We start from the raw sequence: 70,992 nt of genomic DNA on the forward strand, positions 1-70,992 counted from the left end.
ACTGCCTCCTTGTGTTCTGTATGTGCACAGAAGATCACATCATTTTTGTGACTTTAAGCTCAGAATACAGCATTGACATCAAGGCTCATTTGTAAGGCAGAAGTAAGACTCTCCTGTCTGGGTCTCCCCACTGGCCCAGTGCAGTAAAGGTGCTTTAAATGTGATCACAGAGCTCCAAACACACAGTAAGCAGATGTGGCACAGGTCAGGACTCCATGCTCTGCATGTGAAAGTTTGCACATTATTCTTCTATGCAAATCCAGCTGTCAGGGAATGGAGAACCTGATGTCACCTGATGGGGCTTTCATTCCAACCACTTGCTATTGCCAGCCATGAAGCCATATAGCCTCCCCCCGCAACTTAGGAAGTTCACCTTAAAATTAGTTAATGTCTTTCTTTCTACTACTATGATGGAAGTGATGTTCCAGAAGCCTCCTTTGATGTTTTGAAGCCTTATTTTAATTCCAGCCTAAATATATTATTGGACATTTTATTTTGTACTTGTATTGTTCTTTGAATAGTCTTCCCTTTCCCTTTTTTAATCTTCCGATGTGATATTGTATTTGTTCACACCAAGATATTTCCAGTAAGATAGTCTTCTTCATCCCTTTAATTGCCCTAGCAGCACCTCTTGGTACCTGTTCCAGTTTGGATCAAGCTTTCCTGAACATGTTTGTCCAGGCCTAATCACTACATGTTATGAAGATATTAATGCATTGCTTTCTCCTATGTCTTCTTCCATTAAAAAGTCCGATATATATCATGTGACTGATACACCTACTTCTTTCTCCTCCTCTGCTCTTTCCTCATGCTTATAGAAATTTATTTTGGCCGCTAAGATCATCACTTATTATTCTCTATGAAATTCCATCCTATTTCTGCTACTGCATCCCTCAAGGTCATTAATATCTTCCTGCATGATACTTCAATCCTCTTCTGTATCAGCAGTACCTTCCAGTTTTATGTTGTCAGCAGATTTCATTAGCTCATTTACTTCCTATTTTTTGTGCCAAGGTCATTAATGAAAGATTAAATAAGATTGTTCCCAGAGTGAATCTAGGAAACTCCATTAATAATTGCCCTTTCTCCTGACAGAAGACTCCTCTTCAGTCAGTTTCTTATATGCTTTACAGTTCATATGTTAGCCTTGATTTTCATCTTAATTAACGTTATACAAAATACATTCAGCAGTCCAGCATGATTAGATCTAGTGTCTGTCTGTGTAAAGAACAGGTAATCATTTTATCAAGCAAATATATCAGACAACTCTAGAATAATTTATCAATAATGAGTGGCTATTTTTATCCCATTTCATATGCCTCTTTACCTTTTATTACGTTTTCCTTCCAAATGTGTCATAAAATACTGATCGTTATTCAGCTCAGATGTACATGCTTTGGCAGCTGCCTAGTTCACTCATTCCCTTTCTTGAATATATCTAAAAATTAATATTAAGAGATAGGTATATCACTTTTATTGTTAATAAATTCCCGCCAAATATTTGGTACTTCATTCAAAATAAGAATACTAAGAATTAGAACAAATTATGTGTTTTTCTAATATTCTACTAATAATTATAAAATAGTGTCTCAGAAATGTACAAAAGAGGGGAAATATTAAGCAAATGAAACAACTATAAGCTTTATTGTGGGTGGCATGCACAGATTCTGTAAGCATCATTTAGCCAACTTTCAGCTCTGGGGCATGCTGTTGTCTCACTGTGGAGCCCTACGTAACAGCCTCTTTGCCCAACATGAATCCATAGCTGGCAGCACTTCAGACTGAACTCTGACGTTGCACACCCTTAAAATACATTTCAGCATTGATGTGTTTTAGATTCAGAAGCAGATGTGAACTGCAGGTGACCCAAATAGGAGGGGGTTAGGAGAATTGCTAGAATGCTAGGAAGGGACTTGAGCTCAAAATGTGTAGATTTAACAAAGAGCCTTATTGAACCTGACTGAACCTTACTTGCTCTTGTTACATGCTTTAACTCATCACAAAGATTAAGTGTATCACACACAATCACATCTCAAGCAGCCAAAACATTTTATGATTCATGTGGATGTCAGAGCCCTGTGCACCTTGAGCATTCGTTCAGAATCGCTGCAGAGGAAAAAGCATCACCTAATGAATCACCAGGATGACAGTTTTTGCTGTCCTTTCCCATAAATTTGTCCCACAAGTACCAACTTGGTATAGCTCAATTCTGTTGTGCTTGCAGGATTTGATCCAGTATTGCACCACTACAACAGTGAGCAGAAATTAATGTACATTCTAAAATAAAGTAGTCATGATTAAACAAAAGTCTTACTTGCTGGTGGCTCGGGACAGATTTTGTGACTGTATGACTGGGAGACATGATTACATGAAGTCCAGAGCTAAGAAAGGTCAGCCCAGACTGGAGAGGGAAACCATTTCCAGGATGTAATACTGGAACTCCTTGGTCTTCAGCGCTACAGTGGGTGATTATATGGAGATGTAAAATAAGAAATACAGCAAAGAAACTCTTTTTTTCTATGAGATGTGAAAGGCAAAATTTAACCTAAAACCTTTATTTGGTGCATTTACAACTGGGCTTTACACTGGTACCTACCTTTGTCCTAAAGCACTGCTTCTCCGGGAGGGGAGATTTCAAAGTGCGAATTCCGAGAATAGCATTGCCTTAAATGGTAGGAAATGAGCTGCATTGCAGGTTTGGTAAATCTGAAGGTTTTGTTCAGCCACTTAGTCATAGCTACCCCCTCAAGAGAGAAATAACAAAAGGAATTTTTTTTTGAGAAAGTGGGACTAGAGCAAAATACAATTTTCTGAAACTGTATGGGTCCTTTGTGTTTTATAAAAGAAGCAGAGGTAAAAGATTTCCCATTGTCGCATATTATCAAATGACTAGAGCCAATAAATTGTACATAATGATCTTGACTTCACGTAATCAGCCAAGCTCCATTGACTTTAATGGAAAAACATTGATTTGCAAGAGCAGAAGAGCTGAGTAGAAGGAGGTGCATTCCTGACTGTCTTCTTCATGTGGGTAATCTCCCTGAAGTAATTATGAAAAATAAAAATTATTAAGAGTCTGTGTTTCTTTTGTAGCTCCATTCTGCAGGTCCTTATACTTTCAGTGCCAAAACTATCCTTAACAGCAAGAAACCCACTCCAAGGGAGGGTCTGAATTTACTCCCTTTTTTTCCCTGGCCTGGATGAGGCTGCTTCACCAGTCCTGAAGCACAGCTCCCTGCTCCACTTCTGGTATGTACTGCTGTGTGAACTTGCACAGTGTCTGCCACAGGGGCAGAGAGCTAACAGGGAGGCCTGGGAACTCAGCAGCAGTGAGCAGGGCACTGAACCCTCTGCCTTTTGCATGGAGTCAAACACTGCCCCAATAGAAGAAATTTTCATGCCTATGTTATTCCATGCATCAGCAGGATTTGGCCCTACATGTCACAATCTGAACATAACTGTTACAATAGCACAGCTGACCTGCCCAAACCCAAACTAATATGCGGGATTTGTTTGTGTACCTTGGAAAGGAGAGAGTTTGATCCCATTGGGAGCACTGGAAGCATTTCCTAGGCTGGTTCCCATTGCTGAGTTCCCTTTTGCAGATCCACCCATGTGGCCCAGCATTCACTTTGGGCATGTGTAAAATTCTCAGTGAGCCTGGTTCACCTGTTCACCATCAGATTCGCCCATTCAGATGCTAAAAACTCTTAAGTCAAATGGCATGGGTGTAGAAAAAGAAAAAAACAAAGCCAAAGAACCAGTGCTTTCTTTTTTTCCCTCCACCATACATGGACCAGCTGGGACAAATCACATATGTAATACTGCTTGATTCTTCTCTGAAGACCTGATCCTGTAACAGTGCTCAAGTCTTCTCTGAAGACCTGATCCTGAACCTGCTCATGAACATTACAAGTATCCCTATTTGCAGTACAGGTCAGTGTCTCAAATACCGAACGCTTCAGTTCCCCACATTGCAACACAAGGCTCGTTTGCTCTCAAATACAGAATCACAGTTCTAATTTCTGCCTACAAATATATAACCTCTCATAGCATCATGTTAGCTCTGCCTTGACTGAGGCACTGCTGCAACTCAATAAAGTGCTAATGGAGATCCAAATGCTATTCCATTAGCCTTCATTCCAGATTACAGCCTGGCCTGGGCAACATCATAAAGCTGTGCTGCCTAGAGGCTGATGCACAAGTGCTTTTTTAATCTGTAGCCAGGCATGCTTTGTGCAGACCTCTGTTCTGATGCAAGCCATCCCAGCTGAATTTGTGCCGAGACAGGCTCAGTGTGTTTGCCTGATGTCATGTCCTGTCCACCAGTGAAAACCACCATACTACTCTGAAACACCATAGCAGGAGCCACATGAATTTTTCCTGGTGTGCCTGCTGCGTTTTCACAGCAGGGTGCCTTATTGTAATGTACCCATGGGCTCATCTTTGCTGAAGTGCAGGTTGAAATAATCCATTAGTAATGCCACAAGAGGTTTCCTGATTGGTTCGGGCCAATCTAAAACTGCACTGCTGCTGAAAAGCGGGATGCTACTCTTCATACTCTCCCTGTGTTCCTATTGTGCTGACTCAAATGAGCCAGCTGGAAAATGATCCTGCAAGAAAAGCAGGTAAATGGGGTCAGTTGCCTAATCTGCCTGTCCATGGGGCTGTGCTGAGGGAGCGCTGGGACAGCAGGAGCACAGAGGCAGGTGTGACTTCCACTCCAGCAGCAGCATGGCCTTTGATGGACTTAATCCAAACTGCCCTCTGTGGTTGTTCCACATTCAGTATCTCCAGATCCAGAGGGATGGTATGATGAACCACATGGTGTGACGAACCAGGCGGTGTGAACAGAACTGGCCTGCCTGGATGCATGGGCTGCAGCTCAAGTGCTAGGGGTCACACTGTGGGAATCAGTTATTCAGTGCAGCTATTATATGATGGCTCTGCACATCTTGGCTGTTTTGCAGTGAGCACCATCAGTCAAGTCAAGCTGTCTCAGGAGATGGTAACTCAAAAGCAGACAGCTGGAAGTAGAACTGCAGTAAAGTCTAACAGTGAGTGGTCCATGCAGCTGCATCTCAACCCATCCCTTTCATTGCAATTGTCTGTCCAACACAATTTAAAATTAAACAAGCATCTGCATCTCCATAGCTGTTAAGTCAGGAAGAAAGAACAAAGAGGGTGATACGCTTGGCCAGCCAATGTCTATGTGGCCCAATTTTTTTTTGCTTCTGACTGCCCCTCAAGTCAGTCCTAAGGCCTCTCATTATGAAGATACTATATAGAAAGGAACATATCTGGATGCGGCATTGGTTTTTTTTTTCTTTTTTTTTGCTGGACCACTGGCAAGCAGGCATTTCAGACTGTGAATGAAACATAGGATGTCTCTTAAGGTGGCTGCTCCCATGCAGCTGTGATGCAACGAGTGTCACAACAGATTCACCTGGAGATGGAAGCAGCTTGGGTTTTGAGTCAGACATCATCATATTTGAAGAGCTGCCCCTGGCCATTAAATTGCCTCAGCTGATTGTAATTTTAATGCTGGTTGATGGAATCTGTCAAACTCAGCTTTTTATCTGGTAAACATATAGCAGAAATAACGTGTTTGTTTGTTTTCTTGGTTTTCTCTGATCATTTTGAATGAGATCCCTTTGGTCAGAGAGTCTTCAGATGCGAGTCAGGTAAGGCTCACCTGATATGTGTAGGAAGACAAAGGCTACCTCGTTATTGTTTGGCAAACTTGTGAATGTTGCCTCAGGCAGACTAGGTTAGTGGTCACCACATTGTCTCATGCTGCAAGTGATGCTCTAATACTACTGGCATTCATAGGACATGCTAGGAGACATCCAACATTTTCAGGGGAGAACTCAGAAGAGGGTGGCCACCTACCAGACATGAAAGATAGCAATAAGGAAATTCAAGTGAGCAAGTAGCCAGTGAGGAGCACATTAGGAGAAGACTGAATGTAAGATTGAGAGAGGCAATCAATGGAATGTGCTGGGACTGATAACAGAGAGGACCTGAAGGCTTGGGAGTGAAGGGAGAGGTGTCATTTTGTGATGAGTTCGAGAGGACAGTTGCCGTCAGGCAAGACCAAAGCGAATTGGGGCACGGAACAGTGTGGTCTAACAAAGAGAAAGGAAGAGACAGGTTGGAAGAGGAATGAGAGATTAGAAAGGAAAAATGGTAAATATTAAAAAAAAAAAAAAAAAAGTAAAAATAATTGAAAAGCAAACAAAAAAAAAGTATTAGGATAAAAGGAAATAAGGTAACAGGGAGCAAAAGACAAAGAACAATGACTGATAGGCCCCAGCAGTAGGTATCTACTGAATTAGGCAGAAAGCGTCATTCAGTCTGTTCTGGCAAAACAAGCAGCATTGTGCGGTCCTGCCTGATACCCATTATTGTACCAGTGACAAGACATGACAAAAGCTGCTTTGTCTGCCCCGCATGGTGCTGCCCTGCTGGGGCAGAGCTGGCCTTTGAGGAGTGACGTGGATGAGGTCAGTGTTAGCAAATCTGCTTTTTATCCTTCTTGGTCACATTTTCATCGACAAGGTCTTATTTATACTGAGGGTTTTTTTCTGACTCTTTTTTACTGTTCCCTAGACCTGATAAGAATCATCAGCACTAGCCCCGATGAAAGCCCTACTGTAAATGGCCTTCTGGTATTTTTACCTCAGACTCATCAACATCTGATGTGAAAAGAGTAATGAAACTGCTTTGGAGAAGTCTCTCATAATGCTCTTATCATTGCAGTTACTGATTGATAGAGTTAAGACTCTGCTATGAGGCTGGTATCCCAAAGCATTCCTATTGCCCTCTACAACCCAGGGATTATACCAGGCAGCTCTAAAATTAAAAACCTGAGAAGCAATGTGGGGAGAGAATCTCCCTCGTTTCAGCTGTGGTGTCAACAAAAAGGTTTTTCTGTTTCTGTTATAATAGCAAATTACGTTACAATAATAAATAAATTTTTAAAAAGTGGCAGTACTTGGTGCAAGTAAACCCGTTAGTCTCGAGCAAAGGTGAGGCCAGAAATGTTGGTTTTGTCTTAAAGACACATTCAGAATTGTGGAGAGTAAGGAAAAAGGATTCCCTCAGAATATCCTCTGGAGCATACCATGTTTCTGCTGGTTTTAAAAAGAAGGGACTAGAGTTCAGGAAAAGAGACAAGTTCAATGGCTTTAAATCCAGAGTAGGCAGCTGAAACACTGATCAGCTTGTGATTTTATTAATAAACATTTCTATGCATCCCTGTGTGCCAGGGAAGGGGAAAACTTTTTTATAGGCTCTTTCCTAGACAATCCTATGGGAGGTACGGGAGATGTAGCCTCCTGCTGTAACCATTTGCAATGAAGTATTTGTGTAGAGCAATGATTGTCTACAATCTGTTATAGAATATGGTGATTAGGTTAATAACAGAATGCAATCCAAAAAAGAAAAATCCTTTAAAAGTTTCAGAGCTCCGATTAAGTTATTTTTACATCTGTTCATTGGATGATATATTCTTCCCCTTACAGCTTCTTGGCATTAGTTCATGGCATTAGTGAAAAATTAGGTTTTAGATAGTTCAACTTTCTGCATAGGTATAGCTCTATAAAGGCATTAAGTCATTCATGGCAGACAAAGACAGAATGTGTCTCTAATGCCATGTAAATGAATTTTAAAAGACAAAAAGAAAAATTCCAATTTTTCCTAGGGAAGAAGTGTGCTGAATTGCATTACAATGTATATGCATATGTATAGTCAGCATCTGGCACAAGAAGGCCAGGATTTTTAAAACTGCCGAGTGAGCCTTTTCAGGATCCCTGCAGTCTGAATAGAAACCCACACATCCTTATTATTTGCATATGGCCCCATTATGCTTTGGAATTCACAGAAGTCTATTCCACACTGAGAAACAGATATTTTTTTTCTGATGGAAATTATTGTTCTTCAGAGTGTCTTTAACTTACTAGGCACATACTGAACTAAGCTATATTTTGCTTTCTTCTCTAGAGTATTATGTATATTTTCCCTCTCTGTTATTTTAATCCTACATCATCTTTGTTTTCCTAAAGGAATATGATCGGTTTGATAGCCATTTTTTGCTGAAAAGTGATCTATCTCCATAACAGGTTAAAAGCCTCTATTGCTATCTGAGCTCTTTAGACTGGTTTTATAATAAGATTTTGAAGCCTTACTCTCCTTCAGCCTTAATCTTCTGAAAACATTACACTTACAAGCTCTAGTTTTCCACAGAAATAAAAGGTAAATATTGATTTGTCTTTCTTAAACGTAATTTTCTGCTCTGCCATAAAAAAGTCTTGCAATATAGCTTTAATGATATGGTTCCTTAATACAGTTTCAGTTAGCAGCAGTAGAAAAAATTTAAAGGATGTATGTAAGGTAATATAATATTTTCATCTCAAAGATGAAAAGAAAGGAGGAATCAATTTGGCACTGAGATACAGAAAAGCTGATCCTAATGACCAGTTTGTCTGCAAGATGTTGTATTTGAGCTCCACGTGAACAATACATGAGGTTGTTTGAAGGAAACTGAGAGTAATTAGGTTTAGAGAGGGAAGTCAAGAGACTTCTCAAAAGAGAAAAGTGCATGAAGAATAGCTCTGCACACTTTTAAAAAAATACGTATCAGCTAATGAAATATAAGAACTACGGCACCTCAATACACCAAGCCCTTGCATTAATTGAATCACTCCATGATTAGTCATACAGCACAGGTAGTACTATATGACATGATGCCAAGCAGTGGAAAGCCTTTAGATCTCTGCAGTGATTTCCTGATAAAAGCCAAACATCTCTTAAATTCTGTGGCTTCTAGGTTTCCAGTGTTATCACACTCAAACACAAAGGAAATGACATTGATTGGGTAAACCGCGGCCAAAAAGCATTCATAAAAATACGTATATAGCACCATCTACTGGCATTAATGGTCTTTTCAGGGGAATGTTTTTTAAAAATAGTGCCGCAGTTTCTCCCTGGTATGTTAAAATAGTGCAGCAGTTTCTCTCTGATTGGTGCACGATTGGTCCTTCTTTCTACTTGGGGTTTTGTAAACTCAAAATGACGATGACCCTTGCCTCAAAAGTTTAGCAGCTAAATATGAGACAAACTAAAACACAATAGCAGAATAGAAAAAAATGAGGAAAAAAGTGAGGAAAAACGAGACAAAAAATGAGTAGCTGAGTGAGTCAGAGCATGTCCTGAAGCAAAAGTGAGATGCTGTTGGTAAAGGGAAAAAATTCTCAAGATGTAATTTGAGAGCCCAAAGACTTTCTTCTGACTTCAAAATTTGGCATCCTGCTTGGGGCCATCCATGCAGTTTATAAGAATCAGTGCAACTCACCTGTCAAAACAATGTTCCCTTCCTTTATCCGGTGTAATTTTTCTGCTGGTGAGACAGACTGACTGGAGTCAGGGCCCGTTGAAGACCAGGGCTGATGTAAAGTGGACAGCCAGGTGTGTGGAGAAGGGGAGGAATGTGATGGTACCAAGGGGCTGTCAGTTCACCTCAGTTACAACCTGTAATTTCATTCTTGCTGGGTTTTATTTAGTTCATTGACCTGGTTTATTATTGTTACATAGACATAGAGGAGAACGTGCAGACAGCCAAGAAACACCTTGAGTGGGGTCAGCTCAGCTGTCAAAGGACACTGAACTCAATCCTGCTGCCTTAGAGCAGGCTTATTAAACTGAGTTTGGACAGAAGATCACCAAGAAGAAGTAGTGCTCTTCTCCCACCCACTAGCTAGGATGTCCCCATGGCATATAGGGTCTGCCTCTTGGCCGCTGAAGCAGACACAGCGTGCAGCAAGCATTGCTCTGCCAGTTGGGAGGAGCATGGGGACAAAAGTAGGGTGAGACATGGAGCTGGGATGAGTTCATGAAGGCAGGATGAAAGATTAGTGTCATGGATAGTATTACTGCTTAGCAGTTTGGGTATCATTCGGTACAGAGCACCTTTTGAGCCACCGTACTGCTGTTGTTTTGGAATATGTCCCTCATTAGCCTCCGTGCCACCCAAAATGTTAATGAGCTGCTCCCAGAGCTGCACTGGAAAGCCATATAACCTTATTTTTTGTAGATGTACCCGAGACAATCATCCTGCCAGATCCATGCCAGTCAGCTGGACTACTTAGCTGTCACCTGAAGAGGGAATTGTCTCTTTATTACTTGTGAAGCCTTTTCTCAACTCTTTGACATGGGTTCTTTGGTCCTACAAAAATGTGTTACCAATAAACAATTAAAAAAAGCTCATTCAGTCACTGATTTTAGTTTTCCAGAAAAACAGATGTTTGCAGGTGGAGTGGTAGCATGGTACTGAGCTGAGACTGCACAGAACGGGACACTAACACATACAGGTGAACCCATGGAAATCACTTTCCCATGTAACTTTGTTTATACCCCTTCAGCACGACAAGGTTAGTATTTAAACAGAGGTGACATACTCTTTTCAGTATCTTCGAAAATATTTCTACTTCTCTTGACTCGAGTAGTAAGTCAGTACTTTGGATGATGTTGCATGTATCTGTATCAAGACAGAAACAGACTGTGTACATGAAAATTGTTTAAAGAACAGCTTTTAAAATTATTTACAAACAGCATATTCAAATGCCTCTTTCTGTAGCAATACTAAGAACAATTTCCAGGAGACATTTCCATTTCCGAATTCCAAAGCACACTTTTAAGCAGTATAGAGCTCAGAAAGCTTTCTCTTCACTTATCTTGAGGCTGCTTGAGTAGCATTTCTCAAGGTGTAGTTTTCCCATTGGTGCCATGGTGTTAGTGTGGCAAGTGGTGGCCCCGTCCCACTAGTGCTGGTAGAACTATCAGCTTGGCTGCATCGTGGAGCTGACTCAGGTGGAAACTAACCATTTGTTGCAGCGTTGATTTGCAGCTGGATCTATGCCCTCATCAGTCTGGCTGTATGCCCATGGCAGCGCTGGTGTCCACACCTGCCACCATCTCTCAGCAACAGCACACACTTGGATGGATTTATGCTGATCAGAAAACCCCACCCTGAGGCCGTTTCTTGGCTGTTCTAGCTCTGATTCACAGAAAAATGCAGCCTCAGGCATGGACTCCCTACCCTCCACGCTTATATTCTATTTAGTCTGCGGATGCTGATGTTTTCCACTGTCATTAGACAATGGGGCATTTAACAGCTCCATTTCTTAGCCTGAATGAAAGGCAGTCATCAATCTTAGCCACGTAACTGCCCATAAATCAAAGGCGTATTACGAATCACCTAATTTCTAGCACTGTATAATTGCATAGTCTCACACACACGCTTGTAAACATGCATGTGGTAACGTGCTGGTGCTGCGAAGCCCGTCTCTCACGGGGATGACGGGAAGACGAGCAGGACAAACACCAGAACGATCGGTTCTGAACGAAGGTCAGGGCCGGCACCAGAGTTCCGCCCGTTACACACATTTTCGGAGGTTTTGCAGGGTTGCTCTCAGCGTGCCAAGCATTTCGAGTTCCGTACGTACGCACACACCCACTCCCGCTTCTGCCTCGCACCCCCCCACCCTCAACGGCCGCCGAGCGCGCGTGGGCGGGGGAGGGGCGGGTTAGGCGCGCGCCCCACGCCCGGCGCTCCCTCGCGAGAGGTGCCGCTCGCCGCCGCGCGCCCCGCCCCGCCCCCGCGCGCCGCAGCTCCGCCTCGCCGCTGGGCTCCGGGCGGGCCGGCGGGCGCGGAGCGCTGCGAGCAGCCATGATGGTGGGTGTCGGGGCGGCCGCGGGGCCGGGGCGGGGCGGGTGTGTGCGGCCGGGTCGCTAACCTGTGCGCTTTGTCTCCCCTCACCCTTCCTACTGCCGGCCGTGCCCCGCCGCGTCCCCCCCGGGCCGCTCCGCCTCCGCCTCTTCGCCCCCAGCAGGAAGGCTCGGACGACGGCCCAGATTTCCTCTCGGAGGAGGACCGAGGGGTAAGTGCCGCGGGGAGGCGTTAGGGACCCCGGCGCCTGAGGGGATGAGGAGAGCAGGGAGGGGTTGGCTCCCTCCCGGGGGTCTCCCGGCTGCTGCCTGGCCAGAGGCGCTGCCAGGGCTCCGTGAGGGCCGCGGGGTCCGGCGCGTTTGTTCATGTGGAAGTAGCGCAGCCTCTCTCTGAAATAAGCGGCTGTGTGTGGGGGATTTTTTTGCCTGGCATTTTTCATTGTTCTGTCACCCAAGTTTTGGAAGGGCAATTTTTTGATGCTTTTGTGGGAATAGCGTGAGGGGGGGGTTGTGTGTGTTGTTAGAGATCCGTGTTCTCGCACCGTGTCCTTCCCGTGCTCCCCTCCCCCGCACACAGCCGGGCCGCGCCGTGGTCCTGAGCAGGTTGACCAGCCCTGTGGAGAGCACCGGGATCCATCTTTAATCGTGGGTGGAACGCTCCTGCCCTCTCTTCTCTCCCTAGGCCCCGGAGGTTCTCCCATAGATAACAATGGGACGTTTACATTGCAGGCGCACGCTGCATAATAAACTATTGAAAAGAAGTTCTGTTGTTGGAGCAGGATGCCACGATTATGTTTCTCACCGAGAAAACCTTTTTCTCTGCCCTGCTGTTTTCTGGCCTTCGTTTCTCTTCTCACTGCTGCATCTGTCTTTCTTTAGCTTGCCTGCCTCACTTAGACAACAAATCTGCTAATCTAGTGTAAATTATTCAGACTGATTACCCTTATCTGTTAATGTCTTGAGAAAGACTGACTCTGAGCAAGGTAGGAGAGCAGCTTCTGGGTTGCTTAGGTTGCCTTGGCTATTGCTGGTTTAATTAAGGTGGCTTCATTAAGTATCTTACTAAAAATACAAAATCTGAAAAAAACCTGTGTAGGTATGCCTTTTATCATGCATGCCATGCTCAAATGCCAAATATAACGTTAAGTACTAAGTGATGTGGTAGGAATTCAGTGCATTTTATGTTCCAGTTTATGACCAGAAGTTAAAAAAAGGAATTCTAGTGCTGTATAGACCAATTCTGGCCACTGTAGAGCTTTTGCCTTCAATTATACAGCTACTTTAGTAAGAATACTGGATAAGAAAGGATGAAGGTGGAAATTGTCCTCTGAGTGTCTTCAGAACAAAGTCTGAACAATTTGTTAATTATGGAGTTGTATGTTATGTAGGTTGACCCTGGTATTCAGGAACAGACATTGAAGTGCCCAGTTACGTTGTCTTTATCTGAAGGTGCAGGTGGAACATCACAAATGTGAAATGCGTTTGTTTGTTTGGTTATTAATTTTCCCTCTAAGGCTACAGGTAGTCAGAGTTCACGAGGTAGTTAGAAAGCCTTAAGAAATCTCTTGGTGTTCTTGTTTGTGCTGTTGGACAACTTACATCATCTCAGTTGGCCAAGTGCAGTCTTTTTTTTTTTCTTTCCATTCCCTCCCTCCTCTTCGTCCAGAACTGAGGAATTAAATCAGAACAGTGTCCTTCTCCTTTCCTTGATTTTTTTCAAGTTTATTTTCAATCATTCTGCTTTGTAAATCCCTGGGGTTACAACACAGGTTGTTATCTGCATGGTTTTGATTGTGATACAGAAAATCTAAACAAAAGCAATACCAGCAGTCTGCTCATGAATGGATTTGCTGTGCTTTAGTCTTCAAATCTGTAACTTTTTTTTTTTTCTTAGCAGCAGTAGTAAAAATGAACAGGTTTCCTTAAAAAGTTTCCCTTTTCTGATTTGTCATCTTTTTCTGTTTGCAATTAAAAAGTGAGTAGTTCAAACCTTTATTTGAAAGCATGGATCGCAACTTCTAGTTAGAGTAATTGAGCTTCTAGCTTTGAAAATCAGTACTCTTTTCTCTCTAGAATTCAGATATTGCTATGACAATCGTACTTTTAGCTCTTTGGAATCATGTTGGTCAGGTACAGTTGTGTTAACTTGAGGTGATGGAAATTATGCAGGTGCCATGTGGAACAATAATTCTCAAACAATTGTGTTATAGCATACAGAGCCTTCTTCCAGAGAATTGTAAACCAGAGCACTGAGAATCATTGTTGAGGAAGTGACAGTGGGCGGTCGGTAGAAGGAATTTATTGTAAATGGTCTGCATAAAATGAACTTGCCGGAATTGCTTTTCTAAATCTCACTTAGGAAGATACTACTGAGTTCGCTTGGAGTAACTCAGTTCCTGTTGAGGTTTTTTGTGGTCTCTCTAACGTAAACAATACATGCCTTGAAAGGTGGTGTAGTGTTGCTCTACTAGTACTGTCTCATGTATTTTGTGTCTATATAAACTTTAGCTGACTTGGCTAATGCTCTTGTCTACTAATTTAGAGGAATTGAGCTACCCTTTATAATAGAAAAGGTCTGCTTGAAGCTTAATGCTGTCATGACACTTTGTAATCTTTTGTTGTAAAAGTATTATTTGTTTCCCTTGCTGTGTGTATTTTCCTGCCTGCAAAGAACCTGCTGAAGAAAGGGTCCTTTTTCTCTGCCATGTTTGAAAGAACTTAGAGTATAGAAGTTACTGTTGTTAATGGATAACGTTACCCAGGAATGTAAAGTTTAGTTGTTTTTTTCTTGTCTCTACCAGCTTCCTTCCATTATCATTTGAAGTATAATTGATCCTTAAGCAAAAGCTTAGGTGCTAAATCCTCTCTTTTTGCATTGTGTTCTCTTTTAGTACTGTAACATCACTTTAGTCCTGGTTTTGGCTTCTGGTATTTTCTAGACCCTTTGAATGAAACATGGAGTTTTTTGATATAGCATGGGAATCTGTAAAGCTGCCAAATTAAGTTAGCTTTTGTTTTGCATGTTGTTCAGCATGGGTGTAGAGCATGTATCGAAGCATAAAATTGTGTTATGTTGTATCTATCAGAGTGGGGTGGGGGGGAAGAGAGTTGGGCGAGGTACAAAGACATCGTATCCTGCCTCCATTTTTCCAAAATTTAACATACTTTTGTTTCACTTTTCAACCAAATCAGATTTTGTAGCATTTTATTTTCTTGTTTTCTACTATCTTCCTGACTAGAAAACCATCCACTGGTGGCAGTTTTCTTTTGGAAGTAGTGATGAAGAGATTGCTTAAGTTATGTGATGAAGATGTTTGTGAATTTAATTGCTAGTAATGCAACGTGAACCACTGCGTCACATGAATACATTTAAAGTCCTTCAACTTTATGATTGACTTTGGCACCTTTCGTAAAGACTTCGTTACTATTGCAGATGAAAATGTTCCTGGTTGGCAGTCAGATTACATAGCATAATTGAACATATGATTAAACTGTTACAAACTTAACTGAGATTAAATCAAACAAATAGTCTTTTACAGTTGTATGTTAAGAGTGAAGTTGTCATGTTTAGGTAGCTCTTTGTTTTCTCACCACAGATAATAATTTTGTTTCTAAAGTTGTGAATAGTGCGTGTGGCCAGGGTGTGCTGCGCTAGACCGTGTACATACTAGTGAGAAACTTGAATAGCTGTTATACTGAATTTTAGAATTTTGTATTGCACCACTTTTATTTTTTAAAAAAAGGGAGGGGAAAAAGAGCACTTTAGTAGAAATTTTTGTGACCTGTGAAATACTATAAAAATACTATTTGAGTAATCCAGATTATTTGCTGAGATTGCTCTGTTTGTTAATGTGTTCTGGGAGATTGGAGAAAAACAGTACCCCAGACAGTGTAACCACTAAAAACTTTCTTACAAGCTGAAAAATTTGGTGTCATGACATAAGGCAGACATTGGTATGTCAGGTTATATTTTTCTTTCCTAAATTAGATGTTAAGCATATTGGAAACTCAGTAGGAGCTAGGAGATTCTGCCCCTGAGAAGTGATCTGCAGTGGGCCGTTGCATGATAATATGCCTTTGTGTGAGGCTGTGACCCCCTAAACCTTGGGAAAACAGAACAAAAGGCGCTGCCTGAGTCATGTGTGTGAATATGTTACTGTGCGGTGGTTTTAATGATTTCCAACTTTGCTGTAAGGAAAAGCTATTTGTGTGATAGCTATTGAACTGTTATATTTTGCTAGCCTAGCAGAATATGCTAGACTATGATTTTGGTTTAGTTTAATACACTAATTCTAGGATATGTTAGTTTGGTTGCTGCTACATAAGGAACAGAGTTGTCTGTGCATTGAGGTTAACAAGAAAACTGGAATGGGAGCTGACCACTATGATTTAAGATAAGGATTAAGATAACTGGTGGAAAAAAGACATGGCAGTTGATGCTTCTCTGCTAGTGCTGTTCCAGTTCCTTGTAGCGTTACCTTCAAAATCTGCTATGTGTAACCTTTGTACTGTGTTGCTGATACTTAAAGCCTTCTTGTACTTGAGTACAGACTTCAAAATGGAGTCATGAAAAATTTTGTGGGGAGAAAGTCTATATCTTTGTATGGCAAAGCATTTTTGTACCGTCAAATGTGATATTTTGAGGAAAAAAAAAGCATTATCAAAGAAAACACTGTCTCAGTAAAAAGTTAGCCTCATGAAACACTTTTTTGACAGAGATTGCAGAAAATTTCAGAGTTAGCCTTAGTACTTGTAAAAATATTCTGAGTATCTGTTGATCATGATGATGAAATTGTCATGGGACAAATTGCTCTGGAACTACAAGGGTGCAAGGGACTTGAATTTCCAGTTGAGGTCTGGATGAGGTTATAATTTCACTGAGTACCGTTGAAGCCTTTGGACCAGTTACTGCCAAATATTGTGGTGCTCAGATAATCCTGCAGTTTCTCTGTACTTGATCATTGTCTTATTTTCTTTTTGATGTGACTTTGGAATTATTTTGTGAGTTCAGGTTTCATATCTTGTTGAAAAAAATACGCTTATTCCTTACACTTTTGCCATTTCTCATGCTGATTTTGAAAAGATTGAAATCTTGGGTTGTTGTGTTTTTTTTTTTTTTTTTTTTTTTATTCAGAAAAATATCTCCAAGGAGACTTAGCTCTGTGAAGTGCAGGATATTATTTTTTTTTTAAAACTTTTTCCAATATATAATGGAAAATGTTAAAGAAAAGAATAGTGTAAGACAACATGAGTAAACCAGGTCTTTAATAGCTCTTGCTTCCTTGGAAGATAGGACCACTTCTCTCCTTAACAGTACCTTTTCCACTGTTGTTACCTTTATAATTACCTTTACAAGTACATTTACTTACAGGAGGTTATTGATTTGGGGAGAGAGGGGAATGAAAAGTTAAGAGAAAAACCTACTGAACTTGTTGCTGTCTGTAAATGTACTTTGTCTTGACCACCTTAATTGCTAGCAAGTTAACAATGTACAGAAATAAAAATAGTGCTTTAACAAGGAGTATGGTAAAGGACATTGTTTGTATGGTCATATGTAACATAAGGAGCACTACTGGAATTTCTTTTTCCACTGGAAATCATCTTTTAATGTTGAGGTTTTTTGTAATCTGTCTTCAGTCTTTTAAGGATGTTCAGCTTTGCAGGATCAGGGTTCTTCTCAAATGAAGAATAAGGGAAATGTAATTAACCTTTTTTGTAAATTTAAGCTAAATAGATTTTTCTTTGTTTAGCTTAGAGCAATAAATGTAGATCTTCAGACTGATGCTGCTCTGCAAGTGGATATCTCAGATGCACTCAGTGAGAGGGACAAAGTGAAATTCACTGTCCATACAAAGGTAAAAGCCTGGGTTTGTACACTGAACATATTCTTAATTATACAGAAAGTTTGTTTAAACTGTTTATTGAAACAATTGTAACACAATTCAAGGAAATGAGAAAGTAACATTATCTCATGTTTAAGAGACTGTAGCTGCAGTGCTTAAGAAAAGATAGCTAAAAAGTTAAGAGTTTAAAAACTGTTTAGAAAAAAATTGATGTTCAGTATCTTGTACTGATGTGTTGTCATGCCATTCCCATGCTTATTAATTGGCCTATTTGCAGGTAGAATCTTTAATATACCTCAGTGTTCTTCAGTATATTTTTTTAATTAGATTAGCCATGGTTTCACATTCTAAAAATATAGTTCATTATGGAATTCAAAAATTATTTTTAGTTACAGCTTGTTTATGGCTTTCCTTTTTTTTTTTTTTTTTCATTTGAATGTTTAGTGATCACAGAGTCACACAATAGTTGAGGCTGAATAAAATTTCTGGAGATCATTTAGTCCTATCTCCTCCCTAATTCTCACCATTAAATCAGGGTGAACCAGAATGCATTGCTCAGGACTTGTCTGCTTGGGTTTGGGGTATCTCCAGGGACGGAGACTCCACAACCTCTTTGGGCAACCCATTCCAATTGATTACTGCACTAATTAAGATGGGGTAATTATTGCTGTATGAACTTTTTTTTGTCAAATCCTTACTTGGATGATTGGATTATTTTTACAGGGATATTTTTGTATAGTAATGTGTTTTTTTGTTTTTGTTTTTTTTTCCCCCACAATTCTTCCTCCTTTTCATCTCCTAGAGCTCTTTACCAAATTTCAAACAAAATGAATTTTCTGTTGTTCGGCAACATGAAGAGTTTATTTGGCTTCATGATTCTTTTGTGGAGAATGAGGACTATGCTGGCTATATAGTAAGTATTACAGTTCTTTTGGTTTATGTGCACTGTTTTCTGTGGAATGCATTGAAATATTTGTGACTGCTTTTAAACACAGTGGAAACAGCAAATGTTCATTCCTCCTAAAATCATACTTTCTTGCCTTTCGCTCCTAAAGAGTGGGTGGTTTAATCTGTATCAGTGTGTATTCTTAGTCCGTGTTGTTAAAAGCATGGGAGACAGTTGAACTGTATAACTTGGTGGTATTGTTTTTGCAAGCTGATGTTTAACTTAGTTACAAGTTTCATGTTGCCTTTGTTTTAGCTGGAATGTCAGAGTGAGGTGGCTGAGCTCTAGTAATTAGACTTTTCCAGTTTTCATTATGAAGATCAGAATCGTTTTACCATAGATCAGTTGGAGGAGAAACAAAAAAAAACCCAAAACTACAAACAAACAAACTCCAAAACAACAACAAAAAACCCCAACAAAATGCAAATACCATGTAGAACTACAGAGAACCTTAATACAAAACTTAGCAACTTAGGTTTTGAAGTTTATTTCAGGCCACCAGGGAATAGAAGTCCCCAAATAGTCATGTTATGATACTGCCTATTAAAAATGGGTGTTACTGTTCATACTTTAGTTACAAATAGGAATATTTGTTGTCTTCGTGTGAAAGTTAGGTATTCATGTTGTGGTGAGGCTGGTAAGGGGGGCTGGTTCAGAAGGTAAACATATATTTCTAATTGATGAATGGGTATGTTATGATTGATGTAATTTGTGATGTGTCATAGTATTCTTGAGCTAGTCTTTTTTTTGTCAGAAAAGCTGTCTGAAGTTACTAGACCTTCAGTGTAGTAATTACTAGTTTCAGACAGTTGGCAGCATAGATGCCAAATTTTCCTTTTTTTGTAATGCATTAATGTAAAGGGCAAGTATCAGTGAACTAAAATTTAAGCATAGTTTATCTTTGGTCTGTGTCCCTTTATTGAGCAATTCAGGATTAGTTTGACTGCAGTGTTTTCTGTTTCAATATTAGTATACTGTATCACAAGATTAACCTAGAGACTTGTTTGCTGTGTGCTCTGTTATTTCAACAGTGCTGCAAGAAAGAACCAGTGCCTGCAAACAATATGGAATGTTTTTTTTTTGTTTGACGTTTTTGGAAGTTATAAATGGATGGTGTGATAACAATTGTGGAATTCTTTTTTTTTTTTTTTTTCTTTAAACAAGAAATAACCCTTACCAAATAAGCTAAATCAAAACTAATAATAAAGTAATGACATGAAGTTTTAATTCATTGTAATGGGAAAGCTAGGTATTATTTGGCTAATTAGTTAATACTTTAGTAATCTTCAAGGGCACTTGGCCAAAATTGGTGTAGTAATGCAGCATGTCTAACTCATGAATGAGAGCTGTATCCATAAATGCTGTAATGAATAATGAAAGAGAGAGACATATGAAAAAGCTGCAGGCAATCTACAGTTCTGTACAGAATGGATGTTGTCTGACTGAAAAGATGAACAATTAAAAAAAACTTGATCCGATTCCAGATTCCACCAGCACCACCCAGGCCTGACTTTGATGCCTCAAGGGAGAAATTGCAGAAACTTGGAGAAGGGGAAGGATCGATGACTAAAGAAGAATTCACCAAGATGAAACAAGAACTGGAGGCGTATGTAGATGTGATTACTGCTTTTTATTTTTTATTTTTTTTTTATTTTAATATCCCTCAATTTTTGCTGCTGTTTGCTGTCCCATGTTTGTGATTTCACTGTAATGGTTCTCTGTGAGATATAGGCTTGAGAATCCAGTTGCTGCATAACCAGGGTTATCTTAGTGATCATGATCAGAGCCATTAGGAAAATTGTAGAAATAATTTTGTGGAAGATCTGAAACAGGAAAAAAAATCAGCTTGTTCTATAAGCTTGTTTTATAATGAAGAAACTAGTCAGATCCTTTTCTTCACAGAACACCTGCAAAGGGAGGAGCCAGCCTCTTTTTTAGTTTTGGTGTTCAACATTTTATAAGCATAATGAGACTTTTAAGGTTTATACCTGTAGTAATGGAACTAGGGATTTTTGCATGTGGTTGGTACTGTAAACATAGATGACAACTTTCTGTTTCCTGAGAAACATGGAGATGACTAGAAAATACTTTTTGGACACTCCCTTCTTTTTGCACAAGGAGAATATACTTCCTGAAAATAGTATTTTCGCTTACTGTGAATTTAATGTGTATTGAAATATCTAGGCTTTTTGTTCCATATTGAGTTACACGGTGAAGTTTCCCCTTGCTTCATCCACTTCCCTTATCATGCATTCACTTCTTTGATCTTTTTCCTGTCATTGGTTTCAGTTTTCAAGTGTATATTTACGCTGCTTCTAGACTGCTTCTATCAAGAGCTCAGAATTGGCAAGAAAAGTACATAGAACTCTTTAGAACTGTGGCTTTCTCTTCGAACTCCAGCTGCTGTGAGCAAATGTCTTAAAAAGCTCTGTATTAGTGTTATGTACAATATAATTTATAGCAGAGTAGATATACACTTCATATGCGGAAAACTGGAAATTAGCAAAACACTAGATTTTAAAGAATCTGTGGTTTTCCAGCGGCCCTGATCATGATTCTCTTGTGGTCTGGTTAGGGGTTGGATAACACAGAAAACTTTGGGTTTCTTCTACTGCCACCTCCATCCTCTGCATCCTCCTTTTTTGTCTTCACTGAATGACTACTACTCTCACTGAGATCAAACATCTCCCAACACTGGCCCTGCTGGTTTGCTGGTATGTAAAACTTAACCTCCTTGCACATAGTGGAAGCAAAAGTGTTGATTATCATTTCACCATTTCACCTCAGAATGGTGAAAAGAGCCCCTTCCTCATTTCTAGACAAGTTACGTCTCATTCATTGAATATGCAAAACAAAATTAATTCTAGCAAACTTACATTGATAAGAATGTCGTCTTCTTAATTAAATCACAGAAGAGTAATTGCTTTGAAATTGCGTTGGCTGAACTGGGCAACTACAAGATTGTCATAGTTAAATGTGATTTTTTGGGTTGTACCTACCAAATACAGCACTTAATTTCACTTTTAGAACCACTATGAAGCAAGACATCCACATAAGCTTCAGCCCCAAAAGGCTAGCTGCTTTAACATGGAATAAAAGACTGCTCTCTAAACAGCTAACAAAACTACATGAAGATTTAAATAAGTATGGAGGGTGCAAACAGGCAAGGGGATGGAGATGGGGAGGAAGGAAATTGTACATCAGCTACGTAGTGCCTAGTGACTGTAGTCTGTATCACAGTTTCTTGATTTTTGTGGAGCTGGGGAAAGGGCAATTAAATGAGGTTACACTTTCAGCAAACCAGTCTGTGTTAGCTAGCCTTAAAAATCAGAATGTATTTGTTGAGTCTCCATTGAAAGTCACTCTCTGATATGTTAGGGCTTCAAATTTTCCCCTAGTATTAACATTGTGCTATTTTTTTCTGTATTTATCAAATATTGGAGTGATAACCTCTGCTATATCAGCTTATAATTTTGTATCCTTACTGAGGATTTCTTAAAGCTGCTCATTAGGCTTATCTCAAACTTAGTTGCTTCATGTAAAATTCTTACGTCTTGTCTTGTTTCTTGTTTTCAGTGAATATTTGGCAATATTTAAGAAGACAGTTGCAATGCATGAAGTGTTTTTGTGTCGCGTGGCAGCACATCCTATTTTGAGAAAGGATTTAAATTTCCATGTATTCTTGGAATATAATCAGGATGTGAGTATTGAAAACTGAACTGCTGGCAAGAGAAATCAAGATGTACTTTTATGGTAGGATGGAAAATTGATTAAGAGGGCTTTACCTCCTGGAGCAAATTTCATCAGTTCTTTCATACCAGACATATTCCAGACATATTTGTATTGTGAAAGTTAGAAATTAATTTAGTCTGTAGGAGTTAATTTTCCTGCTACCTGGGGAAGCAAATGCACCAAGTGCTCTAGCCTTAGCATCAAAAATATTAATGGGAGTCCAGTATGTTTTGGATTAAAAAGATTAGCTTTTGGTGGTGATTTCATATGATGTTATACTTGTCCATTCTGACTGATTTTTGTTGTTGTGGTGTGTTGGTGGTTTTTTTTTTTTTTTTTTTTTGGGTGGGAAAGGATGATGCAACAAAGACAGAACACTGATTTTTGGCATTTGTAACTGCGGTTTAAATTCTGTTGCAGGGTATAAGACTAAGCAGAGAGCAGGAAAACTAGTTTAGTAGCAGCAGGTTGTGGTGTGTAGTTGTCCAGGGTTGGGCTGGGGTAGAGTTAATTTTCACAGGAAACTGTGAGGGGACACAGCCAGGACAGGTGACCCAAACTAGCCATATGATGTCATGCTCAGTATATAAACTGAGGGTGCTGGCTGAGGGAGGGAATCACTGCTTGGGGGTAGGCTGGGCATCAGTTTTCCAGGTGGTGAGTGATTGCGCTGTGCATCCCTCGCTTTTTATGTTCTCTTATTATTGTTCATTATATTCTCCTTTGCTGCTCCATTAAACTGTTTTTATCCCAACCCATGAGTTTTACCTTTTTTCCCCAAGTTTCTTCCCTATCCCACTGGGGATGGGAAGAGGAGTGAGCAAGCAGCTGTGTGGTCCTAGTTGCCAGCTGGAGCTAAACCGTGACAGTAGTTCTATTTTTTTTTTAAAGCTTTTATGGCCTCCAGAAAATTAACTAACTTGGCAAATGAATTTGTTTTTCAGTTGAGTGTTCGTGGGAAAAATAAGAAAGAGAAACTTGAAGACTTCTTTAAAAATATGGTTAAATCAGCAGATGGTGTCATCGTTTCAGGAGTAAAGGTGATTACTGCTTAACATACCAAGATCTAAAATGTATTGACATTGTTGTCCCATTTTTTTAATGGAGCAGAATTTTATGTAGCTACAAAAAAAGGAATTTTTGTAGCGATATCTTACTTAAGAATTAGATGCAGAGCATGGGAAGAAAAATTTGAAGTCCAGATAACCCGCAGTTTTCATAAGGACATTATTCAAAGCCCATGTTATAGGGTATTCCATGGTATGGAGCATCTGTGCTATTTTAGAGGGTTTTTAAAAATTAATATAAACCAAATATCTCAAATTGTAATACAGAAAATATTAACATTTACCCACATTTACCAACTTGAAAGAAATCTGTCATCAAGATGAGCATTCCAGAGCTAGTTCATTATAATCTCTGCTGAGACCACAGCATCTGTGCAACTGAGTGTCTTTCTTCCCACCTCTCCTTCTTCTAGGTAGATGTCCTTTTATTAAGCACTGAACATGTATTCTGTTTTTCTGTCACCAAAGTGGTAGTTAGTAGTGAAATTATTTCCTTCACTTCAGCTTTAGTTATCTAGACGTTTAAGATGCTTGTTACAAATTCTTAATTCTAAATAAATTCTTAATAAAACTTCAGATCATGAAGTAAGTAAAGAAGAAATCCGTGTACATAAATGGTGTTTTAGACCATAAAAATGGATTGCATTTTGTATCACAACAACAGCAACATATGCAAATTTATGCTGCAACTGTTCTGTACAGAATGAGTGAAATCCTGTTTTTTTTTAATTGTTCTTGGTTTTTGTAGGATGTGGATGACTTCTTTGAACATGAAAGGACATTCCTTGTAGAATATCACAACCGCGTCAAAGATGCCTCTGCCAAATCTGATAAAATGACAAGATCACATAAAAGTGAGTTCTTTTACCAGAGTGAAAATAGTTCTAGTTAAAACATACTGAAGTGGTTCATGAGGAGCAGTAGTTTTTACTTTTGCATGTGAAAAGTGAATTAATTTATCCAAGTGTGGTCTCTGGATAGGCTAAAGAAGTTTACTGTGACTTTCAAAGTTTAGCCTTTTCTGTAATAGACTAGATGGAGTACAAACAGCCTGACATGACACTGAAGATATATTGATTCTTCATGCTTTCCCTTTGAAGAGAAACACAGTTTATGTAATAATATTTTTTTGAAGTTTGATTCTTAGTCCTTAAGGTGTAAAGGTGGGTAATATAGCAGTATTTGTTATGAAGCATATATGTATATAGCAGTATATGTGATGAAGTTGCTCTTGACTGGGTGACCTCACGTTCATCAGAGTGTAATTTCTTGGCACACTATTGCATTACCGTGCTGAGTAGCAAACTTATATTTGGGCCATTAGTTCTAGATCCAGAAGTCAGTTTTCCATTTTTCAGCCTTTTAGAATGGAGACTGGAATGTGTACATTCAGTAGCATGGTTTGCAGGAGTCCTTTTCTTACCGAGGCAAGATTTTCCACTTAGCTATTGATTTAGCTGAGTGCTAGCTAATGTGATTTCTGGAAGCTCTAGATAGTCTTCTCAAGTGCTGTGCATTTCTTTGAGAAAATAGAAAATGTTTGATTTAGGACTACTGTGTTTGGTTTAGGATTACAGTGTTTTTGAGAAGCTCAGAAAAAAGTTGACCTTTGTTGCCCTTGATTTTAAGTTTTTGTGCCTAGATAAATCAAAACCGAACTGCTAGATTCTGTTCACTTTCTTGAAGTTTGTGTCCAATTCACAGATTCTGTCTTGGCTATCTACAGTAATACAGTTCACACAAAACCAGGCCACAAACCATTTATGAATCTCTGTTGGTAAGGACTCCGAAGTGGATATTAAATGAGAGATTAAACTAAGAATTTACTGAGCTCTTCAGATGCTTCTCCTGCACTTGTATGAAGACCAAGTCTTTTGCAGCTTTAATATCTATGCTAGGAGATGGGGAGAGTCAGTTATGGCTTAATGGAGTGCTAAGTGACCCTGTGTCTTCATTAATTTCCCAGCTGAAGTGGTTTATGGTGTTTTGTTTGTTTTCTTAAAATGAAAATGGCACTTCATTCATAGTAATCAGGTGCCAAACTTTAGGTAGTGAGAGAGCCTTTCACATTGGTTGTAGAACCAAGGAAGTTGTTAGAGATAAGGCTGGAGAGGATCTGATAGGAAGATACTGATCAAACCCATGACAAAGCTTCACTGGTTTTCAGACTCAAATCACTTGGGATGTTTACTGACAACTTTTATCAAACTGTGAGTCGGGACAAATGGCTTATTTTGAAATTCTGGCTAGAGGAGTAGAGCAATGGGAAGCCTGTTTTGGAAATGGGCAATCTGTAGTTCACGGGTAATTTGTGATCAGTGGAGGCCTGTGGGGAGTGCAAAGATACTGGCTTTGTATTTCCAGCAGAAAATCTATTTTTTGCATTTAAATGGGAGAAATAGAAGGGAAGGTTAATGACTTCCTAATAGCTTTCTTCACTATAACAAACTGCACAGATTCCCTTGGGGTTTATGAACTAATGAATTGGGTGGAAGGTGACCCACTCAATTTGTTAAAACAAAGTTCTGTTATTTATTAATAAAATAAAATAATTCTGCTAAATGGTATATGAACTTTGAAAATAAGTATATTGTTCATTGCTTGGATCTGTTAGCGTTTTCATCATCCATTGAGTTTATACTAAAAGCTCTTTAAAAAAAATCTGGGCAAAGATTTTATGATTACTATATAACAAATAACTCATTAGTCAAATTATGCAGCCTTCTTTACAAGCCCTGCTTGTATTTTCATTGCTTAAAATGCTTTAACACTAATGCTACTTCAACCAGTGACCACTTGTTGATGAGGTAAGGGTTTCCTGAAAATTAGGCATGCACTAGAAAAGTTGTTGTGCATATAGTGCGGTATTTTGGTAGTTTGGAGTTTGTATTCAATTTACTGCCCTCAAGCACACAAACTTACTGTTTGTTATTGTTAGACACTTTTTTTTTTCAAATAGGTTTAGACTTTAGATTCAGATTTTAATTCAGACTTTAGTCATTGAGTTTGTACATCTCCCATCAAAAAAAACCCTAAAAACGTGGCACAATACATTTACTGAGCAGGTGCTAATTGTATTAAATATTCCTAGATAAATTACTGTCTTCATGATTTGGTGAGAGCGCCATGTTTATTGTGCGAAGTACCCTTCATAATAAGTGACGTGATTGAAATCTTATTTCTGCTTTTGTGTTAAAGCATGTTCCTTTTAGAAAAACACCTTCTCTCCAAGAAAGAGAGAAACTTCAAAATTTTCAGAAAGAAGAGAAATAAAATAGTAAAACAGTGCTTGTTTGTTTTTCTAGATGTGGCGGATGACTATAATAGAATTGGTTCTTCATTATATGCATTAGGGACGCAGGACTCCACAGATATATGCAAGTAAGATATTGTTAATAATTTACGGGCTTATTTCCTAAGTAGCGGTCTTAATGGTGACCTGCTGAGATTGGTACTTCTTTTGTTATGGGAAAAAGAGAGTTTATATTATAGTTTTATTACATTATGAGATTTTCTTCTCTATTATTTCATTTATATAACAGGCTGCTTTAATACTTTTGCTTTAATATTTGTCTGGAAAAAAAAATCCTATTTTCTTCAGTTTGTAGAAGATTACACAGATGAGATGAAGAAGTCTTCATAAAATGAGAAAAAAACACAACTCCTTCACCAATTTTTTAAAAGTGTTCTAGATGCTTTGACATGTGCAAAGTGAACAAGTCTTGGGCTGAGTATAATGACCTCTGTGGGTGTTCCCTGTACCAACATCTTGAAAAATAGTTTGCTGTCCTGGCAATTTTACTACCTTTAGGAAAAGAAAGAAGCCTACGGAGATCCCTAAAACTTTGAACATAGAAGAGAGTCTTTATGTACGGATGTTTATCCTTTAATCTTTCGGTGATTTACTCGAATATGAAGTTTGGTGTATCTTAAAAGTAAAACTTATTTAACTATAATAGCTTAAAGATGTTGATGCTTGTTAACATGTACACTTTAACTAGAGTTGGTGTGACGACAGGTAGGAGATGAGTATGAAAGTTAACTTATTAACGTACCCTTAATTGCAGTGATATACTTCCAAATGTGGTGATAACTTACGTATTGGTAACTTTAATTGCAGTGTTGAGATTTGATGTAGGCTGTTAGAGGTCAGTCAGGAACTGTATCTGTTTTCTGTCAAAATATTATGATTCGACTGTAGTTGAGCCTACTGGTACACTGAACCCTTGTCTGCTGGGAAGATGTGCCACATTGTTGCTCAGCCTCTCTGGATTCCACATAGGGCGTGCGTCGGGTTTACTGTGTGGAGAAAAGTGCATTCAAACTTGAGTGCAGTATGCTTGATAATGGTGTAGGACTGTTAACCAGGGTGGTGGTAGTTTGGGATTAATTTACAGAAGTATAAAGAATCCCCAGGGATCTGTGCAATTATTCTTTAATAAAAAACATCCATCCGTTATGCTTTGTTTGTCCCTTACCTTTTCTTATGTTGTACAATTCCCAGATATTTGAAGTGCTACAGTTTTAAACTATTATGTTATTTGAGTTCTTTGAATTACAATTCTAAGCAGTGCCTGTACAGTCTTTATTGCTGGACACAGATTGTATTTTGAGTCCTAGAAAGTAATGAGACTGTTCAAGTTAATGTTGTAATATAAGCTGTTTCCTTTGTGCAGGTTTTTTCTGAAGGTATCAGAGTTATTTGACAAAACAAGGGTATGTACTATGAAACCTTTTTAGATACGTTATTTGTGTACATCCTGGAAGTAGCAGGATATCTTGTGTCAACTAGACATTAATATGTGGGTGCTTTATGGCTGTTTATATATGAAGCATTTAAGCAATGTGTGGTAGGGAATGAAAAAATGTAAGGTTTCAGTCATCTCTTTTTTAAAAATTATTTCTATTTAGGAGTCTTCAGTCTACTACATGTTGTAGGCATTTGTGCGTAATACACTAGTAAAGCTACTGTTCCTCTAAAATGCTTACAGGCCTTCCATACTTGTTATTGAGTATCACAGAACTTGTTGTGGAATAATAAATGAAGAAATGTAATTCTTAATTCAAAAAATGGCACTCATGCTGCTTTTTTCTAGAGCCAAGATCTGTTTCTGCAATTATTTGACTCAGAAATATTGTTGCTGATGCTCCTATCTTGTATCTTTATAACTATATCTTGTATCTTTTTACTTGTTTTGGCTTGATAGAGCAGAAGATGTGTGCTATGTAACAGGAAAACTTTTGAATGAGAAATGCGTCTATTTCCTAAATGCAGACAGTCAAATCTGCTTAAAATACATACTTTAAAGAAAATGAAGTTAATAGAATTACTTGCTTTGACCTAAAATGATGCCTTATCAATTTTTTTTTTTTTTAAGATTCAAAAAGTGCTCTTGCAGACTATGTTTCTAAATTCACATAAATATCTGTTTCAAATACAAGCAAATAAGTTTATTGGTCTTTTGGACCATTTAATACACAGGTACACAACTCGTCTGCAAAGGTGCCTTAATTTGTTTTCCTTTGATCTCAAAATCAACACAAAACTTCCTGTGCAACTCTTTATGCTAGATAAGTTTTTGTTTCTCTGCTGTTTTTCTAGAATGTGATACATATAATAGAAATAGGGAAGAAAGCATTGTTTAAAATAGAAGGTTGCTTGCACAGTATGTTATTACTTACATTCTAATACAAAGTTCTATACTGTTTCTCGTGACACATCTTTAAATGTTCTGTCACAAATGCATGATTTTAGTTTTTGAAAAAGACAATCTGTCTTATACTGTTGTATGTTTCATGTTGTATTTACATCATACAGGTGAATACCCAAAGTCTGGATGTTTTTAAATTGATGCTTTTACTTGCTATTTTTCCAGAAAATAGAGGCCCGGGTATCTGCTGATGAAGATCTTAAACTTTCTGATCTTCTGAAATATTACCTAAGGGAATCGCAAGCTGCTAAGGTGAATTGAGGGATTTTTGTTCAGTGAAATAGTTTTGTTTATTTATTTTTAAACAGATATAGAATGATCTTGAGGAATACACAGTAGATAGGTTAAAATGCTGCCACTTGTAGCCTGCAATTCCTCCCTCAACTGTAAGCATGGATCTCAGTTGTATGTAAGGGGTAACAATGCAGTTGCTGATTGTGGGACTGACTGGAACTGTGTGATCCATTCTTAACAAGGCCAAATTGCGCAGTATAATTAAAAACGGTGGAAGAATTGTTGGTGAATTGTTCATGTGTTTGCAATGTGTTTGCTGTTGTAGACTGCAAGCAATTCTACCTTTTTTTAATTAAAATTGAATATTCCAAATTATCTGCAAAAAGACAAGCCAATTTTGGTAATCTGTACCTATAGAAAGTGTCATTATTGGTATTTTTGTTGTAAGATGATTAAGTAACATGACAGAATGAGGAAGCATTTGACGGAAAATGTCTGTAGTTAGATGATCGCAGCAAGAAATGTTGCACAAAAAATGCTACTGTTGTTTCTTGGGCCCTGTGAGTATTTAAAATACATATCTAAATATAGTTCATTTCTAATCTAAGAAGCTGTGAAATTTCCCATGGTTGCTCCTTCTTAGGCTTTTTAGAGTATCATCTAAGCCATCTGTTGCTAGACAAGATGCAGACCAAACAATATTAAATTGCATGTCTGATCCAGTATGGACATTTCTGTGACTTGCAGGATGAAGTGAATGCACATAATTTGATAAGAACTGAAATACAGCAAGAAAGATTAAAATTAATCTGTTTTTTTTTTTTTTTTTAAATTACTTGGTATATACTAAAATCCTTGGGTAGATTCTTGTGAAGTCTATACATCTTTTATGCTTTTTTTTATAGGATCTCCTATATAGAAGATCTAGGTCACTAGTGGATTATGAAAATGCTAATAAGGCGCTGGATAAAGCAAGAGCAAAAAATAAAGATGTGCTGCAAGCTGAAACTACTCAGCAAATATGCTGTCAGAAATTTGAGAAAATTTCTGAATCAGCAAAACAAGGTATTTGGGTGGTCTTTGATCCTACATAACTGTAACTGAAAATTAACAGATTTTAGGATATTATTAATGAGAATATTTTTTTTGTTCTGTTTCCTAAGCAGAACTATTATATTGTAATCAGTATTTACTTATTTTAGAAAGTTAAAGTGATATTTTCCTTGGATTCCTCATAGCTCCATTAGGCAGAGCAAAGTCTAGGTGCAAATTATTTGTTAACTGCTTTTTTATATGCATAGGATACAAAATGATAATTGCTAGAAGTAAAGGCAAACCTAGTCTTCTAAAGTATTGTTGAAATTCTGCTTTTGGTTTTATGCATTCTTCTGCGAAGGCAGCGGGCTGTTGCAGAGATGATACTACATTAGAAAAGGGAGAGATCATGAAATGAGATTTCATTGAAGTTGCAGAGTTACCAGTAGCTGTAGAGAAAAGAAACCTTATTTACATGTTGCCTTTTTCCTGGAAACTTACTTGCCTCTGTTAAGCTAAGATTGTTGTTAGTAGTCATCTGACTCATTGTTTGGGGCAGATTTGTTCAAGGTTTAAATATCATGCTCTTCTGTTTTTTGTAATTTAAGTATTGTTTGACCCTGTAAATTAGGCTAACGATTCCTATAAATGAGTCAGTGGAGAATGAGTGATCCTATTAGCTACAAAGCTGCATGCATGAAGCTTACGTGCTTCGTCTGTTCTTTGTGCTAGCTTTTAGCTTAGTATCTTCCCTACAGACTTGCACATATCAGCCTTGAAAGAACAGTGCACTTGGAATAAGAGAATGAAATGTTTAAAAGCATCCACATTGCAGTCTTTTCTCCAAAGAGCTTTGTGTCCACAAAAGGTTAGCTGGAGATGAGGAACTGCAGTGTTGGTTTGAACTCATCCAACAGTGTAGCAGTATCTTTGAGTCCAGAATGTGCTGAGATTAAACTTGAGTTTTTCCCTCTTGCCTTCTCTTACTCTTTACCTCTGCCATCCTGAAGGAGAATCTGTTAACAGTTGAGGGCACTAGCAATAATGAATCCCATGTTAATGAATCCATTTTCATTTTCTATAGAACTGATAGACTTTAAGACAAGAAGAGTTGCAGCATTCAGAAAAAATCTGGTGGAACTAGCAGAACTGGAATTAAAGCATGCTAAGGTAATTGTGATCCTTTTTGGCCTGTATTTCAACTGATTTTAAATATTACATGCTTGAATAACCCCAGTGGCTACATTTGTTATGTGATATGCACTTCACATTCAGAAAGGGGAATATGAAGGTAAGCATCATCCAGAAAGGTAAACTTTCTTGAATAAAAAAGAGGGGGGGGGGAGGGGGAAAAAGTACAGATGAAGTATCTCTGAGGAACTGGTGTGCTTGAGGTGCCTTTGGAAAACTCAACTTCTTGAAGAAAATTTTGGCTTCAGTTTTATGTTTCTCTAGCTGTTTAATATTTATAGCTGCAGAGTTTGAATACCTACCTATTTTTAAAAACTAATCTCTCCATTTTTACTGTGATATTGGAAGTGGTTTCTCCTGTTACCCAGATGCTGGGGGCTTGATGTATAGGATAGGCTGACTATAAAGCATGCGATCACACAGGTCTGTCTGAAGTCAGAGATCAGTGTTACTCTGAGTATGATTTATTAACCTTTTTGCCTTTAAACTATAAAGTGCTAACAAAAGAGGAATGTTGCAGATAGCCTTTTCAGTAAAAAACACTCTTGCAGGAAAAAAAATAAGGGGGGCCTGTACTGTCCTTAAATTTCTCAATGTATTTGATTCTTTTAATCCATATAAAAGTAAATTTTTTTTAAAATCAGGTTACCTGTTCTGATTTCATAGATGAGTACAGCAGCCTTTTATTTTTACAGTGCTATAACAGGAGGTGGCTTTCTTTTAAGTCAACTCTTCAGCATTTCTCATTTTCATCACAAATCTGAAAGTGCATTGACTACCAAGCTTTGAATTAACTCAGAATATATGTCTTGAAAGGAAGAGTTAAGAGGTGTATAGTGTTGCTGAGTTAACTTGCTGCTTTACGCTCTTTTCAGTAATGTTGACAGTGTCATTCTTCATTCTGCCAAAACCATTGTTCGTAAAACTAGTGCGGTATAAAAAGGGTTGTTTTGGGGAAGTTTTTTTTTTGTTGTTGATTTATTTTTTGGTTTTTGTTTTTTTTTTTTTCAATCTTTGTTGGTATAAGTTCACCTTGATGGTATATTTAGCTGGTAAAGTAATCAGTAAGGTCTGGAATACTTGGCTCCTTTTTCAGATGAACAGTGTTTACTTTAATGTGCTATATCAGAAATTCAGCTATATTTTCCTGAAAGTCTTAAATCTTCTCATAAATCTGTGCACTACTCAGCCTTCCTACTTCTCTGTGTGTGTAACAGCTGTCTGTATCCAGCCCTGAGTCTCCCAGAAGTCCCCATATTTGGTCATGAATGTACTGGTTATGGGTTTTAGTGAAATTAATAGTCCTAACAGTCGTGCTTGCAACAGCTTTTATTGATTTGCCATATCGTGCTTTAATAAGGTAATGAATCCACAATGCTTCTGTCCTGCTTCAGTCATTGACTCTTCATCATCTCTTGTAACTCACCCTTGCTGAAGTCCCCACATGCCTTGGAGTGGAATGTTTAAAAAAAAGTCTCTGTCTTCTAAAGTATCCCTGAAGAATCGCTTGTATTAACTCTCTGTGCAAGTCAAAATCTTGTAGTAATTTTCTCTTGAATTTTGACAGCTAATAACTGCAGAAGGCAGGCAGAAAATACTTCATTTCTTTAGCTTTCAACTTACTCGATATGTGCTTCTTGGTGTTCTCAGTTTACCTGGAAGAGCTTGAATTTTTTTTCTCTTCTTCATTTGTCACCACAGCTTGTGTTTAAGACACAGTTCTTCAGATAGTCTGTCTCAGTCTGTGACTTACCTTGTCTTAGTAAATTTACCAACAAGGAGTATATAAGGCTCTAACAGAAGCTTTGAACTGTAGTCCTGTTTCTGAAGGTGAACTTTTTTTTTTGCTGACCCTTTTCACCTACTTTATCATGGAGCACTCTAAGATTCACTAGACAGTTTTGAATATTTAAATCTTTCCAATATAAAAGGATATTTTGAGTAACAGTGACAGTTCTTAAAATGTTAACAAATGTTGTGACTTGTTGAATGAAAGGATATTTTGTTTCTCACTAGATTTGACAGTTCTGTTTTTTTCAAAGCTTGTGTTTTCGTATTTATTAAAATTAGCTACTGCAGATGGATCAGTTCACTGTGCTTTTATTTCTGCAGATTCTAAGTTGGATTATTGCAGAATTTACAAGTGCAATAGATCATATTTTTCAATTTTATATAATGGAAAATTTTCTTATTAATGCTATAACCAGCCTATTTGAGGATAGTCTTATGGATAGATTTTCATTTGTCTGTACAGAGGACTGAAGGACAAAATTGTTTGGTGGAGACTTTCTGAGTTCCATAAAAGGAAGAAAGGTGATGTGAAAAGACTTGGGGTTTTTATTGAAATAGCATTGTCCCCTGATATGTGAAGAGCAATAGGAGAATTAGGAGAATATGAAGGTTTCTCCTTGTCTCAGAGAGAATGTTTTTGTACTTGTTGCAATGCAAATCATGAACAATGCTCCCATTTCAAGGAGGTGTAAGTAGCCCTGGTTTTGGCTGGGCTAAGCTGGGTTGTTTGTAGACACCTAATTCCTCTTGCAGAAGAGCCAAAAGAGGGCTTGTAGAAGCAAAAAAAGAGCTCCTTTTTCATGTAGGCAATAAATTAATGAAGTCTGATCAAAAGCCCCCTGCTTTAAGGTTCCAGACAAAATACTTTGCCTGATGCTGCAGCAGTCCTTGTCTTTGTGCTTTTGCAGCTACTGGAGGCAGGTGAAGTTCTAGCAGCCTGAAGTTTTAGCAGACTGGGAATTGCTTGGCTTGTCAATGGCATGGGGAGCACGGCATTCCCGAACTTTGCAACATGACCTGTTATTCAGGTCTAAGTGCACTTTCCAGCAAAAACAGCTAACCGGCTGGGAGCAACAGATTCTGCTGCTGCAGCAGGCTTTTGCTACAAGTCTTATTGTTGTGATGTTTGGTGGTTTGGTTTTGTTTGGTTGGGGTTTTTTCCTGCAAATGAGAGGTCATGCAGATGCATTGTCTCGGAATCAGTCTAACCATGTGGCTTCTGGAGTTGCCTGGCACAGAAAGAAAGGAGGTAAAATCTTGATGCAGCAATGGGTACTGGAACTCAGCAGAGAGGCCGTCTTTGTCTTTGGGAGGAATTCAGCCACAGTGAAGGTGGCTGCATGACTGTTAAAAATTACTTGCTCTGCGCGGAAAGAAAAACACAAATTCCAAAACACAGAGATCGCTGCACTGAAGAAGTCAAAATGACCACAGTGTGGAGAGCAGGTTCTGAGAAACAGCTGGCATTTCCTCAGCCACCTCTGGCTGTGTGGCTGTTGAAGACTGAGGGGTGATACAGAAATCAAGCTTTCAGTAAATAAGGGACACTGTATGTACAAATACTAAGTGCACCCTCTCTGCCTGGTTACGTTTATACTACTTCCTTATAAAATACTTGTTTTAATCTGCTAATATTCTCTCACCCTTTCCTGGTTGCAGTTCAAGACTTTTGAAAAAGCTAAAAATCAGAGTGTGGGTTGAGATTGCTTTAAGTTGATGCAAGTGCAGACTACTGCCAGGAAGGATGATGAAGCATGACTCTGTTCCTTTTCTCTATATTGGCACTATTATGTGTGCAGCTGTGTAGGAAGATGGAGCTAAAAGTTGCTCTGGGTTTTTCTAAACTTTGCTTGCAGTCTTGTTTTCGCAACATCCCTTGTCAAAATGCAGTTTTGCTGGGAGGGTCTGGGAATACAAGAGAGCTGACTTCAGAGCAGCAACACATACCCTAGATTTACTTAAAACAGCTGCCAAACTACAGCTTTAGATTCTGCTTCGTCTCTGAGCTATACTAAACATATTGATGTTTCTTTTTCTATGGCTGTTCCATCTGAGTATCTCAGGGTAGTGTTTAGCTTCTCTTTTGCTAGCTAGTCATGTTTATTAATTATTTCATACAGCTGTAGCTAACGTAAGACCTGATTGTTTTGACATGCAGTGCAAAAGCTGCATTTAAACCTATTCAGTATTTTGAACAGTTGGATTTTGAGGTGTTCCCAGGTTGGAATTCATGTTCAAGAAGGGAGGTTTGACAGTTGGTGAAGCTGCTAAGGTTATAATAATATATTTAAAGCACTTATAGCCTTGGCTATACTTTTAGAGTCTTTTGACATATGAAATGTAAAATAGCCACTTCCTTCAAATAGAAAATAAAAAAATCTAAACATCTCTTTCCACAAAGATATTAATATATATGCTCTTTCCTTTATGTTTTTTTTTTGTGGAAAAAGAATTTGTTGCGTTACTAGCAACAGATGTCTGTTTGGAACTAACAGAAGAAGGGAGTAAGCAAAATCCAGTGCTAAGGGATTTGGTTAAATGCTTTGTCAGCAATTCTTTCTTTTCCTGAAGAGGATGTTTATGTCACAGTGGTTGTGCCAGTAACTGTAATACCTAGAATTTAGGAGTCTGAGTTGGTAAGAAACACTTTCCTGAACCTGAATTCATAGGACTTTCTCAAGCTACACTGATATAATTCAAGTGTGTCAGATATTGTAGCCAGAAAGAGTAATGGCTCATGGCCTTTACTGTCCTTACAGATATTATAATTTAAATAAGGTTGTTCTTGTGAACTTTGTAAATTTGATCTAATGAAAACAAATGATGTGCCTATTTGGAAAATGTCAGCAGACTGGCTGGCTGAGTCTGGAAATGACTGATGTGTAAAGGACATCTTGGCACCTTCTTTTCTTTAGAGTGCTATGCAGTGGCCTCTGAATTGCAAATACACTTCATGCTGCTGATGGCATGTAAAGAGGTGGCCAAAAGATCACTGTCACACGTTTTTTGTAGGTAACATGTGTGCAGTCCACAATTATATTTTATTTCAGACTGAAGTATTCCATTTGAAGACTGATGACTTCAGACTGAAGTGTTCCTTTTCATTCATTACAGCTAAAAATCAGCTGTTCAATAACAGACCTTAGATTTAGGAATCTTGTACACTGCAAAGATGGGCCACCAAGTCCCCATGCATCTCACATATATTGAACTTGTTCATATTGCAGAATTACAAGCCTCTTAAATAGCTTGTGACTGTCCTCTGCCATTATAGGCATAAAAGGACAAAAAGCTGTTAAGGCTGTAACTGAAATCAGTGGAGAAGACTGAAAAGCATTCAGTAGACACAACTGGGAGTCTTGTACTTTGAAGTCTTTAATTTAGTTAATTGCTTAATCTGGATTTTAAGAACCTTAATGGGGGATAGAATTATGATTTCTTACCTTTTTGGGGTGAAGGATGAGTGTCCTTCTGCCTGTCTGCCACAGGTCACTTGAAATGCTTTCAACTGAAAATGTAAGAACTAAAATTATTTAGTACTTGTGTGGATTGTTTATTAAGGACATACAAATCACGGCTACTGACACTGTTTAATTACATGCTTTGTTTGTGTGAAGTTTTCTTTACAGGTTTATTTTTGGATAAAAAAAATGTTTAGAAGGGTAACTGGGCCTTCAGACTGTTTTGATCTTGCATTTTATCTGAACCTGATAGGAATTATTCAACGCTGTCAACAACCTAACTTTGATTCTTGCACAGAGATTTCAGATTTGGGATCAAATCTAGTACAACTGTTTCATAGTGAATAACCAGTAGTTTGAAGTGATCTAACCATAAATGAATGCATAAACCAATGTGAATACTGTCAATACTGGGTGGTATATGTCTTAAAATAAGATTAAAAACTGACCCATAGGTGTTTAAAAAGAAGGGCCAAAGTTGGCCTTAGAGATAACGCTTAGTTAATGTTCAGATGATCTCCTGCAGCTCTGGCTGTAATGGCTAAACTCAGCATTGATGGCTAAATCGCCTGGCTAAGCATGTCAGTCAGTTTGTTGTCTTTCAAACAATCCCTGGCCTTGAACAGAGCTGGGAGCTGAAATGGCTCCTATGGCGAGGAGGTACTGAGTGCTGTGAATTAGTTAATGCTTCTTGATGAATTCATTATTCATTGTAATATATTAATACTTCTGCTTTGGGAGTATTTCAGTGACAGAGTAATGGCAATTCTATATAAAAAATGAAAACTTTGTGTCTCTGAACTCGATTGCTAAGACAGTGCTCTGCAGTGAATAGTTTTTGTGGCCAGACTAGATCTTCAGTAAGAAACTTGTGAAGCAACGTGGAAAGGATACAAAATGCTTATTTTTGAACCTCACGTTGGCTTCATTTAGTTCCATGATACAAGGCTCCTACATTTAAAACACTATTTAAGATAAAAGTTACTTACATAAATATTTCTATCTGTCTGTTCTCCTTGAGTAGTGTCACTGCTATTTAAAAACCATCTTTTTGCCACAAGCACAAAAGAAAATGGGGAAATGCAGTTATATTTTTCTTTATTTTTACAGGGTAACTTACAGCTGCTGCAGAGCTGCCTGGCAGTGTTAAACGGTGACACATAAACTATGCTCCGTCCTCCCACTACCAAGGGCTGCCCTCCTCTGGATTTTGTTTTCATGACTTTAAACAGGCATTTACAGTTACCTGGAGAAAACAGTTGACAAAGTGCACATGAGCAAGCTCTTTCTTTCAGAAGAATTAAAACAAACACCTGAAAGTAGCTCCAGACTATATGAAGCAACAGCATATTTCTTATACAGACATACTCATGTTTATTTAATCATTAAATGCTTTCATTGTTCAGAAACCAAATGCTCTGTTTTTGTGAAAATAGCCAATATAATTATGTTCATGTTATGAATACTATGATACGGCTGCCAATCTTATTTACCTTTGTAAGTAATTTCTGCAGTTCACCATTTGAAGCACATTGTTCAAATGGTCTAAATATTTCCATTAGATATTTGAATATTGTTACTATAATGGCATTGTATACACTGTCTTAGTTTTTTTTTTTTCTGTGTACTGATATAAAAAAACTTAATCTTTTTTTCAATTGTGAACATTTCTTAGAAATTTTGGAGAACTTTGTGTAACCTTTATAACTATGATTTAAAAAGAAAAGCAAATGCATTAGTATGTTTGCCTTAACTTGTAGACTAATCCAATTATTGTAAAATAAACCATGAAATCAATGATTTTTCTAAAATTACGCAGACATTGTATCATCTGTAAGCTTGATATTTTCTAGTAATTCAGATTAATTAGCTTTTTCTCTATTAATCCCGTAAAACCATTGAGTAAGTATTGGATTGGTCTCACACCAAATACTCACCTGGTAACTTTTCACTTGCATTCTCAGGTTTATCCATTTGCCTGTCTGTTTGTCTGTGACTTTCCTAGCCAGGATACTTAAATTGTTTTGAGCTTGGTGGCTGACTCTGAAACTGCTTTTTCAGAAATTATTTCAGAGAACTTCTTGGGTTTATTTCCAGAAAGGGGAAATAAAGTAGCAGAAGGGAGCTCAAGAAGTGCATAAAATATCAATGAAAGGTAATACCGCCCCGCTTTAATACAGAGCAGAAGCTTTGCTTCAAAACTAAAAAGTAAATGTAGGCCAGTAAAGAAATGCCTGAAAAGAATCTCTCTCTGCTAACTGAGCTTAACACTTAAGAGCTATGAATCCAGTTTTATTTGTTGTATGGCTTTGTCTCTCTTACTTGAACCATGAAACTTCTGAGAGGTGCTGTTCTGTTGTGTAATTTCAGGATGTCATAAAATAAGGCTCTACTTGATGAATCGCTCATCACAGTGGGATTGCTGCTTTATACGGGTTTGTAGACCTTGAATGAAGCAGCAGAATTTTGAGTGAAGGGGATGTTTGGAGATGCAGATCCCTGTGAGTCAATGTCTCTGATCACAGACTCCCTCTACTGCTGCATCGAAGGGTGTGCTTGGTTGTTTTACATTTCCTCAAGTAGGGTGAATTGCACAGTTGGTACCTTTACCCTGCTGCCTTGCACATCAGAACATTTCAAAGGCAGAGAAGTTTCTTACCTGAACATGCTCTTTGCGCTGTGCGTGGTGTTGCTCACACGTAGCCCCAAGGCTTTGATCAGCAGTGCCTGGTGGCTACTGGCCACACATCTGGTGTCTGTCGTGTTTTCCAGCAACAGCTACTACAATAATACTGTGCTGTTCATCTTCGAGACGTAACAGGTATAATTCCTAAGGAACTCATCTATAAATACACTATAAGGGACAATGATCACAATGTACATACAGTTAACAAAATTGTAAATATTTTAAGTAGGATGTGGGAACAGTTTTTAGATTAGTCCTCGCTGTTCAGTGTTACTAGCTCATTAAATTTTTTTCAAGCCTCTTGGTATTGGGTGTGTCTCTTCAAGCTCCCGCCCGTGTCACTGTGATCAAAAACCACTTAGAGCGCGACCCGAAGACTTGCAGCTCCAAGGGGAGAAAGGAAGATCTCGGGCAGCCGGTACCTCCGGCAGCGGCGGGGAGCGCCGCCGGTGACCCGCACCGCACCCGGGTGTTCCGGGGAGCGCCGCGGGGCCGCCCGGGCTGTGGGGCCGCCCTCCCCCTCGGGGCGGAGCGGAGGCGCGGGGCCGCCGGAAGCCGCTGGGGCGGCCGGAAGTGGCCGGGCTCGGGCTGGCTGCGGCAGCGGTTGCCGCCATGAGCTGCCTGCGGGAGGAGGACGATCCGTACGTGGTGGAGGAGCCCAGCGACGAGGAGCGAGCGCTCAGCAGGTGCCGGCGAGGCCCCGCCGCGGGGGGCTTCCCCGGAGCCGGGCGGCTTCCCACCCCCCTGGCCGGGTGCGGGGGAGCGGCGGGGCGGCAGGCCGGGGCGCAGCGCAGCCCCCGGCGGGGCTCCGTCAGGGCGCTGGGCAGGGCTGGGGCTGCCGCCCGGGGCTGCGGGGGCATCGCTTCAGCACCCGCGGCCATTTCCGGCCTTGAGACCGGAGCATTTACGTTTCTGACCTTACAAGTGCCGGTGTGTGAATAGGTCTCTGCTCCTGCACGGAGCTGCGCTGACCGGAGCCGCAGAGGCACCGGGGCAGGTCACAGCCAGCCAGCAGAAGCTCCTTTGTATTAAAACCGGAGTTTTAACACCAACAAGCTGATAAAACATCTTACTAAATACATTTCCCATAAACACGCGAATAATGACTTCCCGTGCACCCACACAGTGCAGATGCTCATTCTCCACGTGACTCAGTCCATGTTTTAAGCTGGTTGTAATAATCAGGTGTGTTAACACTTCAATACCTGCAGCTCGGAGGATGAGGTGGACGTGCTGTTGCATGGCACTCCGGACCAGAAGCGGAAGCTGATCCGGGAGTGCCTGACCGGGGAGAGCGAGTCTTCCAGTGACGATGAGTTCCAGAAGGAGATGGAAGCAGAGCTGAACACCACCATGAGGACTATGCAAGGCAAATGGAAATCACCAGAAATGGGTAAATCACGCTTATATCTGCTTGCATATCAAATCGTGAGTTAAGCAGTGTCCAGTTAAGGTGTGAGGTTAATGTATTATTCTTTAGGTGGAGGGGGGGCGTGTGTGGTGAGAGTTGAGTGCTGCTTGATGCCCACAGAAAAATCTTAAAATGGCTGATTGCATCTGCAGAAGTGGTCACTAGGTGCCACTTCAGTGAATGCATCTATTTCATCTTTTCTAAAGATTTTGATTTTGATGTTTCTGAACTTCCCATTTCCTGCTTTAATATGATTTATCTTTTTTGGATCAGTCCCTTTTTTTCTCAAGTTGTGCTTTCACATATATTTAGAGGACTTTTAAGCAGGTTGTGGTCTCTTGTACTTTATGTAGTGGCTGTCAAGATTTGGAGCTCTTTCTTGAAGAAAGGAATAGCATACGGTAGATTGAAATCCCCAATCAGCTGGGGGAAAGAAGTCAGAAAAAATATTAATCTCTTCTTCCCTTACCTGCTTAGAATTGTTATATCAAATAATAAAACTGTATTAAAGAGATACGTGTTCTGGAGTTTGTGTGCTGTGGGTGCAAGAGATGGATTACTTTGGGATTTGAACAGCATATGTTCATTTTTCTTATTACAAAACATCTAGTGAGGTGTTTTCCTGGAGAATCATCGTAGTAGTCACTTTAACGTAGGGACCTCACTCTGCATTCAGTAGGTTTAATAGTTTCATCTGTGTTAGTGGGAAAATCTGATCTGTAGGTTTTGGTATTGCAGTTAAGAACATGTAGTGATTTTTATACTACCACATGCATCGAGCACAGAATACGATTTTTGGTGCAGACTGGCTGTGACAGATGTGCTTGGCAATTCATCCAGGTCTTTTTGAACTTCTGTGGTCCTGAAATTTTGAGGGTTTTTTTGTGTGAATTTTATTCTAATCAAAGTTTGTGAAACAATGTGCCGCACCTGTGTTTCTTCCGCATGACTGAAGATTTGTGGAACATTTGAGGTGCGATGGATTATGCGGGGCAGAGGCAGGCACCTCTGATGTGGTGTCCTCTGTGCTTAAAGGGAGGGGACCTTGGAAAAACTTCCCTTTGAACTGTACCCGAGTTTCTTCTCGTGGGGAGCGAGCAGCTTTGCTCTGAGAGAGCACCTGTAAGTGAAATAACACAAGTGATGTGGATGATCAGGATGTGGGAGTAAGTGGGGAGAGCTGTTACTTAACCCACCCAGATAAAGCAGAGCCCTTTGGATAGAGTAGCTTGAAAGCCCAGGCTTGTTCTGGGCTGTATACTTGCTGTCCTTTTGGGGTGTTCTTACCACTTCTCTTTCTAATTTCACACATAGGTACTTCCTCGAGTACTTGTCAGATGGGACCTGCCACCACTTCGAAATACTATGATGACATTTACTTTGATTCTGATTCAGAGGACGAAGATAAAATAGGTAAATGGCTGGGGAAAGGAGAGAGGAGTGCATCTTTACAGTAGCTCTCAATTCCTGTGGAATGCTTTTGGGGGGGCTCAAGGGGTTGTCCCTGAAGGCAGCCTTTTGGGGGCAGTTACCAGCCTATATTATCTCAGGGTAGCTCCTGCAACTTTATGATGTATCCCAATGTATGTGAGGTGCGTTAATGCTTTGGGGTGGTGCATTTGGAGGAGGGAGGAGCTAGACCTTTATGTTTTGGTTTAGATTTGTTGCACATATGGAAAAGGAAAACTGAAAACCTGATATTTTGATTATTGAAGTAAAGGATTATCACACATTTGTTGGATGTAACATATGCTTGCACAAATCTTTCTAGTTACACAGGACATCCAGAAAAAAAGAAAACATCAGCAACGTCGGATTCTTTCCAATGATGAGTTGCTATATGACCCAGAAGAAGACGATAGAGACCAAGAGTGGGTAGACTCACAGAGGAGGGGGTAAGAGACCATAAATATTTGAACTGTAGGATGCTTAACATAAACTGAAAAATTTAGATTAAAATGGTGAATAGAGAGAAGAAGCATTTGCTGTCAAGTCTATGCAGTGAAAATATTTTTTATTTAGAATTGACAGCATATGAAACGTAAAAGCCTGTAAAATTTTTGTGTGTATACAATGGGAGTTGAGTCTTCAAAATTACACAATTCTCAAACTTGCAATTTTTTAAAATCAAGACTTCCTAGTTCTGTAAGCCAGTTTTATCTGTAGATCTCATCTAAACCATGCTGTGGATGAAAAGTTTGTGAGCTACTTCAGTTGTTAAATTAACATCTGCTCCTGCTAAATACTGTATTTCTAGTTTTGGAAAACTTTGGATTTAGCAAGCCACTAAATGTTCAGATAAAACAGGAACAGCACAATAAAACAGGAACAGCACAAAACTGCTTTACTGAGGGTTTTTTGAAGGGTGAAGTAGAAAAAGGGGTGTTGCAGCAGAAGTAAAATTCTCCACGTAAATCTGTCAAAAGGGATAATATTAATGTATGTTGCCTGCAGAGATTGCACTTGAGGTATTTGCCTCATCAGAAGAGAGCATTAATAGGCACAGATTCTCATGCCAGCTATATTTGTCTCACCAAATGAAAATTATCTGTACAAAGTAAATGAAAATATAGCGGCATGTGTTTTTACTCCCAGTTTGTTTATGTGCTTTGAGTTACTGAAAAAGATGTCTGGAAGGAGCCGAGTATTAAGTGGTATATTTTAGTATTAAAAAAGTTTGACAGTTGAATCGATACGCCTGACAGCACAAGCAGGTGATTTCACTTTTTGTCTCTCCTTCCTCTTCTCTTGAATCGGTAGGTACCGTAATCAAAGCAGAGTGCGGCCACAGCAGCAGCAGACAGAACCTTCAGCTGTTCCAAATAGTGATGCTGTTTTGAATTGCCCAGCTTGCATGACAACATTATGCCTGGACTGCCAGAGGTAATTAGTGAACCATAAGGAGTCTTTTTGTAATGTCTTTTTTTTTTTTGCTCAGCAGTATTTTTAGTGTATCCAGTTTCACCAATGATTTGATCAATTCTATCTTGCAAGGTGAGCTAATAAAGAGAAGGCAAGTGTATGTGAATCAGATTTAGGGGTGAATGGAAGTTTGTAAGAATTACAATCAGTTTAAACTGCAACATGGAGATGACGAAGAACAGGGTAGAGCTGAAGTGTAGTGCAGAAGGTAAACTATTTAAAAAAATAATAATTTGTGGACAGTAAACAGGCAGTTCAGGCTTTTTCAAAATATTTTGGCTTGATGTTTGGAGGCATAAAACTATTCCAGGTCACTTTTGTGTAAAAGTGCCTCGTTTAGGGAAGGATTAAGCAAAATCAAGTATTCTGACTTGGTTTGGGTCTTAGCAGTTGTGGTTTTGAGTATAGTTACACGTAAAAGTTCCTGGAAAGCATTCAGGTGAGAATCCAGACTCTGTTCTGCAGCTCTCTGGTATCTGACTGCAATGCCACCTTAGTACTGCTAACCTGTGCTAAGGAGAAGACTTGAACTGGGAGTAAAGGAGAAAGAAATCTTGTGAAATGAGGAATAAACCCTTGCTTACTGAGTAATTTTGATGATAGAGGATGAAATTCCATAGCAGACTAAAATAGGGGAAGTATTGGGTGCTGTTTTTCACTCGTTTTCTTTTGCTGGCTCTGGTACTCCTTGACCCTGTTCTGCAGTTGGGTATTTCAGTTTGCTAAGCTGATAGAAAACCATCCATTTTTATTGTCAAACTGGTCTTTTGTGTAACTTGCGTTACACAAGCAGTAAAGCCAGCAGAAGTCAAGACAGGACTTCTGCAGCCGCCTGTTGTGTTGGTTTAAGCTGCTGTAAAACTGCAGCCTGAGGGACATGGTGTTGAATTGAACTGAACTGAACCACAGCCCTGAATTTTGCTCCGTACTCCAGCCATGCAGTTGTCGCACTGATGACAGCTGAAAATACATTTTATATTTTGTTATAGACGTGCTTTTTCAAGTGTGATGTGTCAATGCTTGTTATTTATAAAGAAGGAATTTCAAGCTTGCAAGGCATTTTAGGATATAAATGACAGTATTTGAGTCATTTGTACTTACAGCGTCATAATCGTTTGCTTATCATCAGCCATATGTAGCAATGCATAATTCTGTAGTACCAATACCATTGTATTCCAGGTCTTTATTTCAGCCTGAACCAGCACGTTTGTAAAAATGCCTTAAGACAGATGACTACAATTCTATTTGTTAAAGATTTTTCTAGTTGTGACTTTCGTTCTGTTTATAGAACTTGATATTTATTTGGCTTTCAGCCCTTTGGCATGGTACTTCCTATCTTTAATCGCATTTCCAGTGATGATAACCAATTTCTTGGGAGTAGAGTTTTACTAATGATATGACTTGCATTTTCTCCCCTCTCCATAGACATGAATCTTACAAAACACAATATAGAGCAATGTTTGTGATGAACTGCATTGTTAACAAAGAGGAAATTCTGAAATACAGAAAAAAGCTAAAGAAAAGAAGTAAGAAAATGAAGCACAGCAAAGAGACTACTTCTATACAATCAAATGAGGAAGAGGAGGAAGTGTATCATCCAGTGTTATGTACTGAATGCTCAACTGAAGTGGCAGTAATGGATAAAGATGAAGTTTTTCACTTCTTCAATGTGCTAGCCAGCCACTCCTAATGTGCAAAAGCAGCGGGGGGAGTCCTGCACTGTTTAAGACTGTGTGAAGTATCAGAAATGCAGACATGCTAATCTTTTTTAAATATGGTCTTTTAAATGTACATTTTCATTAGAGAACTTTATAATAGTTAGATTTTTGCAAAGTTTATGAAGGGAATACAGTTAACTGCCTGCATTTGAGAGCAATATTCTTTCACACCATCGGGTAGTTGCATCATTGAGGATTTAAAATTTTGTAAATATAATGTAAGATCTGTGTATTATGATCATTCCCTGTAAATATACTATCCATTATCTCAATATGTATTAGAATTGCTGCTTAGAATAAATACTGTATAGTAACTGGTTCTCCATAGCTGCATTGGTCATTTCTATGGAACGCGGTAGACAGTTCTGTTGGGATGTTGGGCTTCTTTAGCCTGATGTTCTTGGTAGATGTGCACACAGGCAGGTTTGATAAAGAAGGTTTGAGAAGGAAGGAATTGCCATCGTGCAGGGTGTTTCAAAAAGATGAACCCAGTTTCAAAGCAGTCTTGATTCGAATTAAGTCTATCTTTTTGAAACACCTTGTATTTGGCTTTTGGCCCATTAAGATCCCAGAAATGGAAATTTTTATTTATACAGAGTGGAAGGTTAGCTGATACTGAGTTTGCTGGCATGGATCATTTAAATATATTAATGCTTAGCAACACAGTTAAGAGTTTTTAATGTAAATATGTATATGAAGAAAATACTGGAAATTTTTTTCTGTTGTTTTTTTTTTCTTAACAATGACACATTTTAAGAATAAATTTATGGTCAGATCTATGACCACAGACCTAGTTTGTATGCTTTTTCTGTTTCTTTAGTATGTTTACAGCTTCTTTATGGAAGCATAAAGAACTTCTGCTACTTGATATTTAGACATCTCGCTTAGTCTACGAAAATGATCCAATGTTGGATCTCTCTTCCTCCAGGCACCTCCCAAGAGGTGACCTCTTGATTTTTATTAGTAAGTAATGTCTCCTCTTTATAGATTGATATTTTTTAACACTTTACTTTGAACAAGGGTCTTTCTGAAAAGAAAATCTCATCTTTATGCTTTTTCTTTTAATAGTACTAGGAATAATTTATATGTGCTTTGAGGAATTGTCAGAAATATTTAAAGTCGGGAGGGAGGGATCTGAAGAATATACTTATTTTGTGCCTTAGATTATAATAAAATCTTGTGACTCTTTGGTTACCTTTTGTAGTCCCTGGTGCTGTATTTTACTAATCTACTCATTCCACACAGTGGTACATGAGATTGGAAAGAAACAAATGCATTGGTACGTCTGTCACGATTACATGAGGAGAACGCTGACTTCCTATTTTCAAGTCAGCAGAAGCTTAACCTCTGCTTGACGAAGCAGAGAACTGTTGAGGCAGCTGCTGAACGCTTGCTTGGCTAGTACAGTGTACCTTCCTGTGCACGGGCAGCCTGCGATCAAAGCTGAGCCATTCTTGTTTTGAGGCTCAGGATCTGCTTGAGGTAAGATCACAGCCTTGTCTTTGTTACCTACAGCCAGTCTGATGTGTGGAGTGCCTGACTTGCATATTGATAGCTGCGGGATCATCTGAAATGGGATAAATGGTTGCTGTGTGCCATGAGCCAGGAGGTGTACATGGAAAACGCTGAACATACGAAGAACTGTTTGTTCTTAGTAGAAGTGTGGAGGAGCAGGTGTGACGGAGGGTACAGTCCATGCTGTAGGGCATGCTGGCCTCCGTGTAGCTGTCTCCATGTTCCAGGTGGAGCGTGAAGGCTCTGAGAAGCACCACATTAAGGGTCTTTGCACTGAGCTACTGGAAACATGAGCATGCAGGAAGGTAGTTCAAGGGCTCAAGTGTTGATGTGGGGGCAGCAGGAGGAACAATAGGTGGTGGCAGGTCCTAAGCAGGGGTAGAATGAGAGGGAGGGAAAACTCCATACAGAGGAACATTGTCAATTTTCTTAAGGGGCTAACTAGCAAAAAAACTGTCTCGTGAGCATGCATGGCACTGAAAAGGTGTAAGGGGCCTGGGCACCACCTGTTTGGTTAGGGCAGATGGAGCAGGAGGTGTTGAAGCTGGCATGCCTCAGCCTTTCATCTCAGGTACTTTCTTGCTGCTGCTTCTTGCTTGCCCTCTCACTTGAATCACATAGCTGCTTCTTAGGAAGCATTGGAGCAGGCAGGACTGGGACTTGTTTGCCCCATATTGATAATGTTTTTGCAGCTTTGAATGGGATTAATGCTTTAGTTGCACCGAACACCCTGCTTGTCCTTGAACTTTGTACGTGTTTATGTAAAAAGGAAGCTTTCATGATTACCACTGCTTTTTCAAGCAGCAATGTCAACACAAAACTCCTTCAGCAGCAATTACAACAAGCAACAGTGGTCTTGGGTAGGGGCAACAGTGCCTGTAACCAGTTGGGGGGGAGTATTAATCATGTGAATGCTCTCTTCTTGTGCTGAAATAAATCTGCATGGATAAAGTGTGTCTACGTGTCTTCTGGTTGAATTAAATCCTTTTTCAGATTCTGTCACACAAACTAGTACAGCATTCAGCTTTCTCTGCCAGCTGGCTTTCTTTTTCACAGTTATCTCCTGGTACTGTAGTTGTATTTTGCAGCTGTGTAAATAACTCGTATGTTCATCCTCCTGCGACTATTTCCTTGTTTTTCATTGTACTAATAGCACAGGCGAGGGTAGGGGCAGGGGGGCTGCAAGAGCAGAATTGCACTGCTGAGTGACCTAACTGCAAATTGATTTACTAAGCAGGGAGAGCATATTGGGTCGATACCAGTTTCTAGTCTGTTGGGCACGCTTGGTGTGTGAGGTCCTGGCTGGTGGACAGGCCCCGGTGCATACAGGCTGCACCTCGTGCTCCGCTCAGTCACGGTGCCCAATTGCCACCTATGTCCCCTTCCAGCAGATTTTCAACTAGTGCCTTCTAAGCTAGATTGCCAGTATTGCCAACAGCCTTTCTAATCGTGCATTCCCAGGCTGAATTTCTCCTTATCTTGGGCCAATGGGCGCTCAGGGCAGGGGTGTCCCACACCCGCTGGCATCTGGCCCCAAGTGCCCCAGGGAAGTGCGAAGTTACCAACAGCTACAGCAAACAGTTCATCCATTGCCTCTTTGTTTTTCCCACTCGCATGGTATTGATCTCGTCAGAGCTGGCGGATGTGGAGGTCTCTATCTAGGCCATGGTATTGGGTGGGCTTTGACAACTGAAGACGCCGCAGGCTCCTACAGAGCGTTTTCACCGTGCTTCCCGCAGGCCCTGCCGAGCTCAGCCTTCGAGTCTTTTGTAATTCCCAGAAAGTCAATTTGAATTAAATAGGATGACAGAAAATAGGCTGCAGCATCATCTCCTCGGGATGACTCAGAGTTACCCCAAGATCACGGTCAGCCCTGTCATTTAATCAGACCGGACACAGGCCGCCGCACGCCGCCGGGCTGTGCCGCTCTGCGGGTGGGGCGGTGCGGGTGCCGGTGGGTGCCCGCCATGCCCCGGCACCCAGCGCCGGATGAGCCCCGCCGCGGGGACGAGCCCAGCGCTGCCTCCCCCTCTCTCCCCACAGGCCGCGGCGCCTCCCTGTCGGGGCAGCGGGGCCCGGGCGCGGGGCGGGGCCGGGCCGAAGCGGGAGGGCGGGCCCCGCGCTGCCCCCGCCCCGTCTCGGCTCGGCCTGGCCCGGCGCAGCGCCGCTGGCGGGCGGGGAGAGCGTGTGGCGCGCCATGGCGCTGGGCTCGGCCTGGAAGCAGATGTCGTGGCTGTACTACCAGTACCTGCTGGTCACCGCGCTCTACATGCTGGAGCCCTGGGAGCGGACCGTCTTCAGTATCCTTCCGCCGCGGGGCCTGTGCGCGGCGCTGGGGCCGGGGCTGCGCTCCCCCTGCCGCGTCCTGCTCGGCGGCGGGTGCGGGGGCACCGCCGGCCGTGCTGCTGCTGCCGCCGCCTCCCCGGCGGGTGCGGTGCCGGACGGGCCACCCGGTGCCGGGGGGCGGCTGGGCCGTGTCGCGCTGAGGGCGGCTGGGCGCCGGCGGGGCTTTCTGGGGTGAGGCCGAGGGGCGGTGGGAGGAGAAGCGGGCGGGGCCGGCCCGGGGGCAGCTGCTCTGCTCTCGCCCCGCGGCGGGAAGGGGAGCGGCGGCCGCCGCCCGGGACCGGCTCGTCCCCTCCTGGCAGGCGGGGGCTCGGGCTCCTCGGTGTCACAAACTCGGGTGCACCCGAGCCGGGGAATAACCCGCATGCTGGTGATGCCCGTCCTGCCACTGGGCGCCTGGCGGTTCGTGCTCGGGCTTCAGTTTGTGTCTCGAAGTTATTTCCCCTTTAATTTTTCTCCTGTAGTGTTATGGTAGTTCTTTCTCCTGCTTTTTGCACTGAAATCTCAAGCTCTCTGCTCAGCACAGGTGTATTTCACCATTTCTTTTCTGTTTTTGCCTAGTGGAATGGAAATGTGCATGCTGCAAACCCTTGCAAGCTTATGTCTGCATGGCGCTTTTTCTTTTTTATTTATGACTTTTGTTGGATGAGTATTTAATCCTCAAGCTGGTAAATTCGTTTGGCTCTTTTGGAGTGAAAGAGCTTGATAGACACTTATGTGACGGTATGTGTATAAAGACTATAGATTTGTTTCTTTACCCAGCCCTTTAACACAGGCAGTATGTTCTTGCAGGTGTTCTTATGGTATCACAACTATTTATCTTTTAAGTGTGGCTATTTTGATCTCAACTTAAAATGATGTCTCCTGTGAATGACCCTGAGCCTTCTCCAGTTAATGCTGAGAGGCAAAGAGAGAAATTAATCAAAATATTAACAAAGAGGAGGGTGTAAGTAGTAGTGAGAAGCTGCTTTTACTGAGATACTGGTCAGTTTTTGTAAAGGAACTCACACTTGTTAGATAAAAGTGGCTGTCAAAGTTACAGCTGTATGATATGACATTATTTTTCCTGTGTAAAGTCCGTAGGAGTGGACATACCTTACTATTATTTTTTCAAGTATTACAGACTTACTGTGACCATTGTTTAAGTAGGGGTTCTTACCTTCAAAATGTGCTCCTTGCTAACATACCTTCCTCTTTTTATGCCACGTCTGTATCACTGAGGAAACTTAATCTTTGCTTTCTTTGCAATTGTATTAGCCGTACATATTTTTTTCTTTTGTATTAACTATGCATCTTTTTAATTTGTGAAAAAAATACTTAACTGAAAGTGTGTATGCTCATATTGCAGTTAAGTAACTGCTACTTAACTTAAAAGTGGCACAAGTTACTGCTTGTGATCTCGAGTCAGCAAAAATTGGTGTTTTTTCCCTCAAACTGGCCGCTTTCGCTGCCAGGTGCCATGGAGACACGGTGACCGTGGGAGTTGTTGGCGTGTGGCGCTGCTGCTCGTGCTCCAGAATCAGGAGTGAGCTCTGGTGTGGAAACGTGGAGTTATGAGTTGACCTTCATTTTAGTATCTCTTACTGTATAATCTTCTGGGACTAAAAATACACCAAGCAGCTAGTGTGCCCTAGTGAGTGCAGCTAATACCTCTGCTCTGCCACGGAGATGTCAGTCGTAGAGCATTTGTTTACGTGTGTGCTGTGGTGACTTCTGGAAGATGCAGAGCATGTGCAGCTCAGCTGGTTTCCTCTGTGGAAACTGAGTGCTGCTGACAGGTGTTATCATGCTTGTTAATCTCCAGTGCTTTTTATAGTGTCTCTGTATAAGTTTACTGAATCTCTGCAGGTAGTTGGATTAAATCAACAGGTTATTATTAATTTTGAGTACTTCTGAATTTCTGGAACCTTAAACTTTGAATGCCTTAATTTCCTTAGTCAAAGCTTCAAGAACCCTAGAGTTTGACAAAAATCCAGTTGTATGTATAGATTTGAAGGTGTCGTTCCACTTCTCTACTCGCTTCTCTAAGTTTTACAAAAGGTCCTCGTTAGGATTTCAACTCATAAAGTGGTCATTTGAAGATTGTTTAGCAGATAGCTTCATGTGAAGTTTGTTTTGTAGTGCAGTAATGTAGTGTCTGTAGTAGTAATGAGTGTCTGTTTGCTTAAGTGCACACACTTGACTCAGAGCTGTGCTGATGCTCCAAGGTTTTGTGAGTTAGAAAGGTGCATGTCACTACGTTACTCGCACTTTTCACTGCCCTTGCTGTTTCTTTTTCCTGAGCACTGCCAAACAGCACATAAATTGAGCTGCTTGCCCATGAACAGGGTCTGAGCGTAACATGCAGATGGAGAAATGAACCAGATGATGTAGTGACTTAAAGCCTGGAGGACGCTGGCAGCTAGAAATGGTTTCCTGACTTGATTACACTAACAGTACAACTTTCACACCAGATGTGTCTTGTGTAGCATAAATTAAATCTATTGAGTCATACTGTTCTGAGAAGTTGAACTCAGCATCTAATGGTGTCTGTTTAAAAATGGGTAGGTTGTCCACAAATAAGAACTTATATTCAGTGCAGCTACTCATATGATTGTGTGTTTGGTTTGGTGTGGTGGTGTATGTGGGTTTTTGTTGGTTTGTTTATTTTATTTTTTTGCAATGGCTGACTTTTTTCTGCTTGGCTGCAAAACTTGCTTAACACCTAGGAAGTTGCTTGTAAAAACATGTATCTTCTCAGTGTCCGTTTTCTGTTTTTCCTCCACCCTGTCCTCTTGTGTGCATGACAAGGCAGTGAGTAAGTTGCAAGGCATCCTTCCACAATTCAGCTAATCACTCCTACCAGTCTTCTGGTTTTCAGTGTTCAGCTGGTTCCTCCTGCAGCTACAATTGCTGAATACAGTTGACTGTGTCTGATTTAAAAATGTATTGTCATAACGTAGCTACCAGTAGAGTTTTGATGCTATAGTGATGTGATGTCTAATTCACTTCCAATTTTAAATGCTTTTTCCTCAACTGTAATTCAGATTCCATGCTAGTTTCCATTGTTGGAATGGCGCTGTACACGGGCTATGTGTTCATGCCTCAGCACATCATGGCGATATTGCACTACTTTGAGATCGTGCAGTGAAGATGAAGAACATAATTTCAAGACGTAATCGGGCTCTGAAATCTGGTCAACAAAGAATGAACCTCTTAGGTTTAACAAGATTTCTACCAATGTCAGAAAGACACAATTATGACTCTGAAGACTAGAAATGAGATATGTAGAGCAGGGACGTGGGATGTCCCCTATGTTGTGTTCATTCCTTTTAATTTTGCAAGACATGCCCTTGTATAGTAGTTTTGTCTACTTTAACATTGTGATTGTACTTTGATATCAGTATTTTCTTAACTTTGTGACAGTTTCAATATTGCACTGTGAAAGCTTTTCTTAATTGTAATTTTGAGTAAATCTTAATTGCCTTCTATTTTTAATCAGAAAGTCATCTTATTAAATGGGGCTTAAAGCTTTTGCTATTGTATGGTATGTATTTGCCTGGATATTTCTATTAATGCGTTTTGTAATAAAATACATCTAGATTCGTATTAGAGACATGGATATATTCGTCTAATGCTATTTACAAAAGTTAGTTTGTATGACTGAACTCAGGTGTACTGTTTGCTGTCCAAACTTTGTTCAACAGTATATTTGTGCGTATCACCTAAACTTGGAATTAGTGATTATTTCAAGTTTCTGTATTCCACCTGGTGGAGGAGGGCGGAGGAGATGAGGCGTTGAGATGGAGTGAAGGCTGCATTCGTTTTGTTTGGAGTAGTGCTGCAGTTTGGGGCTTTATCAAGTGGGGGAAAAAGGACTTTTCTTTGCTGACATAGGCCCATATAAGGCTTTGGGATAGCATTTTAAACCAACCCTGTTTTTCTAGCTACCAATTAAATTGTACTTTTACAGGATGATTTATTATGTTCTAATGGTTATGGTTTCTGCTAATTTTCACTTAACAGTGTAACTATGTCTAGGTTTTAAGGGGGTTTTCTATTGCTGCTAGCGTTCCAAACATGTTCTTGCTACAAATGACCAAAATACAGGGGTTTAAATGGACTTGAGTTACAACTACAGCAATAAGTAGCTGAATACTTGGCTGGAGTCCTGTCTTTTGTTTTTTTAATAGAGATTTTTTTCAGTTTTGTATTCAGAAATGTAAGATGGTGACAACCTAACTTTCCTAAGTGGAGGATTTTTTTTGTTGTTGTTTAAAAAATAAAAGTTTAAAAGCAGACCTTTGATGCAAAACTTTCTTTGAGGAGTTAGTGTGTTTGTCAGTGCTGCTTGCTTTCCTCAGACCTTTCCAAAAGGCAAAAAATGGTACTTGACCGAAGAATTGTGATTTTTTTAATTTTTTTTTTAATGGCTTAGTAAGAATAGGTACTGTTATATCTTTTATGCAATTTCTATTGAAATCAGGAATTATACCTAAATTGTACAACTAAATTTTTGTATTTTAGGTGTTTATTTAACTTTCTCAAATGCACACTCCTGAGAAAGGTGTTTTCCCCCCCTTTGTATTTGAGAACTTCACGTGTATTTGGTTAAAAACTCCGTTGTCATCTTGAAGCTATAAACAGTGGGTCTTAAACTTCTTAGGTGAACCCCAGCTTTCCTGAAGTCGGTAGGAGTCTCCCACTAAATTAGTGCCTCTGCTTATTAGTAACTGACTATCTAAACATAGGTAGGTTTTTTGGGGGTGGTTGTATGTGAGTATTTTAAGTATATATGGAGATAACAATAAGTTAACATACTCTTTTTGAAGTAATGTAGCATCAGTTCCTGCTGCCCGTGGACTACATTGATACTGTGATGTTTCTTTGCAAACTGCTACTGTGATTGATACATATCTACTGCTGTGAAAGGGGTTTAGTTGTCTGGCTGTTCGGGGAGGCCCTTCTGTGCTGTGGCATTAGGAATGTTAAGCATGATTTTTAGTTATGAAAGGTTTTATAGAAGGGCTTTGGTACACCGACTTTTGTTAGCTGTCTAATTTTTGTTGAGGAAAAAAAAGAATAACTGTGGTCTCCAGACACTGGTGTTATGCTGGAGTGGGCTTAATTGAAATCATATACTTGAATTCAATTTGCTAATTTGGGTATAGTCTTTTTCAGCATTTCTTCTTTTTAATTATACTTTGTTAAAGATGGAATAATTTCATTAATAAAGTTCTATGTGTTACTAGAGTTTGAATTTCTAGAAGAAAGTTTCTGCAATGTGTCCTTTTCATACAGTTGATCTAGTGAAGAGGTGGTTCAAAGCGTGATAATTACAAAGCAGAATAAGTTTTCCTTTTTAAGTAAGGCTGTTGGCAGGGATTTAAACATTAAATTTGGATAGTAAATGAATCATAAGGCTACCAGGTTTTCTCCCAGTGCAGTCCGCTTTATTGTCATGTTGGGGGGATCATATCCTCCTTGCGATAGAACAGTAAGCTTTTTCTGTGCAAGCTGGGGGTCACAGGCAGTTTAAATACCATTTGGAGACAGCTGATGAATTATGCCTCTGTTTAAACAGGGTGATAATAATTGAACCATTTGTACCGTAGATAAAGTTGAAAAAAAAAATTGTGAGGAATGAGGGAAAAAAAAAACAAACTGAGAGCCCTGCAAGTGGCTTTTTGTTAGTCTTTTAATAGTAATATCTCTCGGGGTTTAGATTGAGTCATCGGAAATAGGTGTTTAAAAATGCATCAAGTGTGTTACAGCACAACTGGCAGTACCTGCTCCATCAGGCAGCCCCCACCTGCAGCTGGCAGGGGCTGCACCCGTGGCATCGCCCGGCTTGGGGCGACTTGCCGTGCTGGTGGCCCCAGCCGGAGCCCCAGCCCTGGTGGCTCCCAGAGCCTGCTCTGCAGAGGCACCGGGGCTGCCAGGAGGGCCGGGCACTGGGGAGATAACCATTAAAAACCTTTGCAGTACGAGCTGCCGTAACCCAAAGAGGAAACTGAGATGCAGTATTGCAGGAAGTCAGTCTGCAGCCAGAAATGGGTCCAGGACGTGTGTGTATATATGTCCTGGGTCAGTTATATTTATGTGTGTGTGTATATATACACCCCTTTCATTTATATACTTACATAACCTGTTTATTTCTTGTCAGAAATCATTACCTAGCAATTACTTTGGAGGTACAGGCTGGTGTGTGTTGTGGTGGGTTTTTTTGTTTGTTTATTTGTTTTTCTGGTTTCTTAACTACCCTGTGAGGAAAACACCAGAGAACCCTAAATGGAGACCTCCTTGGCAAAAAAAAAAAAAAAAAAAAAATTGTTTGTGGATTTGTGTAAACATTCAATATTAGAAAGAAATGGTTGTGAAAGGAGCATAGCACTGTGGAGTTCAACCTTGTGCAATCGATGTGCATGGAATTACTGCCGGTTGGTGCAACTGGTGTGATATTGTGAAGGCTGCCCTGTTCTGTTCGGGGACAGCAATGACATCTGCACTGTATGTACTGAAGAAGGCGCACCTACTCTTGGCAAATCCATCTTATGCTGAGGTGAAGAGACACTATTTGAAAAGCTCTGATACCATGGGATGACTGGGATGTGCACAAAGCGGTGGGGACAGCAGCTGTCCTCTGTCACACCAGAGCATGACACTCTGGGGCTGGGACCCCAGGAAAGGTTTTCAGTGTCACAAGTTCCTTTCACTTGCTAATTTGCCCATGTTTCCAACAACTGCTATAGTGGGAAAACAGTTCCTTTCCTTCTTGCTGCCATGTTACCCAGACACCACAGGTTGGTGTGAGGGTTTTTTTGTTCATTTTTAGACAAAAGCTTGAAGCTTTCTATGTGTTTTATATTGTTTCTCTGATCTTCTAGGTCAGCCTTAAACAGCAGTCAACACAGTCAACACAGTAGCTGCTGTCTTTTCTGCCTTTTGTTTGTGTAGTGGTGGTGTAAGGAGAAAATCTGGCATCATAGTCCAGAACTGGATCAAACTTCCTTTATCTGGAATGGGGAGGGATCAAATTCTAGATCAGAAATATCCCAGCATGGAGTTTCAGCAGAAACCCCTCTGCTTTTCATAAACTTCATGTTCATTACAATATCCTCAATCCATGTGAAGTGTCATGGCGTGATCGAAAACTGAGTAATTATGACCATCCTCTCCCTGAGAGTTTGGCTGGATAAGAGCTGAATAGGCCCTGATATAAACCTGATTCAAACACCGATCTGATTGCTGAAGTATCATTAAAGTAAAGCTTTTTTTTTTTTTCCCCCACAATAGTTTTGCAGTTGCCGCAGGTGTCGGTCTCAAACATTTCAGGTACTTACAGTTAAATAAAATGGGGAATTACATTACGTAATATCTTATCTCTAGATGTTTAACACTGTGTACAAAAGCTGGGAGGCGGCCTTGGCTGCGCGTCAGGCAGTGCCGAGGCTGTGTTGCTGGCGCACCTCTCCACAGCGCTCCGTGGGTTCAGTGACCACCCAGCATGTACGCTTTACACAGTTCGGCTTATTCATGGGTGGACTTCTTCTCCTATTAGAAAAGCACAAGCAGACCCCCAACAAAACTCCCAACCAAACTGACTTTAAGGTACTGGGTAGAACATTGTTTTGTAGGTTGCACTTCTTAATTTACAGAATCACACATGGAATCACAGAATGTTAGGGTTTGGAAAGGACCTCGAAAGATCATCAAGTCCAATGCCCCTGTCAGAGCAGGAACACCTAGATGAGGTTACACAGGAATGTGTCCAGGTGAGTTTTGAATGTCTCCAGAGAAGGAGACTCCACAACCTCCCTGGGCAGCCTGTTCCAGTGTCTGTCACCCTCACTGAGAAGAAGTTTCTTCTCAAATTTAAGTGGAACCTCTTGTGTTCCAGTCTGTACCCATTGCCCCTTGTCTTATCATTGGTTGTCACTGAGAAGAGCCTGGCTCCATCCTCATGACACTCACCCTTTATATATTTATAAACATTAATGAGGTCGCCCCTCAGTCTCCTCTTCTCCAAGCTAAAGAGCCCCAGCTTCCTCAGCCTTTCCTCATCAGGGAGATGCTCCATTCCCCTAATCATCTTTGTTGCCCTACGCTGGACTCTCTCCAGCAGTTCCCTGTCCTTCTTGAACTGAGGGGCCCAGAACTGGACACAATATTCCAGATGTGGTCTCATCAGGGCAGAGTAGAGGGGGAGGAGAACCTCTCTTGACCTACTATCCACCCCCCTTCTAATACACCCCAGGATGCCATTGGCCTTGCTGACCACAAGGGCACAGTGCTGGCTCATGGTCATCCTGCTGTCCACCAGGACCCCCAGGTCCCTTTCCCCTACGCTGCTCTCTAATAGGTTGTTCCCCAACCTATACTGGAACCTGGGGTTGTTCCTGCCCAGATGCAAGACTCTACACTTGCCCTTGTTATATTTCATTAAATTTTTCCCCACCCAACTCTCCAGCCTGTCCAGGTCTCACTGGATGGCAGCACAGCCTTCTGGCGTGTCAGCCACTCCTCCCAGCTTGGTGTCATCAGCAAACTTGCTGATAGTACACTCTGTTCCCTAATAGTGAATGAGATTATTATATACATGTACAATTTATAAGATGCATCTGTTTATGGATCAGGTGTTTAGTCTTCATAATACAAATGTACTGAAGTATGCTTTAGTTTGGAAAGAGCCCTATCAAGTATCGGAGACTCTTGTTTTAGACTTTCAAGAGTTCCCTGTGCTTTGCTGTTGCTAAGATTCGTGGTGCAGAAGTATATAACTCCGTGGCATTTTGGAGTCCGTTAAAGAGATTCCACTTTCCTCTTTGGAGAAGACTCTCTGTTAATGGCATTCTTCATTCTGGAGGACTTTTAAAATAAGTTACAGTGATTCTAATATAAAATTGGTTTATTATGTAAAATCAAAGGGAAGGTGCCTGTAGTTGATTTGAGATACTAAGGAAGAGAGGCTGGAAATTAAAATTTTAGTTATCTTTGTACAAGTGCCAGGATGGTCTGAGGGTTGAAAATTCTTTTACAAAGCTTCTGGTTTCTGTGAAACTTTAACTCTAGCAAAATGTGTTTTTCTAATATATTGAAAAATGTAGGAGTTGTTTCCCTAAACAGAAAGTGTAACCTTGTTTTAAAACTGAAGCTGATACCTGTACCAAATGCCAAACCTCACTAGACAAAAGAAAGTAAATATTTCATGTAAATATACCAGTTAGCAAGTTAGGAGCCTTACATTACAGAAGAGTTGGTTTAGTTGGTGATGAGTTAGTGGTGTAGTTAGTGATTATACCACTGCATATTTATACTGTGGCTGGAATGTGCACACCCATGGTTTGACCTCGGTTGGAGATCCTGCATGCCATGAAGGCATCAGGTAGCACTGGTAGGATGTCACAGTGACTTATTATATGTTTGCTGTGATGGTGTTTAGGATTAGAGACTGAATAATCATCCTAAAGCCTTTACTGTTACATCTCATGTTACATATACAGATGTTTTGATGAAATAAACTGATGGAAAACCCTGCGGCCCTGACACCTGTCTGAAGCTAGACAGAGAATCAGGGAGCAGTAATCGCTAAATTGGATATAGGACGTGCCAGTTGCAGACAGATAATCTTGCAGCAGTAATCGCTAAATTGGATGTAGGATGTGCCAGTTGGAGCCACAAAGCAAACATAAGAAGCTTGGAAAAGATGATGTGTTTGTGCAGGGACCAGCCGTCCTCCCTGCTGGCGGGATCACACTGGTGAGCTGTCACAGCCTGTTATGGCCAAAACATGCTTTTGTACGTTAACAAAAGACTTTTAATGTGTGCTATGTATAATATCAATCTTGCCACAGCAATAAGTTTCATTATGTAGGGTTATGTTGAGGGTGTTATAATGGTGAAAAGTTGACTGATTTTATAGATGGCTCTTCTAGTCTTTATTGCTTGAATTTTGGAAATGAAGCATGTGATTAATAAACAGCTTACTACTATCTTACTAAAAAAAAAAAAAAAAGAAAAAAAGAAAAAAAACCCACAACCCTGTCCTGGTATTTCTCCTATTAAATCCTGTTAAAGAGGTTATGCAGGTAACGTTTGAGGAAGAAGCCCAAGATTCAATTTATGGTTGTAGCTGGTTGCTATCTCATTAAAACTGACAGTTCTTGGATGTGAATCTTCGTAAGCCTGAATGTTCCTGTACTAGCTCCCTGCTCTAAGATCTGATGGTTGGAACTAACGGGTGATCAACACTTTACTAATATTCACACAGTTACAACTTTATGTCTGACGCATCTGATTTTTATTCATGCTTGTATCTGCAGGTGGAATTGTCTTGATGTACCTTGCATTTTGTGCTCCCTGCAGTTTGAGATGGACAGTTTACCTCAGGCCCATATTTCATGATGACAAGATGTACTACATGACCTCCCAAATAATTTTTTTGGGAAAAAAAATTGTCTTGGCAGTGATTGATCTTACTTGTCTTTTCTGTGAAGTTTGTTTGCTTGTTTTGGGTCTACCAAGGGAGAAAAACTAAGTATTTTTGATCACATAAGAATTTAAACCAGAAGTCCTCTGCCCAAGGTTTGTGTTCCTCTCCTGCTTCTGTAGTGATTAGCTGTTGTCTCTTCCATTTGGATTGTTTTTCCTTCAAGCTGTTCTTGCTTTGTACACTTCAAAAAGCAAGAAATGGATGCTTTTGAATACTTTTTTCAGTGTTGCTATATAATACACACTGGTAAGATTGTGAAATTCTGGAAGACATCTTTGCGTAATATTCTTGCTCGCATAATAGGCTTGTGCTATCAGATCATCTGAGGAGTTATCCAAAGGTATGCTTGGTCTGAATTTAAATATCCAGTTGCTGGTGCCAGATTCCTGACAGCTTGTTCTTTTGCTTTTGTTATATTACTGGCTCAAAACACATTTTGGAGAGAAAGTCCCCTGTATTGTATCCCAGGACCCAAGAAGTTTCTATGCTTGGGTAATACTTACTGAATTTTAATCAGAATTAGCAGGTAGTTCTGAAACTCAGGATTGAATTAGTAGGTGATTATATTAAATTATTTCTTGGACATTGGCCTTGTTTTAAAAACAAAAATCTTCAAAACCCCTCCTGTGTAGTTGTAGGAGTATTTATTCCAGCAGGCTGGACAAAAAGGTGGTGCTTAGATCAAAGTGACTGAGGATAAAATGAATAGTCTGTCTGTCTTAGACCTCAGAGACAGGGGTCATATTTAGGTGATCTGCTGAGCTCCTGGTAACTAATCCAATGGAAAGGTGGGCTCTGCTGGAAAGGGATCAAGGGATTATCTATACCCAGAGAACAGGAGATGGCTTCTGTTGGAGACTTTCTGGGTTGGAACCGAGCTGCAGGGTGTGCCTGTGCAGTGGGATGGTGCCCAGTGCTGAGATCGAGCAATACCCTGCATAAGGTCTTGTGCAACTTCCCTACATTTCCTTGGCAAGAGGGTTACATTAGGCCATGCTTACACAGAAAAGATTGAAAAGTGTTTGCAAGGAATCCTGAACAAGCTGAAGCATACAGAGGTGCAAGCTCTGATCTCTGTGCTGTGCTGTATGGTGTGAGGTGGACAGCCTTTAGACATCTGCACGGCATCTTAGTTTTCAGTACTGTTTCTGATAAATGTGACGTGTACTTGTGTGCACAAAGGTTCTGTCTTGTGCCTTTTGAAAATCATAAGGCTTGTTCAGATGAGTTCCTTCTTTGGCTGATGACTGCAATCTGGGCAGCAGATGCTATGCTAATTGATGGTCTCCAGATTGATTGATGATGGTAGTATTTATCCCATGATATATGAGTGTCATGGATGTCCTTACCTGCTGCAAGGAGCAGCCCTGTTGTGAAAACCTCTTTTGCCTCATAGTCCAGCAGCATCTGAACTCTTCATACAGCTACTGAAAAACAGTTTGTTTTGTGCATTAGAGTAGTTTCTACTCTGATATACTTTCTCAGATAGTTTCAGGACTAGATTAGAAGGACAGTAGACAGAAAAGGGAAACATGGATAGGAGAAACAAAAATTGATACATGTCTATTTTGTTTCACCTGGTGAATTACCACCTGTGTTTTGATAGTTGGAGACTGGAGTTACCAAGGGTAAAGCACTGCATTACAGTAACAAAGGAAAACATGGAAAGTAGCAGTGGTGATGCTGCGGTGAGGGTCTGCTGTGGCCACCTGCCTGTGGGAGTGAAGATGGTGAATTTTTTTTTGCAAAAGGTTTACTTATAAGCAAGGTGCTTGCTAGTGAACTAGGAGGCCAAAAAAGAACACACAGGAAGTGGAAAGAAGGAAGGACATGCCACAAAAGAGATGTATATAAGCATTGCTTAAATAAACAGATTGCTGCATTTGATTAAATTACTTGTTATGTGGAGGAAGACAGTGGTGGGTACTCTTGTACCATGACTTCAGAATGGCTTTTGACACAGTCTACCTCAGTGTTTTCTTCCGGACCAGAGGGAGTATGAGTGAAGTGAAGGGACTGTTTGGTGGTTTGAACTGGCTGGATCACTGGACTCAGTTGCTCATGTTCATTTGTAAGGTGGTTAAAAGCGGAGTACTCGGTAAGGTGACACTGGGGCTGGTGTTCAGTATCTTTTTAGATGCCCCTGATAATTAGACAATATTCCTCTATGAGCGAGGGAGTTAATATACTGAAAGATAGAGCTTAGGTTTGGGATTTGTCTGACATAAACCTCGTGCAGTTTGACAAGGAGAAGTGCCAGGTTCTGCCCTGATGCAGAATAAACCCCATGCAGCTTTGCTGAGACAACACCTGGGGACTGCAGTGGCATGGGCTGAACATGAGCCAGCAGTGAGTTCACAGCATAAATAAGTTAGCCTGTACGCTGGGCTACAGCAGGAGAGCATGGCCACCAGCTCAAGGAAAGTGATTATCCTCTTCATGCTGTTGAGGCTGCAGCTGTGATACTGCTTCTGGTTTTTAGACTCTTTGGTTCCAAAAGCATGGTGAGAAACTAGAGAGGGTCCAAGAGCCTGCAGAGACAGTTAGGAGTTAGCAGCACATTTCTTAGAGAGGTGGTGAAACCTCTGCCCTTGAAGATTTTCAAGACTTAGCTGAACAAAGCCATGACTAACCTGACTGGAACTAGTGCTTGCGATAGTCCTGCTTTCAGTGGGAGGTTGGGTGAGGTGATCTCCAGAAGTCCTGTCGAACTATATGCTATTGTTCTTTAAAGACTAAGGAAAAAGTCAGACAAAGGAGTAATACCAAAAAGTTCACATGGGTCATAATAGCAATTGAAGCAGTAGGCATTAGGAGAATTATACAGAACCCAAAGTGTTAGAAACTCACAGGATGACAGAGTGAAAGTACAGGGAATGTGCTGAGATGGCACTGATGACGTGGTCCCAAGATGATCTTTATGGCAACATTGCATTTTCCTCAGTGCTATTATTAGTCAATAAAAACATACAGTTAATGACACTGAAAACAACAGAACAGAAAGCACTAGCTTCTGAGCTTGAAATAAGAAAAAGACTCAGGAGAGCCATGTGCTGCAATATCGTGGAAATCTGTTTCCTATAAAACTGAGCAGCTTGTGAGCTGAGCAGAATTGTTTACCTTCTCATGAGCTCTGTTTTCAGAATAGGTGTCTCATGGCCTTGCCCTGCACTTTGTTGCTGTTGGTACAATATTAAAGTGACTTTTGACTCTTTTTTTTTTTAATGTGTGTCTTGGAATGTGTGTCCTGAGTCGTCTTCTCGGCTCAAAGGTTGATTTATCTTTATCCACCTTGAGGGACTTTTGTACTCAAGAGTTAACATGTCATAGTCATGAATGACTCTGCTGTTAAGAAATCAAAACTTCTCATCTTTATTTTCTGTAAAATATTGGTTCTGGAAGAGAAGAGAAGAGGAGAATCTAATTTCTAATAATTCAGTTTGAAGCTGTTCCCTGTGGAACTTGAAAATAGCTTATTTGTGAGAGCTGATTGTTCTCATGAAAGGCTTGGTCTAAATCAGAGAAAACAAGTCTGCTTTTGCAGTCAGTATTTATGGAATAGTTTTTTTCTTTCCTTTTGTTTATTATAGAATTGCTGTTGATGTTCTTTTGTGAATTCCTGACCGATGTGTGGTTAAAAACAACTGTTAAAAAGGAATGCTTTGTTGTCTCCCAGTTCTGGATCACCATCCACAAGAAAAAAACACTTTGTAAAGAACATTTTTTTCTAGATGTCAGAACACTTAAAAAGTGCCGTTTAGGAGGCTTCAGGCAGAGCCTAGACCTTTACTTTGTGTTCTTTTCCAGTACTTGAAAAAGCTGGGAGGGAGCTCCTGCTCTTGCTAGAGGTGATTTTTAGCTTCTTTTGACTATAAGGGCTCTGAGATCTTGGCAAAAAACAAGGCTTTGTGTAACTGGCATTTCTCGTCACTATGCCCAGCTTAAAGGAGGAGGGATGTGGTTACCCCTGCTAGCTGAAATTGGTGCCAGCTTTACTTACGTAGCTAAAATGCAGTCATATGGTCACTCAGAGAAGGGGAGAACCCAGGTCCCAGTCCCTGCTTTCACATCTGAATGAATTTAGAAGAGTATTAAGGAGGCTGTAGCTTTCTTATTGGCACATGTCCAGATGAAGTATCCCTCGATCCATGCTATGTGTTTGGCCCCAAGTGCATTAGCTTCCAGTTTTTCTTTCTTTTCACCCTGGGAATGAGACAGGTTTCCCACTGACAACTCAATTGATGTGTCAGGGTAACGACACCTGATCCACACAACACCCCTGGCCCCCTGGCAACAACTCTGAACGCAGTGACTTACGTTTTGAGTGACAGCACTCAAGGAATTAGAGCTCACCTCTACGGTGCGGGTGAAGCTTGTGCAAATAGTCTGTGCTCTCCATTTAATTAGCCTGTTTGTCATACTAGCTTGATGTACTGGTATAACAAGCCATAACATCAGGTAATTATGAACATCAAACAAGAACTGCTTTGCTTTTCAATAAGGTGTAAGTTTAGGGTTTCTAGTTCAAATCAACCTCTTCATAAAGCCATCAGCCAATGCCAACCCCCCCAAGAACTGCCCCTGAAGGGGAGTGCTGCGTGCCAACACGCAGTCAGCGAGGGTGGGAGCTTGCACGGGTGAAAAGGAAACAACATCTGTGTGTCTGGAAGTGGCTGATTCACCAGCTGTTCCCAGCTGTGCGCTTTTGCAGAGCTCTGTTCCAATTCGACAGTCAGTTTGGGGACTGCTAGCACACCGAAAAGTAGTGCACGGTTTGTAAGAGAAAGGAGCCTGTTTGCCTGGTCAACAGGGAGTCATCTAGAGTTTTGGGACTCAAATTGTCGTCTGATTGTTCTTGTCCTTACATGTCTTTTCAAGATGCATGGTGTATGTATCATATGCTTGTGCAAATGAAGGAACAAACCAGGTGATCTGTGGTGGGGTGGGGCTATTACCTGTCTGATTATGAAGATTTTCCTCATCTCTAACTATAATCTTTCCATCTAAGCTTATTGCTACCTGCCCTGTCCACCGTGAACAAAGATGGCTGATTGTTCCTTTTCTCTTTGCAACAGGTTTTTTTTTTTATATACTTGAAGACTGGAGGGATGAGGTGGGGAATTAACAATCTTCTGTAAGCTGAATTGCCTCAAACCTTTTCTGAAACTGGATGTTATCTCAGTTCAGGCTTTATCAGTGTCAACTGAAGTAGAAAAATTGTATCCTGAAAGACACATTAAATAATCCTGTGACGCTTGACTTTTCACAGTACACGATACTGACTTGCCTGCTGCTTCAGGTTGTCTTCCTATCCTCTTAAGAGCTGTTACCTCGTCAGCCATTTCCTTATGCAAATTCATCCAGTTGAGTATTACTATGAAAATGCAGTGCTTGACATAAGTCCCTGCTCAGTTTGTCTCCTTTTCCAGATTGCTTCTCCAATTTGTTTATTATGAATTCTGTTTGCCATCCAGTATACTTGCAGTTCTCTCTACTTTCTTCTATGCAAACTTAATAAGGTTATTTATTCCATTGTCCAAATTACTAGTGAAAGCACTGAAAGAAGTTGGAAGTGGTGTAGTTATCCATGAAATACCCAACTCAATGCATATTTCCTTTTTGGCAGGGAACCATGGATAATCACCCCTTAGGATAAGTGTCTGATGACTTTTGCAGCCATCCTATGGTGGCTTGATCTAATCTTTGCTTCTGCAGCTTACTTACAAAATTATCATGTTAGGTGACATCGAAGACCTTTACTGAAATTGAGTTTTGACATCTATTGCCTCTTTCCTGTCCACAAGGCATCTTGGCCTATTGTGGAAGGAAATTAGATCAGTTTTATATGATTTGTTCCCTGCCATTCATCTGCTTTAGTACCTTTGGTGGTTTTACAGATGGTATGATTTATTCTAGTAGTTTTCTGGTGATTGAACATGGCAGGTTTTTAATTTGCAGCTCCTCTTTTTCCTCTCCTTGTTAGAGGTGCAGTAGATTTTCCATGTGCCAGAAACCACCTATGAGTTCTCCAGGATGATCATCAACACTTCTGGGATTAATTCCTCTGTTTTTTTAATTATTCTAGGACAAACAACGTTATGCCCAACCAATATGAAAAGGACGGCGAAGTTACCATTAACCTGTTCTTATTGGGGCTTTTGGCTTAAAAATTCAAGATACCTGTTAATCTCTGCTTTTATTTCATTACTTTTCTTTGTGTTTAAAATATTTTTCTTCAAAATACTTGAGTAACTGTGCCATATGTAATATTATCCTTTTTGTTGTTGGTATTAATTGTATTAACCATCTGCATGATGCTGACATTTCTAGTGAAGACACAAATATGAGGATGTTAAATGTTTTGAACTTGTGCAATTTTAAAAAATATTTTTATTGTTTTTCTGAATTCCTGTTCCTATTCTAAATTTCCTATTCCTCTAGCTGCTGAAGTATTTGTGTTAATGTTCCATCTCACTTTGTCTTGCCATTCCTGGTTTTGTCCCTAGGCACTCCTGCTATTCTTTTGTACTCATCTTTAGTAGTATGACCTAGATTGTTTTCTGTACACTTCCACCTTTTTATCTGAGGTCAATAAAGAACTTCTGTGTAACTTCTTTGAGGAACTGGAATCCTAATTACTTTTCCTTTTTTTTTCCCTTTAATACAGAGTAAGAGTTTGTAACAGTGAAGTTTCTTTAAGTTTGCCTCGTCTTGACAGTAATTTTCTTAATATCTTTTACTCAGGTTTCCAAAGGACCCCTCCGTCTATCATTTCTGTCACCTTTACTTTACCAGTTGATTCCTCTCTAGGTGTTACCACTGAATCCAGCAGACCTTCCTCATGTCCCTGTCCCTTCCCTCTGTGTCAGAAAGTGCCTTTATTATCACCATCCACAGGGCTATGTCCTGCTGCACTTCTCCTCTCAAAAGCAGCCTGGGCAGGCAGTTCCCTGTTGTTCCTGCTTTCTGAGTGATGTGTCCACGTGAGGGGAGCGTGTTCACTGGAAGCCTCATCCACATAACTGATCAGTCCTTGGTGTGACATCTTCATCTTTGTTTTCCTCTTCAGTCCTCACTGTTACCAAAGGGTGGGCTTAACTTCTGAAGTGATCCAGACCTCACAGTGTTCTCAAAATAAAATACAGCAACTTTTCTTCTTTCTAACTTAGCTATCCTTCCAGAAGAAACTCCACCTTTTCACATGTATGTGGTAGAGCGAACCATATGGCCTGTGGATCAGTACCTCTGCCTAGAGGCCATACAGTCCACCCCATGCTACTGTGGAGCCCTGTACAGCTCTTGTATGTGGTGTTGACCCATACCAGGTGATGAGAGGAGTGGAAGATGGGGAAGGGAAGAGATGCACATCAGTTATTGAAGAGAGGAGGACATGTTGTAAGACCACTGAATACGTAGCAAATGGATTGTGCAGCCTAATCAATTGCAAACCATAATAATTTCTGTTCCTCAGCACTGCAGGCACTGAGGTATGAAACATTGTTCAGCACCCTTCTTCCCACTCTGGGATGCTACTTAGGCATCTTAGTAAAAACCTTGTGTGCAGTGTCTGAAGAAAAATGGAGCAACTTAAATTTTTTGCAAATCACATCCAGGGCTAGGAAAGCATCTGCATTGTTATGGAAAGGGAGGAGAGCTGCTGATCAGATGTATGATGCTTCCTATGCCACTCTATTCTCATTTTAAAGGGGAGTCAAAGTATAGCAGTCAGGAAAGAATGCATGACAGGTGCCTTGAAATAAATTGGACATTTTTCAAAATGGAAATGTGAGTGACCTGGAAATATGTTTAGGCAGGGATAATAAGAAACCCCATAGGAAAATATTCCCTTCTCTCTCCCCACATTGTTGTCCTTCCTGGCAGACATAAGCAGTGTGTAATATTTACTTTGAGCTGGTGAAGCTGGGAGAGGGCAGAGCCAAGGCTGAAATCTCCAGAGGCTGGATGTGTTCTTTGTGGAGCAGAAAAAAAATTGGAGATGGACAGTGGTGGGGGAAGATGAAGAGGGCTGGCTGCAGGGGGGCAGCAGGGAATACAGATGAGAAACCCTGAGCTAAACATGTTCTCTGTAGGGCTCATCACCTGAATAAATGAGGCATTTCATCGTTACTTCAATTAATTCGAAGGTATCTATCCAAGGCTACCTGATACAGGTAAAGAAGCTGAAGGGAGCTGACAACCACAGAATATTGATAGGGCTGGTCTCTGAAGTGGAGAGCAGAGCTTTGCACACTGAGACTGGGAAAATTGTCAGCTTGTCATCAAAATCTGAAAAGCCAACAAATTCCACAGAAACCCTGGGTGGTTTTCTGATGCTCACTGGTGAAAGCTCCTCCTTTGGTAACTAAAATGAAACTGAGTTGGGAGAGAGAAACAGTGGTGTAGGACGTATAGATTATAGCAGCAGACAATTCTGTGACACTTAGAAGACTTTGTTCAGATTCTCACTGGGTAAAACATGTTGTAGCTCACTTTGTAACTTTGCTGAAGCTGGCAGGGGTACAGCCTACCCCTTCGGGTGCTTCTAAGGAATGGCAAAGCCCTTTGCCTCCCCTTGGATCCTTTCTCTTTCCACCTGGTGCCCACTGGCAGCAGATCCAGCGCCTCGGCTGCAGGTTGAGCTGGTCTGCAGTGAGGGGCCTTGTGGTCCGGACCTGGTGAGCCCCATGCCTTGGTGGTGATGGCATAGCAACGAGCTGTGGGCAGAGGACAGCTCTCTGCTTGTCTTGAGCTCCTATTTCCTTTTCTTCTCAGTTTCCTAGTTGTCTTCAAATAGTACAGGGATTGTGTAACTCTGGTGTCAGAGTAGTAATGAGCCTGACCAAAATGTTGAGGAATCCCAGTCACGGTCAAATCAGTGGGATCAGTGCCACTGATGTGCCAAGTGTCAGGATTTCACCTCAGAACGCCTGAGCTGTTTAAAGAGATCATGCTACCTGGTTGTAATGTCTGCTTGTTTTTTCTCCCTCCGTTAAGTGATACTTAAAATTCAAACATTAAGCCAACTAAATCCACCAAAGTGGAGCTGAATATTTGTGAAAAAAAAAAGTAAAAATCTCTTCTCAAAGCATAAACACTTGTATTTTCCTTGTACTCAATGTAAATGCTTCTGTAAAGTGAACTTAATGCTGACAAATGTACCCATTTGGAGGCTCTGAAGCTGGAAATCTCTATCCACAAGGCAAATTAACAGGGGCCTGCTGTTGCAAAACCCTTGGCTGAACGGTTCAGCTCTGCACGGGACTGAGTACTGCAGAGAGCCTGAGCTGACTCCAGTATGGGATATAGTTCAGTCTGTGGCAGTACAGGGTGGCTCCAGTGATTTTTTTTTGCCTCACTTATTATTTAGGACAGGTAGGTACAATGAACTTAAGTGAAAAATAAAATTGAAATATGTTTGCTGATGAAAATCCATTTGATGTATTTCGTAATGAGTATATCACTGGCGAATTGCCTAAAAAGCTTCTCACAGCTTAGACTGCACTTTGGGCTGAGCTTAGGGAGCTGGGTGGAAAAGGCTCTTTGCCTTCCCTTGAGGGATGTTCAAGTAGGACTTCCATTAGCTTTTTAATAGTGTTTCAGACCTTTCAAAGCCATATGAAATGCCACCTCATCCTTACTCAGCTTGGGTGTTTATTGCTCCACCAGCTCCGTGTTCCACCAGTGTTCATGATGCTATACCCCCTTGGCACCGTGCAGTGCAACCAGAATGTGATGGGTGTGATTGGGGCATGCCCTAGAAAATTAGAGAGAAACTTACCATCTTCTGCAGATTGACTCCTTCTAATTTTAATGCAAAGCTTGGCAGCAGCTGATGAAGCAGAAGGGAACAAGGCATAACCAAGAAGGAAAAACATTAGAGACTTTTAATTCCTACAGACCTATCCTGGTGCTAAACACACTCACTTTCAGCATAGCGAAGGGCCAAAAATTGGGTAATCCAATCAAATTACTTCCACACCTTCTTTCATTGTGCTGATATTAACTGTGTTCCAGGTTGGGTTAAAGTGGGACATCAAGCTGAGGAGTATTCAAAACTTTTCTCTAAGGAACAAGGGCATTTCTAAAGGATGGAATAAATTTTTGATACTTTACGGACTTCTTGGCTTAATTTGGCCTGTGGAAATCCAAGCATTTCTTAAAAAAAAATTCCAAATGCCTTCTATTTTGGAGATAGAAACTAAATTTTCAGAATTAGCCCTTTATCATACTTGGTGAGTGTCTGGCAGTCGTAAAAATCCAGACATCTTAATTTTCCTTGCTTTTGGAGGATGGTAGAATGATTCAATCCTGACTTGAAGTAAGGACCATTTTATATGATACAGTATTGAAAACCTGGTCATCACCTGAAAGATGGGATTGCCTGATATTAAATGTTCATGGCTTATTCAATGGAAGCTCATAATTAAGGCAGTAATACTGGATACCTGCATTTCAAAATTTTGATTATTAATTACTAGATGAATCATTGTTGCAATTATCTGTGTCTGAAGACAACAAGAAACTGGATTAAACCGAGTTCCTGTTTACAAAGTGTTTCTGAAGGGAGATAGAGCCTTGCACGAGGTGTCACTGGCTCCTTTTTGCTGAGAATCGCTTCTGGAGGCCGTGACCTGGCTGGAGAACGGGCAGCTGAGGAGGCCAGTTACTGGGACGTGCTGGGTTAGAGCCAGGCCTGGTCCAGGCAGTTTGGGCTAGAGGGTTTGCAGATATCCACAGCATAATTTTTTGCTTTGGGAACAGGGGGAAATGACTTTTTTTTTTATATTTACTTATTGCAGAGTATGCATATTTTTTGTTGTTTTTGTTACTATGAAATTAATTTTTGCACTTAGTGAACATACTGTTTCTATGATATATCCTATCATACGGCCGTGGAAGAAAGCAACTTTGCTGCATTCTGGCTGTCTCGGGTGTTTTCTTACACATGAGAAGCTGAAATTATTCTTCTTCTATAGGGCCTTACTTAGGTAGCTGACCTCGTTGCCACCACCACCTCGCTGTCTCTGGTCACCCTCAACTCCTGTTTTGCTTTCCAGAGCTGGTCCCAGCTGGTCTCTGGGGACTGGGAAGTGTGGGGTCGGTGTGTGTGCCCGTCTCCGCAGCCCCAGACGGGTGGCCTGTGTGCCAGGCCTGTTGTAATGTTTTCCTGACATTTGTGGAAGGTGGG

General features: G+C 40.4%; 3 protein-coding genes across 4 annotated transcripts; all 3 read left to right on the forward strand.

Annotated features, from left to right (window-relative positions):
• Positions 1-11,651: 11,651 nt before the first annotated feature.
• SNX6 (sorting nexin 6) lies at positions 11,652-39,725 on the forward strand. 2 transcript variants are annotated; one of them, XM_082059155.1, is made up of 14 exons: positions 11,652-11,734; positions 11,889-11,939; positions 17,478-17,582; positions 18,373-18,483; positions 20,001-20,122; positions 22,093-22,216; positions 23,193-23,288; positions 24,064-24,169; positions 26,621-26,696; positions 27,992-28,031; positions 29,192-29,278; positions 30,166-30,325; positions 31,380-31,465; positions 37,849-39,725. In XM_082059155.1, the coding sequence occupies exons 1-14, from the start codon at positions 11,729-11,731 to the stop codon at positions 37,900-37,902; spliced, it is 1,224 nt and encodes a 407-aa protein (XP_081915281.1). In that variant the 5' UTR covers positions 11,652-11,728; the 3' UTR covers positions 37,903-39,725. The 2 variants fall into 2 exon arrangements, with proteins under 2 accessions (XP_081915281.1, XP_081915282.1); XM_082059156.1 differs by having other exon boundaries at positions 11,680-11,734; positions 11,892-11,939.
• A 130-nt stretch (positions 39,726-39,855) lies between these two features.
• EAPP (E2F associated phosphoprotein) lies at positions 39,856-46,268 on the forward strand. Its single transcript, XM_082059157.1, has 7 exons — positions 39,856-40,110; positions 40,636-40,817; positions 42,150-42,248; positions 42,607-42,730; positions 43,596-43,718; positions 45,183-46,140; positions 46,175-46,268. Exons 1-6 carry the CDS (start codon positions 40,037-40,039, stop codon positions 45,445-45,447), a joined length of 867 nt encoding a protein of 288 aa, XP_081915283.1. The 5' UTR covers positions 39,856-40,036; the 3' UTR covers positions 45,448-46,140; positions 46,175-46,268.
• A 2,838-nt stretch (positions 46,269-49,106) lies between these two features.
• On the forward strand, positions 49,107-53,613 carry SPTSSA (serine palmitoyltransferase small subunit A). Its single transcript, XM_082059158.1, has 2 exons — positions 49,107-49,290; positions 52,360-53,613. The coding sequence occupies exons 1-2, from the start codon at positions 49,188-49,190 to the stop codon at positions 52,461-52,463; spliced, it is 207 nt and encodes a 68-aa protein (XP_081915284.1). The 5' UTR covers positions 49,107-49,187; the 3' UTR covers positions 52,464-53,613.
• Positions 53,614-70,992: the final 17,379 nt, after the last annotated feature.

This window comes from Streptopelia decaocto (genome assembly GCF_964273445.1).
Source record: "Streptopelia decaocto genome assembly, chromosome: 7".
NCBI lineage: Eukaryota > Metazoa > Chordata > Aves > Columbiformes > Columbidae > Streptopelia > Streptopelia decaocto.

Excerpts from the sequence above, each read along its gene's own strand:
- SNX6 (XM_082059155.1), top strand. Across the intron at positions 11,940-17,477 it reads TCTCGGAGGAGGACCGAGGG|CTTAGAGCAATAAATGTAGA; the intron begins GTAAGTGCCGCG and ends TTCTTTGTTTAG. Across the intron at positions 26,697-27,991 it reads GACTCCACAGATATATGCAA|GTTTTTTCTGAAGGTATCAG; the intron begins GTAAGATATTGT and ends TCCTTTGTGCAG.
- EAPP (XM_082059157.1), top strand. The coding sequence starts at position 40,037 with ATGAGCTGCCTGCGGGAGGAGGACGATCCGTACGTGGTGGAGGAGCCC. Across the intron at positions 42,731-43,595 it reads GTAGACTCACAGAGGAGGGG|GTACCGTAATCAAAGCAGAG; the intron begins GTAAGAGACCAT and ends TTGAATCGGTAG. Across the intron at positions 43,719-45,182 it reads TTATGCCTGGACTGCCAGAG|ACATGAATCTTACAAAACAC; the intron begins GTAATTAGTGAA and ends CCCTCTCCATAG.
- SPTSSA (XM_082059158.1), top strand. The coding sequence starts at position 49,188 with ATGGCGCTGGGCTCGGCCTGGAAGCAGATGTCGTGGCTGTACTACCAG. Across the intron at positions 49,291-52,359 it reads CTGGGAGCGGACCGTCTTCA|ATTCCATGCTAGTTTCCATT; the intron begins GTATCCTTCCGC and ends ACTGTAATTCAG.